Source organism: Nothoprocta perdicaria, unplaced genomic scaffold (assembly GCF_003342845.1).
Source record: "Nothoprocta perdicaria isolate Ctin4 unplaced genomic scaffold, notPer1 scaffold_13, whole genome shotgun sequence".
Taxonomy (NCBI): Eukaryota; Metazoa; Chordata; class Aves; order Tinamiformes; family Tinamidae; genus Nothoprocta; species Nothoprocta perdicaria.
The window spans coordinates 2,022,446-2,094,534 of NW_020454427.1; the positions used below are offsets into that span (position 1 = coordinate 2,022,446).

Sequence of the window (72,089 nt, forward strand, 5' to 3'; positions counted from 1 at the left end):
TCTTGATTGCATGGGCATGGTTGCTCCAGAACTAGGGCATGCTGTCCATAGCATGGCTGCTGTGCCCTGCATGCATTCACCTGAGCCTCCAAAATGTTCTCCCYGAGAGCCTGAAAGCCTTCGTGTCCCTGGCCTTGGGTTTGCTCTGCTGCTACAGACCCTATAGATGCAATAAACTCCATGCCTGGTGAGATGGAAGGACAGCAAAGAGACTAGAGCCCTGATGGTATTGTGAAGAAAAGTGGCAGTAGTGGGTATGTTCCCACCAAATATTTTGGCTCYTGGAAGCCACATTGTCCAGCAATGATGTGTTGACACAGATGATTCCTAGCAGGCTCTAMGTTGTGACTGGAAACAGTAGAGTAGCTTCAAAATTGAAGATGGTCTAAACAAACTGCATGCAATATTTCAAACTCCTGGAAAGGGAAAATGCTGTGATAAATGATGCTTTGTCATTGGCTATGGCTCATTCTGATGCAAGTTGGTGCACTATGTTAGTGAATTTCAGTAGGTKCTGAGAGGGGTCTTAAATATGAACTGTCCTTAATTATATCACGCTATCACCTATAAACTCACTTTCCTGCATATTGACACTCCTAGTGTGTCCTTCTGGTGCATGTTTCCATTCTTTCCCTTGTTTATTGACAAAAAGATGAAAGTGAAATGGTAATTCAACCAATTTGATGCAAACAGATAAGAGTTTAAACATGGATAGAAGAAAAGWGGAAGAAAGTTTCTTCCATCTTCTTGGATGGAAGAAAAGTAATGAGGTAGGGAGACACGGCATGTGTGATACACTGTGCCTCTTGACAGTAGGCATTGTGACCCTACCATTCATGATAAACTCGTTACACAGTCCTCATCTGGGAACCATGCATGAAGAGTTCATCAGTGTGAGGTTCCTGGTGTACAAATAAGAGTTGATTGAAAAATTTGCAAAGGAGACAATGTTGGAAAAAAAGAAGAATAAGCTACTACTTAAGCTATATTGGGGATGGAATGCTTGCTTTTGTTTACCAAAACCTGGAGTAAATTTTCATACATCCAGAAAATAGGACTAGGATTGTTGTTGTTCTTTGTTTGYTTGCTTGCTTGCTTATTTGTTTTAGGACTCATTTTAATTGGGTTTAATTGGGTATACAACCCAATTGAACTTTAGTTCAATTTGGACTGAGTCTACTACCCAAAGGGGAACAACATCTCCCTGGCCAGGAGATGCACCTTATAACTTCTTACCCAACACTSTGCTCACTATTACTATGAAGCTACAGCTCACATAATAGCAATTTTAAATAGATATCTGCCAGGCCTCAGATATTTCTATTTCACTGAACTGGAAAGAAATATCCAAGCATGGTCATGCTTGATGGAAGCATTGTCACCTTAGGAGACCAGTAAGAAGGTTTCTTGTCAAGATGCAGTTCTCTTTGTGCTATGAGGACACCACCATCAATGTCTCTGACTGGGTTATTTTCATGAAAGGACCAAGAAACTGGATAGGATTGGCTTCAGTGAGTAACATGGAAAATAGACGAGAGGACTGTTATTTTTTCAGCCTGCCACATCTGGAACTGGATGGGTAGAGTTATAAGGCACTGGGAGGACAGTATGCTCACCTGGAGAGCCCTGAGGTTATRAGCTGGGTTAAGCCTTTCTCTCCTCACTTTGTCCATGGGTGGGACTCTAACAGAAGGACGCGGAGCAAAATGAATTACCACAATAAGAAGACTGAAAGCTGTTTAGCACCTCCAGCCACTGTCTCAAGGAGTCAAAGGTCCACTGCGTGGCACTCATTAAAGAACTAGTTCATGATAAGGCTAAGAGTGATGCTTGGGGCCAATTGCAACAGAAAGTGCATTCTTCCATAAGTTCTTCCAGTGCATAAAAAATCTTGATATACTCTGTGTGACCTTACCCTGCCATCTCTCACAGACAAATTTGCAATAAAAGACACTTCGATGACAATTTGAAAAATTAAAGAATGATTGAAGATACAAAAATAGTCCTCTGGCAATATGTATGTCAAGCATGTGGCTCAGGACTCAGCATGGYAACTACTCCAGATGTGCAATGACATACAGTATATATGGCATACACCAATCTATACTGTTAGTTAAATATTTCTTGCTTGCCGTTGTGGCTTGGAAGTTCATGTGCTGGGCTATGGCCCAGCTTGGGCTCTTCTCAGTGAGAAGCACCTTGACTCTTGACACTTGATGATACCAAACTGGGTGGAGTAGCTGATAGCCCTGAGGGCTGTGCTGCCATCCTGAGGGACCTGGACAGACTGGAGGACTGGGCGGCGAGAAACCTCATGAGGTTCAACAGGGGCAAGTGCAGGGTCCTGCACTTGGGGAGGAATAACCCTGGACACCAGTACAGATTAGGGGTGGACCTGCTGGAGAGCAGCCCCGYAGAGAGGGACCTGGGYGTCATGGTGGACGACAAGTTGACCATGAGGCAGCAGTGTGCCCTGGTGGCCAAGAAGGCCAACGGGATCCTGGGGTGCATTAAGAAAAGCGTCTCCAGCAGGTCGAGGGAAGTGATCATCCCCCTCTACTCAGCCCTGGTGAGGCCACATCTGGAATACTGCGTCCAGTTCTTGGCTCCCCAGTACAAGAGGGATGTGGAGCTGCTGGAGAGAGTCCAGSGCAGGGCTACCAGGATGATCAGRGGCCTGGAACATCTGCCMTMTGAGCAAAGGCTGAGAGAGCTGGGCCTGTTCAGCCTGGAGAAGAGGAGGCTGAGGGGGGACCTGATCAGCGTGTATAAATACCTCAAGGGAGGCAGTGAGGAGGAGGGGGGCGGCCTCTTYTCAGTGGTGGACAGTGATAGGACTAGAGGAAATGGCTTCAAACTGAAGCATGGGAAGTTCCACAGGAACTTAAGGAAGCATTTCTTCACTGTGAGGGTGACAAAGCACTGGAACAGGYTGCCCAGAGAGGCTGTGGAGTCTCCTTCTTTGGAGATCTTTAAAACCCGCTTGGATGCAGCCCTGTGCCACGTGCTCTAGGTGACCCTGYGTGWGCAGGGGGGTTGGACTCGATGACCTCTGAGGTCCCTTCCAACCTTGGGCATTCTATGATTCTATGATTCTATGATTCTATGACTCCTTTCAAATATTACCTGGAAGGTGATGATCTCCTGACCAATACATTGCTCTCTGCCTGTGTCCTGAAGTGCATCACTTTTGCACAGGTTTCACTAAACAAGGGAAGACTTGTCAGGTTGCCTTCTACCATGGATATAGGCAAAAGCTTTAGGCTTAAAAGCACAGCTATTCAGACCTGAAGTTCTTAAGTAGAACTCTCACTGGCCTTAGTGCTTTAGGTATTTAAAATCTGGCCCTAAAGTCCAGAAGATGACTTTAATACAGGCCAGTTTATTTAAATTTTCTCATTCTATGGTTTATAATACTTTCAGATGATARCAATAAAGAAAAGCTTTAGTGCATATCACCAGAATAAAATTATTTAAATACACTTACTGTAAAACAGGTATTTTAGCCAAAGACTTTCTTTTTCCACAGTGCGTTACAAAACCACTTTTAAAATCCACAGGATTTTTTTGTAATCTAAAATAAGCCACCTGGAAACAGATTTGCAATGGAGTAGCACTGAACAGGAGCAAAAATCAAAGTGGAATGTCATTTATTCTAATGATTTCTAGACACAAAACAAAATCAACAGGTTGTGTGAATAGATTAATCCTCAGGCAGCATTAATCACACAACATGAATTAAACCTGTTATACGGCAATGCAGGGTATGTGAAGAGCTTTACTTACAGAAATCTGATGACCAGCCATGTCTATAGGTTAGACTTCCCCAACAGTCACTACTCTAAAGAGGAGCAGAAGCTCTGCATGGCTTCCATCTRGCTCTACGTGGTCTCATTTCAGACAAGCAAGATGCACGTGACTGTGAGTAGACCCAGCAAGAGCTGCCTGGCAGATGACACTAGGAAAAGACGAGTCAGGAAATGGACCAGCRAACTCATAATCTTCAATCTCTTCATAGATTCAAACTCTTTTCAAAAAAACCTTTCATGTGCATGTCCATGGCTCTGAATTATTTTTCATAGGGACCTACTGGGCAGAGCACATCGGTAGCAGTCTTTCTGAAATGGATCAGAGATTTTCCACTACTGTGTTTATTGATTAGAAAATGCTGGTTATAGTTAATATCTCTCCTGTCATATACTTGTTTATGTGAAATGCTAGTCTGAAAGAAGTCAGTGAAGCATTTCAGTAATGTTGAAATATTTCTTTTTCCAATCCTCAAATATACTTCTTCTATCTAGTACTTAGAAATGACTTTGTTTATAATCGTTTTAATTTTGTGAACATTTAAAAATATTAATCTTTTAAACTCAAACTAATAAAAAGACTTTGCCTTCCCCGAAACAAATACCTTACAATGTTTTCATTATCTGGTAAACATATTTTGGTTTAAACTCTGATTCAAAACGAAACCAGACTTCAATCAGCAAAAGCTCCCTGTGGCATGGAGGTTCTCAGTTTCAATCAGTACTAATCATTCTCAACTCTTGGACTGACGTTGCCTTAAATATCTTTTTATATCCACTGGGCTATGAGTTTGAAGGAAGAGAACACAAGAAAGGCACTAGACAGGAGGTAGATGGCAAGGTCCTGATTTGGCAGTGACAGTATTAGCTCCAGAGCTGGTAACTAACCAAGGTAATTAAATTAATCATGTTTAGAGATAAGACTTTAGGATAATCTGTTTTCTTCTTTTTTTTTTTCTTTTTTTTTATGTGTTGTCAGTAGTATCCAGACACAGGACCATGTTGTCCCTGTATTCAAGTTGCCTTTGGCAACTGCGGGACCTGTAACTTGGTTTCTAGGACATGTTTTAGTGGTTAGACCCTTGGTTTCAGCTCTGCTGGCCTAGGGAACACCTTCCTAGGCACCCGATAGAGTTTACAACAGCTTTGGCTTGTGCAACCAAGAAGCAGCTGTTTTCCTGCCACCTCTCGTTGTAACACTGAGCTTGATTAAATGGTGAACATTGACACTGTTTCTGCTTCCAATCCAGGATGATCTTTAGGCTTTGCTTTTGAAATGTCCATCTGGGAGAAAAGGAGGAAGAAAAAAATGGTAGAAAATATCTTCAGAGGCTTTTAATTGCTATTCATTCCTTAATTCCTTGGCCTTCTCTTCCCTCCCTACTCAAAGACAAAAATCATTTGTTTTGTTCTTTTTCTGTAAAAAATGAACTATGAGAAGAGCAGGTATTATCTTGTTCCAGCAGCTGTGTGGGATTTGCAGTGCGTTTTGAGTATACTGTTTTTACTTCCATCACTCATCTTAACTCATAGCAAGCTTAGTTGTCTGCAAACGTGATCCAAGGATACTGTACATGTCGAAAGCACATGTTTTTCATGTTTGATTTGATTCAAGCTAAGAACTTACTTTATTTTCATTGCTTGTGTGTGTTTTTTCATTGCTTATGCGTGTTATCGGAGACAAACTAAGTTAGCTCCTGAACTGGTGGATGACTGTTGATTGCTGGAGGCCGAGACCTCCTGCTTGTGGAAACATCCATTATTTGTCTGATTTTAATCTGATCAGCTCTTTTGTGGTTGCTATCAGTATTTCCAAGAGCAAAATCCAAATGTTTAATGTCTCCCCTCAATTTATACTGGGTTATTGCTGGGATTTGCTGATCAAAAACCCCTCCAGCTATGCAGATCAGTATCASGATTTTGCATCTGAAACCTCTGTTTACGTGCACCAGGGCTCTGCGTGGCACAATTACATGACTCAAGAAATCTTTCCTTGTTTAATCCCCCTTTTCATGTTATTTACCTAACGGGGTTGACCTGCAGTCATTCCAATTACGGCTGGAACGTCTCAGTGTCTAATAAGGCCTCAGCCCTGGGAAAAGAATTAGATATTTGGGACTTTGAGACAAAACATTCTCCTAGTTTGCATGAGGAATCAGTACTGCTGTGCTTTGTTTTATGAGTCCAATAAATTAAAACTTTCTTTCTACGTTCTGTGGAGAGACAAAAAGTTGTTGTTATTCTTGCAAAACCACATTAAACAGAAAGCAACAGCAACCAGAGTATTGCTGACATTGCTTAATGAAAACCAGAGCTTTCCAGTGGAAAACACACTGGGAAGGACAGCTTCAATTAGAGGAAAGGAGAGATTAAAGACCTTTCATTTATAGAAAGAGGGAAGGAATGTGAAAGAATGGGTTTGAAGAGGAGTCTAATTGAAGGATAAAATGGTAATGGTAAATGGCTTATGATAAGATCAGTAAGTAGAGACAGTGCAGCCAATATTGCTAGGAATATTTGTAGACATTCATAAAATCCCTAAAAGCCAGTTCTATCTGGAACAGACAGATGCAGAGGAAATATTCCAAGAATTGTGAACATGTAGAAATCCTGTTGGATGAAGACAAAGGATTTGAGAAGAATGTCAGTAGTTTGAGAAACAATTGAGTACTTTTCACATTAAAAAAAATATTCACTAAAGAGAGAGAAGAGTCAAGAAGATCAAGGCCTTTTCCTAACAGCAGGAATGAATGAAATCTGGTTGCATTCATACTCTGAAGATACACCCATAAAAGTGCATAAGTGGTCATTTCCATAGAGAAAATCTGCAGAATCTGTCAAACTTGAAACTGTTATATCCACGTGGTGTATTTCTTCCCCACACATTACATAAAGGAACTCTCACTTAGACAAGTATGCTTTTAATTAATTTAAATTGTTAATGCAACCAGGGACTAAGAACAGGGGTAGAGATGAGGAAAGCAGAACGAAGGAAATTATTTCAGCTTCAAAGAATGCTCAGCTGCATTAACAGCAACAGGAGAAACTCGATACCCAAAAGAGAAGGTTTGCTGCAAAGAAGCCCTCATTCTCCTTGGGTTTTTCATAACAGCTTAAAAAGTTGGATCTTTAGGTTAGATCCTCCCAGTGATGCCATGGGGCTAAAGGATTTTTTTGTTGTTGAGACCCCTTGCAGCCCAGTCTCTCCCCGCCCYGTTGGTGTCCTTGATGGGCAGCTTGCCACATTTCTTCCAGTACCAGCTCTTTTCAGCACCCACTGCTTGACCACTGTTGTTTCTTGCAGCTAGTATTGCCATCTCCTGCCCGCCACCCTCTCATTCATCCTGTGGTCTCCCTGACCATGTCTACCCTCTTGAGATGCCCTCTCTTTCCCATTTATTTTCTCTCTGTGCTTTTAACAACTGCCAGCCCATCTTCACACTTRTCCTTGTTGCTTGTTCCTTCCCTCTTTGCACACTTATTCCACCACCTTTGTTTCTATTCCAACTATGAAAAGTGCTGAGGCTAGTGCTGTGTGAAAACATATATTTATATATCTACATATGCATATAAAGGTGCATGTATGTAATCTATCTAGGTCATACCACCTTGCTGCCCTTTCTGAGGGCCGCTGTTTCTAAGCTGGATGCTTGGCCACACACAGACCCACACCGTGGTGGAACAAGGGGACCTTGCCCCTGGAAAGGAAGGTATTGCACGTCAGTCTTCAGAAACACAAGGAGAAGTATGCAAAGAAGCCAGGTTGGCGYCTGCCTGTGCTTTGTCTTGCCCTCTGCAGTGCCCAGGATCCATTTATTTCAGTAGTACTTAAAACCTCTTTAAAGTATTTATAAATCTTTATTGGGTGTTTCTAAGAGACACGCATAATATAATTGGTCTAAGAGTAAATCTGCTGTGAKGTGTTTATAAATGGAGGCTTTAGCTTCTCTGGAAAGTTTAGACTTTCTTTTTGAACAGTGTCAGTTTACACAGAGGTAGAAATCAAACCAGGAGAGCTGGGTTGTTGCAGAAGAAGCTTTATGTCRCCTGAAGCAACATCCTTAAGAAGGGTTTGGACACTGTGGTTTCTCTTTGGGTCAGGCTCTGCCCTGGTGAAGCTCTGGGGGATGTTTCCATTGCAGCAACAGAACTACACAAAATGAACCAAATTAATTAGCCCTGTTAAGCAACAAGGTACATTTGCTTGGGCTGAGCTGTACCCTGGYGTGATTTGTAGCTGAGCTGCTTAGCTTCCTTGGCACAGCTCTGTGGCACGTAGACATACCCTGGCTGACCCACATATATGCCTGGTTGCTGCTGCTGCTGTTCTCCACAGTGTAGCAAGCCAAAGCCCAAGATGCACATGAGGGAATAGTGATCCTGGCTGTGATGTGCAAGGCAGCCTGGAGCCATTCTCCATCCATGCCTATCCCTGGSTCACTCTGGAAAACTACCAGGACATGCTGTCCTTTACACACGTTCCAGAGAGGTGCCTTCTACCTCCTTTCTTCTCAAGGACAGTGGTAGGATCATGCATGAGTCTTCCCAAAAGCACCTTTTCTGCTTTCCTACTGGCTTACAAACTCAAAAAGTTTCCAGCAGTATTTGACCACAATCAGGAAACATCTCTGAGACCTTAAAATGTTGTGTGATGGGGAAAGTCATTTCCTAGGCAACTCTGGTGAGAACATTACAGCCTTCCATCACCTTCATCCTGCAAACCATAGAGCAGAGATCTTAGAGAAGTGTGGCTCTCTCAGGCAAAATCCTGTGTGGACAAATGCTGCCACTCACATAGCCCCCTTGCTCAGGCCTGGGTTTAAGATCACAAAATAGTTGCCTTGGTTGCAGACTGTTTTGACACTAACTTTCCAGCATATCTGGTCAAACATGCAAGGAATTTAGGAGGCCACTGCTCTGTGCCCATGCTCTTCTAGCAGCTTTCTCTTCTTCCTTGTCAGCCTTCATCCTGCACGTTCCTTGTGATGTATTTTACACTAAATTTGCCTTCTGGTCAAACAAATTATCACAGAGTTCATTTATGCTCCTGAGGACAGATGTTCCTCAGTCACATTTCCTCAGACATGCAAATGTACATACACAAAAAAGTGTATGTATCTGTGCTTCTACGCACTTAAAATGACTCCTCTAGCTACTCTGACCTACTTATTTGTGATATATGCTATATAATACCCCTTTAGAAACTGTAGCTTGAACAAACGACTCTGAAACTGTAATGAACCAGGTTCTGCCCATGTTGTATGAACAGATTCTTCAGCTTCTAGTTTGTTTAGACAAGGTACTGCTCAAAGTATCTTTTAGCATAGGCAAGGGTAGTGGAAATGGGCTGCCTCCTCAGAAAGATCAGCATGGCCCAGCTTCCCAAAGGTGTTTTGGAACCTAATAGCTGCTGATGTGACTTCTGAGATAGTCATTGCATCAGTCATTTCATATCTAGCTTAAAAAGTTGCCCTCAAGACTCATGAACTCTTCTAAAGCTCTTCCTAGGAGTAAAGGGGCTTGGGGAAGGTATTTGTCAAAATGAGGGAGAGACTGGAAAAGACAGAACTGCACAAAGGAGGGTGATTTGTTCCTGTGGAAAATACACAATTTGAACCAATTGCAATAACAGATTATTATTTCAGATTTTTGAGTATTTTGAGTGTTAAGTTAATGTTAAGCTTTCAAATAAAGAATACTAAGTTCTTAAAACCTCAGGGTATTGTGCATGATGCTAGAAAATGTATTCTGAATTTTTTAATGGAGGATAATTTGTACTGAAAGCAGAAAGCAATGACACATGCAACTGATGTGCAATAAAGATTTGCAGAAAGGGGGAGAATGGTTTGAGACAAGCACTTGGASTGGAGCTGATGGCATAAGGTGAAGATGCTGCTGACATGCCCAGGTCATCCACACCCTGGCAGGGGCAGAAGAGCGACAGCAATAGCATCCAAGACTAGTGGAGCTGGGCCTCCCACTGAGATACAGAGCCCTGCCTCTGAGGACGGAGCAGAAATGAAATTCTGTGGAGCACTATGGCAACCATCACCAGGGATACCACCCTGAATCGGAGAGGTGTTTATCCAGAAGGATTACAAGTCACCGAGTGGGATGATAAACTTGGGAATGGCATTTTAAAAGTAAAAACACTGTCACCTGGTAATAGCAGTGGTGTAGAAATGAGACACTTGGACATCTTAATGAAACAAAACTGGTTTTAAAGAGACACTGTGATGAATATCTCTGAGAATGGGTATAACCCAGAGACTTGTATCTGCAGAATATCTGTATACAAGAGAACTGGCGTTCTGCAAGAGAGAAGTCAGGCTAGCAAAGTCACAGGAACAGAACTAAACAGAAATCTTTAATGAAGCACAATTTTTTAAAAATGAAATGAATAGATGAATAGTCATAAAGATAATTTATGGTCCTACAAAAAGTTAACACATGCTGGCATCCACAGTTAATCACATTTGTGGATGAAGCAAATTCCACTGCATGTAGCTTGCAGGCATAAGCTTCTCACAGGTAGAGTTTGGCTAGCATCATATTTGACAAAAGTGGAAATAATAAATAACTCTTCTTTCTTTCTCTTTTTTTTAAAAGAAAAAGTGGAGTGGGAATTGCCACATTCTCTTCCCAGATGTATCACTGACTTGATCTATCACATTAGCCACTTCAAGCTTCTGTCTGTCAGAGGAAAACTAAAGTCTGCTCGCAAGGCTGATTTGAAGGTGAGCTTTTTACCACTTATGCAGAGATTTAAACTTGTGAAGRGTTGGTTTACAATGATGTGCTCCATAATGCGATTTGTTGGCATGCCAAACAGTCAATATTTTTTTACCGTGTTCCTTGAATGCTTTTATCTTCCACCCATTCTATGCATGAGTTATCTTGCTTGCATGAATTTCTCCAGTTTCMTGCAGTTCTGATGACTCCATCTGCTTGCATGTTCATAGCCTGCAGAGACAGAGAATGGGCAGAGTCCCTCATGCTGAGCAGCACCTGAATTCTTGAGCAGCCCTGTAAGAACAACGGCTCGCAGGAATATTCTGCAGGAATGAGTGTTCCTGAATCTGCCTGGCAGGCCAGGTTGAAATGGAAGGTTTGCTGGCAATTAGATGGCTTCAGACTCCTTCCCTTTTGCTCTCCTTCCCTATTTCCTCCAGATTTCTTAATCATAAATAAGTTAATAAATAAATATCGTTTGTTTGGCATTTGAGATAAACTAGCAATGGTTTTGTAGTAGTGGACCAACCCCCTCTTTTTTTTCTTTCTTTTTTTTCTTTTTTTATTAATAACAGAAACGTCAAAAAACACACAAGTTATCACAGGAAGATTCCTTCTCAGCCCCTGCATTACAGACATCCCCATAGTTTCTTACCTGATTTTTTGTTTCTGATATTGCCAGTAGAATGTTTGTCTCCAAATATGACATCAGACTGTTCCATAGTGCTTATATAYTATATATTTAAGCAAGGAGCACTTTGTTCTGTGTTGTTTAACATCACTCTTCACTATTTTTGGAAGAAACATTTTGCTGCCACTTGGAGACTGGCACAAATTCAATCATGATTTCAGTGGATGAATGCTTTAGCCAGATTAAATTAGCTAATATCTGTTGTAGAAGAGCATTTAGAATTAAAACGTTTCAAATGAATTCAATACCAAGAAACCCAGTCATTCATTACACCTGATGTTTTCAGTTGTACTGGCATTGCCTCCTTACGTTTTCCAAAATCCATCCAGGTTGGAGGGGCTTATTTTCTGTAGCTCAGGATTTATTATTGCTGAACACATTGATGTTTATGATTTAAGCTGTTCAGGCAGCTGCAGCCCCCTCACAGGAGAGGCAGCGCGCGCCCCAGTCGCACCCCGTGCTCTCCACTGTCCTTCCCAGGCTGCACAAATGGAAAGCTCACCKCCTTATGCAGCACTTCATCCTGAACGCTGCTCAAGTCACATGTTTTATTCCTTGGTTTATAAAGATTAACAAAGACGGAAAGCTCTCTTGTGATTTTTCAGAGTAACAAAGTCAGAATTCTTTTCTGTATGGGTGCGGCTTTCCATGTGTACATTTCCAAATGGAATACAACTCAGCTATACTGCCATATGTATCAGAAGAAGTGTCTATGTATAAATATATTTATAAAACTCTTGATGTGGGAGTTTTAAGCGTGCACTATTGAAGAAAATTTGTGTCTCTAACCTAAATGTTTTTTTGAAATCCCATCTCCTGCTCTATTGCAAGTAGAAGAAACACTTGTGTGCATTGACCATGCAGTGCAGGTGCTCTTTGCAGCTTCTAATCATGTACACATAGGTGTGTTGGATTCGCTATTTTACTACAGCTATACCTTTCTGCTGTGTTGCAAAGAGCAGTATGGAATACTTACTGATCTCTGAAACTAGCTGGTTGACCACGAGCCACCTTTCCTCTTCCAKCTGCCATTTCCACCAGGAACCTGGTGCAGGAAAAGCTCTCAGGATTATGAGAGTTTGAGGAAATCCTTCATGAACCGCCAAGRTCCAGCATGTCTACACCACGTTTTGAGTGCAGGAGCATGCCCCTAACTGCAGGCACCACGTGTGTGCTCGCAGCTAGCACGCACCAGGCCACCAGCTCCAGTCCCAGCTGGTTCTGCAGCACAGCGGGGTCCTCACTTCAGGCCCAYGTTCACTTCGGGGAACACCACAGAGCCCTCTGAACTGCAGCGTGCAAAAAGCAGGATTGCTTTCCCATCTGCTCCTGTGTATCAAACACTGCATAAATTTGGATGCTGATAATTAATGTCAGTTGGGGGCTATTTGGGTTTGGAGGTTGTTTGGAGCTCCGCTTTCATTCAGGCGTCCTCATCAGCACCTGGCTCTGTTYCGTGCACTGGCGGTTGGGATTGTTTGATGCATGGAGGGTTGCTTTTCCTGGCTTTTCATTAAATTTCTATTATGGAAGGGTGGCAGATTGGATCTGGGAGGAAGAATGGCAGTGCTAGCAAGAACTCATAGAATTAAGAAAATACAGTTCCAGTTGGAATGAGATTAGTGTCAGTAGATATCCGCTGCCAAGGAAATGCACTGTGTTAGGGCAACAAGGTCACAGTTTTCTCCTACTTCAGCTTTTCTGTTTTGATTAACAGTCCAAAGGAATTATAATAACAGTTTATATATGTATATATAAATATTTAGGCTATATGAATAAAAATAATTAAAATTATTCCAGTCCAGAGGAAACAGCAATAGGAAGAGGAGCTGCCACTGGAAAACAGGGAGCACACGTGGTGTTAAGAATAATCCCTGTTTAAAAGTGACAATCAAACGATGCTTGATGCTCTCATTATCATTGCAGATGATCAGGAGCATGCCCGAGGGCTCGTGTCTGAGGCAGTCATCCATCATCCCTTCCATCACTTTSCCAAGCAGACCTCGAGCCTGCGAGGGGAAATATTGCTGGTGTGTGAGAAAGGGTGTTGACTGACAAGCAGGTGAAAGTGGAGGAAGATGTTACTATTAAAAAAAGCCTTTTCACTTATAAGTTCCTGTGTTATGCACCTGTGTTATCTAATCTATTGTTAGCACCCATCAGGTAATTAAGCACAAGCTGGTCAGATTTCTCCACTCGTAATTGGATTTGATCCCTATGGCTTGCAACTCCCACTTTGCACATTAGTAGTCCTAATGGGGATTTATTTGAGTCCCACATGCTGCTTCTAAGGAGAAGAAACAAGTGTTGTTAGAGCTGTTATGTCAAACCCATTCAACTTGAAATTGATTTTTAGATGTAGCTCTGACCTTTCCCAAAATCCAGAAATGTTGAGAGGAATTTTTTTAAGAATAGGAAGGCAAGGAGTAAACTCAACATTGGGTAACTCTCCACAAGGAAAAACACTGAGAAGTGCAGAACATTTTCTTGTCCCATAGCTGATATGGATCAAAATGGCTCGAGAACTAACAGCAACTTTCCAGTGTAAGGGCGCTTCTCATTTGTTCTACAAAGCATCTCTATGTTAAATGCAGAAGAGAAGAGAAGAGAAGAGGTCATACAGGTTTGTTTTTCTTGATTTTTTCTTAAAAAAAAAAAAAAAAAAAAAAAAAGTCAGGTGAAATCCCTTTTTGGTAATATGTGGGTTTTTTGTATCCAAATTAGTTTTCAGCCAAATGGTGAATATTTTCTATGAAACTCTTCTCTGCTTTTGAAAGAAAAAAACCAGCAGTCCTGCCTTCGTCAGTGCCCAGGGGAAGTGCTCTGATAGTAACAGGCGTGGAAGAAGTAATGGCAGCTGTTGGAACCAGCAGCTCATCACAGTAATGGCTGAGGATAGCTCACTTTTGCCTATTCACCAATATTTGTTCCACACCCAAAAAAGGAGCTTTTGAAAATCTTATCCAAAGATTTATTGTTGTTTTGCTGTTCAAAGTTATTTAAATATGGCCAGGCTTACCCACAGATATTCTACATAAATATTTAATTCTATATTTCATTCTAATATTCCCCCTTAAAGTCTATATAACATGAAAATAGAAACCTGGGCTGTTTTGCCAGATTCAAGTTGGATTTCAAAAGAGAAAGTTGGGAGAGATTAGCCTGTGGCTTCAGGTCCAGCTAAGTGCTCTGGAATGTAGCTGGCTCTGTAGAGTACGCTCATTTTCCCTGATGCTTTAAAGCAAAACAACAACAGGCTCCTAGCAGGAGCTCAGTCTTGTACTCCGTTTTTGTCTTTTCTCGCTTAAACCTCCCTTGAAGCATGTCCAGTGCGGAGTGGACTCAATGTTCTTGGTAGGTCCTTCGTATCACTATTATTCCTCTCCTCATATCTACCTGAAATTTGCATATTTACCCTAACTAATATTTTAAATGTCATTGTTTTTACTCTTCAAAATTAATTAGTTTGAGGTGAAAAGACTGAAGTGATGAAACCCATGTTTCTGTATCCATTGTGCTATTTGACTGCCACCAGACTTCTTGCCCCTCCAGAAAATATTTCATCAGCTAAAATTAGATTGAGAAGGGCTGTGATTTGGCCCCAACAACTTCCTCAGTCAGGACACTGCTTACAGGCCTCACCAGTTTATAGTGATATCAAACCATTTTGTTAGCTTAGTGTGTGACCTGTTTCCTTCTTTCCCACCTAAAGCAGAAAAGCTTAAAGTTTCTTTACTGGCCATGGAAATTATGCCTTGCAAAACATGGGGTCACTCCATTTCTTCGTATCCTTTTAAGAAAAGGCTAGACTAAATAAAGAAGGCCTAGAATATTCAAGTTGCATACGATGTCTATTGACACTACAGAAAATAAACTGCAGGGACAGCAATGATATAAATACTTCCCAAAGTAACTGTGCAAAAAGTTTGACCAAAGCAAAATGCCATTTACTCTTTATTCAACCCTCAGTTTTCACATTTCCTGCTGTTGAGTCGTTCCTGTGTGCAAGATGTCATCCCTCATCTTCGGCCCAGGGRATGCCGCAGGAGCGTTTGGCTGGCTCACTGAAACGGAGCGGGAGAAGCCCTGGGGACCTGAGGAGCTTGTGACACTGCTCCAGGCCTCATACTCCTGACGAGCTCCAAGCTGCAGTGCAGGCCAAAAAAGAACATTTGAGACATTTCACCCTTTGTGAAAAGAACATTTCTTACTCTCTACCCACTCCATGACTATTAACTGTAACCTGGGTTAATATTCCTGTTCCTTCTTAGACTATCRTCATGATTAAGGTGAATTAGTTTTACAGATATGAAAAATAACTTTAAAATGAACAGTACAAAGCCCAAGAGAGAAATAATTTAAGGACAGGGTTATGAACAAAATTGTGTCAAATTCTTTTGTTATTATCTTTTCCTGTTAAATAGTCTTACTATTAAGAGAGCTAACCTCAGTGTCTGCAAGTCTCCAGCCTCTAAATGAGTGCTGTATTTACTAAAAGAAGACTCCCTGAAAAGGAAAAAAATATACCATTATAACCTAGCACATATAATGTGAAGGAGCCTGCAACTTCTGTTCCCCTGATCTATGCAGTACAATGTAGTGCAGTGAGATCTTGGCAGAGATGAGATTAGGAATCACAAAATCTTGGGTTGAGTTTGTAGATCCTTCCTTGGTGCCCTGAGCATCTTTGGTCTCGTCAGGAAGTGCACTTGAAAGCTGCACATAGTGTGGGAATACATCCATGATATTGGATATTGGGTGGTTGTGAAGTTCCTCAGAGAATGAGACACTGAGGACTCTCCCATTTAATAAAAGCTAGAATAATAGAAAACAACGTTCAAAATAAGAAGAGCAGTAAGAAAGACAGAGAAGTCATCATGACTTAATGCAGGGCAGGGAAAACTGCCAAAAAAAAAGGAGATGGGGTTGAATATTACTTGAAATTGTACCTAGGAAATGGTATCCATTTTTTAAATTAATAAATTATTGTATGTGTTCATTTTAACAAAGCTTCATGATGAAAAATGTTTTCCTTGAGGGATATGGCTCACTTTCATATTACAGTGATTTAGAATAAAATATATTTAATTAAATAATATTAAATTGAATATCAGTGTATACAATTTCATGTTATTTAATATTATTTACATATACAATTGTGTATACAATTTCATATTATTTAATACACTGATATTCCATATGACTGGAATAGTTCATTTTTAGCTCAGTGTCTGGGAGTGACTGAGCAAGAACGAGTGGAAGAGAGTCCATATATTAAAGAAACATCCTCAAGGTATGCCTGTGGTACAGGTGTAATGCCAGTGAGCGGGACTTACTGAACAGAGGGTGTTTGTTGCACTGCTGCTAGCACACACGATGCCGTCTGTGCATGCTCTGCATTCTGCAGTACTGCCTGCTTCATGATAAACTTATTGGCTGCACCCATCCTCCATAGCTGCGTTTGGGAACACTATAGGAGTACGAAAGTGCAATATAAATATAAATAAAGGTTTTAGGTTGCATGCACCCATTTGAGCTATGGCAAAAATATTGTTTAATATGAATATTGAATGGGTAACATGTCTGCTTGTGGTCTACACCATATATAAATATGATCCTTTTGGCAGATGAATGTTAATAACACAGCATGTGTGTTATTGAGAGAATAGGGAGGGGAAGATCACTGGAGGTGTTTGGAGCAGATACAGAGGGTCTCACAAGTGATGACTGAGAACAGGGGCTGTATGTGCAGAGGAACACACAAGTGGTGGCATCCACAGAGGAGATAGCACAGGAAARGGTCAGGCCAAAACAGGGACACTTTCTGCAGATGCAGGGTCTCCACGTGAATATCAGGCAAGACTGAGGAAAGGAGGTTACAGGCCAYGATCAGGTGCTGTCCCTGCTCTGCACTTTCTCATTAGCTAAAGCTTGTTATTGCTAATTCAATATTACTTAAAGTATTCAATATTACTTAAAATATTACTGTTACTTTGGTAACATTATAAGGTCTCCGGTCTGAAAATTTAGGTAGAGATATCCAGAACATAGAAAGAAATAAGCTAAATAAATTATACCAGCCATTCTTCATCTAATATTTTCTAGTAGGAATAATTCACAATTACAAAGGAGCAAACGGGAAGCGAATACACTTTTTGGAAAGCAAAGTTATAGCAAACTTCCCAAGTAAGCTTGGCTGCCCCAGGGCATTCCATGCAAGACAAGAGACAGCAAGGGAACAAGTTATCCTGGAGCGATATATTACCAGTGCTTTGAACTACCTCGTACATATTCTACATAGGTAGGGATTTTGATACAAATTACTTGATTTCTGCAATTTTKATCATGTTAAGATTTGGAAAGTTAATAAATAAGCTGGTAAAGCTTTTATAAGAATAAAAATGTTTTGTAAATTAAAATTATGATTAGTAACTCCATAAAGCGTATATTTATGTACTTCTGTGTTTCAAAGAGGCAAGATAAGCCCCTTTTCCCTATGCTTGCTGTATTCCACACGCTGTCCGTCTTTCAGCTGCATAAAAAYACACATATCTCTTTGTGTAAGTAAATAAAGATACAGCTAAACATACAACTTCCACAAAAAGTACTACAGAAATTAGAGAGCATTTTCCTCACTGTTCAGTTAAAAGCTRAATAAATTTGAAGGTGCTTCATGTTTTTATCTGAGAAGAACTTTGTGCTGTAAAAATTGAAGAGTTTTTCAGCCCAGCCCTTTAATAGTCTGGTGTGCTGTAAATCTTASAGCATGTTAGCTATACATTTAATATACAGTCTAAAAACTAGGCTTGATTTTGGTTCTCTAAAGGATTCTGAAGGAATACTGAGAATTCATTTATACAGGAGAAAAAAATCCAGCCTTTTAAAAAGTAAATTGTATTTGTTAATGAATAACTTCAAGAAGATGGGCAGGCTAAGTGGATCTTTCAATCCTCTGATTGAATGTTAGACCTCTTTAGCAAAACCTCCCTACTTCAGCAGTCACAGAATAAATCTCATGCTAAACATCTTGGGCTTCCAGTTCTTCCCTGAAGGATGGGAAATTAAATTCTGTGTGCCTTGCACTGCATTTACTTTTAGCTCAGCAACTTGGGAAGAGTCAGTTATGGGCTTTCAATGGATACAACTATGTCATGCAGTTGTATATTCCGCGAAGGCGACCCACAGCTGCACGCAGCATTTGCTCCCTTCAACCATCTCGGAGGCAGTTAGCCCAGGAGATGAAATATTCCCTCAAGTCACTTAAAATGCAATGATTCTGTCCAGTGACATAAAAAGCCAACATCAGCAGTGTTCCCACCTGCTAATACAGAGATTCCCCGCTTCCAGAAGCATGCTGTGTAATGACTAACCTCAATGCGCAGCCTGAGACTGGCTCAAAGCAAGCTGAATAGAAATAAGATCAGCTGGAGAGTTTATTTTAATGTAAAATATAAACACTTTAACAGSAGAAAAATCTGCTTTCTGATGTTACAACCTTCATAACCAACAGTTGAACAGATAGTGCARGGTTTAATTACATACAAATGATTAAAAAGAGCAGGTATTCAACTGCACATATAGTATGCTTTGCTAGACACACTGTTTTCTTGTAATCTGTCCCTGATTTTATGTCTAATGATTTTTCTTCTTCATTCAAAAACTAGTACAAAATATTGAAGCAGTTTTATTATGATCATATCTTTCTGACAAGGTAGAGAACATCCACATATGTACAAATGGACGTAGGTTTCCAGACCTACATGTTGGTTCTTAGACAACACTGCCGTGTTTCCTCCTCTTCTGCTCTCCTTCATCCTTCCCCCCATCCCTGCACTCGTTCTCATACAGCACCTGGTGGCTTCACTCTGAAATAGCGAGGGGGAAGTTAGAGAGCTTTGGCCAGGCTCTTTAATGACAGTCACTGAAGCTAGGAACTTGTCTGCAGGAAATGTTCTTGAGTCTGTAACACGGTTGCCCTAATTCTGCTSCTAGTGTTAGAATGAGATTTGAGAGGGGGGTAAGAAGCTACATGGTCCATGAGCGCAGTCTGTCTTGAGATGTTTGCAAATTGGCAAATCTGGAGCTGGTGTTTAAGCATGGCATCATTACGGAATTCATATGCATTAATGAGGGTTGGGTGGGGGATCCAAATGCTCCTTAATTCTCTTCTCCGGCAGGCAAAATGTKGTGGTGAAGTGCAAGGTGTCTTCCCAAAGGGTTCACCTCTCTGCTTTCGATGCCRCAACAGAAGAGTTAGGATCACATAGGGGATAGGGCAAAAACTGCCCAGGGTACAAGCTGAGGGTTAATAAGCTACGTGACAGCCCAGCTCCTCTCACAGACCTCCTGTGCTACCACAGAAAAATCACTTACCRTTTTGTATTATTACATATACTAAAGTTGTCACCTGCAAAAGCCTTGTTTGGAATAAGATCATTAAACTGTTAAATTGAGCACTGAGAATGGCACACGGGAGCTAATTTATTTTACACTGTGGGATGTCCAAGCCCTGATAACCCAACAAAGAGGAATTATTAAAGAATTATAGCAACCCTGAGAGCATGAATAAATTGAGTTATGTACAGTCTCATATTAAACCATTTAGGTAAAGCCAGCACAAAAACCTCCTAGGGGCAAAGAATCATGAGTGTGTAAAAAGGTGTGGGCTTAACCCAGATGGTCCCATCAGGAGGGCACATACCCCCTGAGAGGACTTTCTTGACCTTGTGTGTTAGTCTCAATGGTCCTTGTGAACAGGTTCAAGCAATTTCTTCGAAGTAATGCATATTAACTTGAAAGAAATTAAAAGGGTGTCAATCAAGGCATACCAAGGCCTCTTTAAATATTAAGTGCAATGTTAAATTGTGAAGAAACAGCACTACTGCTGAACAGTTGCAACAGGAAAAAAAAATACTGCATCGTGGTTATGTACCAACAAAGATTTCCCAAATTTGGTCCCCARTGGGTACTAAAGCCTGCAAGTGGAAATGGGAATTACGGTGTAACTAGAGAAGCTGGATCACAAGCAAAAAGTTGCAAAAGCAAAAGGCAAAGTACTAAGCTGGTAGGAATTTCACAAGCTTGACTGTGTTGCTTAAAGTACTCAGGTTGATTACATCTATAAGAAATAAAGTATATAAAATTAAAACAGAAGGCTAATAATTTTAGCTATACAAGTTATTATACAGGTACAGCGACTGAGAAACAAAAAAGAGAAATAAATTAAACACTGATAAAAAAAATGCTAAAGTATGTACAAAGAAAGAACCTCTTAAAATTTCTTATGCACGTCTAGTTATAAAAGATGCTGTTAAAACTTCTCAGCCAGAAACAGGAAAATAAAAAAGTGAGAGAGAACAGGAAAACAAGAAAACAAGAAAACAAGAAAACAAGAAAACAAGAAAACAAGAAAACAAGAAAACAAGAAAACAAGCAAACAAGAAAACAAGAAGTGTCTGTTGCTGGGGCAAGTTATCAGCTCAGGTCCCAAGCACCTGAGGTTGTAACACACAGGTGAAGGAAATGTCACGTCCGAGGATAAAAGAAGGGTATGGGAGCCCTTCATAACCCACCAGGTACCAGGAATTCCAGTTTCAGCTTAGTTAGTTCTTTAATATCTTTACTAAATCTAAGGCAAAGGAAAACCTGTGACTACTTGCCCCTGCACTCCCTCCCTGATCACCTTCACTGCAGCTGCTAAAGGAACATTAGGATGTTATCTGCTTATCTGTGTTAACTGTAAATTATTAAAGCAGAAGGGACAGGAGTAACCTGGGACGTATTCCAACAAGGTGTTCTGCTTTCACTGACAAAGCTTCTCCATCACTTCCCTCTTCTGCCTCCCTCTGCTCTGTCCCAAAAATAGACATTACATAAAATCCTGACAGTCTGTTCTGTGACACACAGAGGCTCGGGTCTGAGCTCATCCTCTAACATAACTGATTCATCAGCACTGCAGCACTTCATTGGGTTTAGCGGGAAAAACAACAGGACAGAAATATTTTCTTCTCCAAGTATGAGCATAGCAATAAAATTTGTAAGTGGACAATGCACCTAATGCAGCAGCATAGGAAACTTCATAGGAATGAGCTTCAGATATCTTTAGGCTTAAAGTACTTGGCATCTAACACACTAAAATCCATCGTATCAGGGAAGCAGAGGATATTGTTAGACATCTGTGCTAGTTTTATTTTCTAGCTGCTAACTGAAAAGCTTTGATTGTCCTAGATACTTTCTCAGTCTTTCATAAGGGACTGTAAATCTACACGTAGGCATAGGAGAAAAAGGATTACGTTTTGTTTAATCRACTGAAATACTTTACACCATGGGAGGATCCCGGGAGGTTCCCAGTCCTGCAAAACTGAAGGAGTCTCTGAATTTCATGTAGCTGAGGGGTGGTGCTGCTTGAAGGGGAGCTATTCACACAGCTGGGACAGGCAGCTTCTCCAGACCGGAATCTGTAGGCTAGAGATGACTTACAGAATTGTTAATACATATTTTTTAGATGAAAAGAAATGCTCCTTCATTTAGCTGATATTAGCACAAGGTGAGCATCAGCACCATGTACTTTACAAACTTCTTATACTTTACAGACTTTCCATGACTTTTTGGAAAGGAGAAGAGGTCACCAGTTTTGGATTGCTGGGATATCATTGCTGTAATCTTTGCGGGCTAACACCAGCTCCAGCTTAAGAACCTTTCCAATATTTTGCCATGTATTTTCCATCTCTTGTCATTTATAAAAGTTGGGTATTTTATTTACATTTTTATATACTTTACCAAAAAAAAAAAAAAAAAAGCTTACTCTAGTAGTTTTTCTGCCAAATAACACACTGCAATTATCTGTATATATTTTACAACCTRGAGCTGTCTTGCAGTCAGAGAATAACAAAGATTAATATCCTATGCTTTAGTACTTAAATACTACTTCATTTTATTAACATTTAAAAAAAATCAATTCTCAGATAAGTCAATCCAAATATGAAAAGTATTTTCTAAAATTTAATGGATTTTAGAATTATTTTAATGCAAAATTACTGTTCATACAAACACAAATCCTAAACATTCAAATGATACATTAATGATACATTTTTTTCATTGCTTGTTTTAAAATTGGAGAATAAGAATGTTTGGCAGTAAACTGGAAGAATGGACACCCTGATCAACACTGGCTAACGCTGATCTAGAAAGAGCCTTTGCTCCCAACTAGAAAGCTTCCCTGTCTTAAAAGGTGAGTGATTATTATATTTTTATATGGAAGTTCTGAATGGTCATAAATAAATCCGTTTAGAAGAGGACCTGATGTTAGCACTTACAGGTYCAGTTTTGCAGTGGAAATATTCATGGGTCTTGGTAAGACCTGAAGTCTTCTGAAGTCTCCTGTGTTAAAGAGAGAACACCTGCACTCCGATATGGATAAAAGAAGTGGAATTGCATAACAGTTCTGCTTGCCCTGAGCCTACGTAACAACCTTTATTCGTGTGATAGATCTCTGTAGACTACTGCAGTTATTCACCCAAGGCAATACTCTGAGATTACATTCTACATCTGTTTTCTTGCATCGATATAATAACATGGTAAATCTCAAATTGTTTTAATGAAAAGTCCAGTTTTGTTTTTGTCTTCTGTATAAAGTGCTACTTTTCCTTGGTTTACAAAATTGCCATCAAGAAATCCAACTGATTTTCCACTTACATTATTCTAGAAGCTAATATTCCATTTTCACCATAATTTAACAAAAGATATTTCACATTCACAATAGTTTACAATGAAAATAAGCTTTCCCCTCTCCTACAGGAAACCAAAATATATAAGAATTAGCTCTGCTTCAAAAAACATTTCTTGAAATGGATTTTCTGCCACAAAATGACAGAAAATGACAGATTTCTTCTAAAAGAAGTATCAAAAGCAACACAGACTAATAAATAGAGTGAATTAAAACATAATATATAGAAATAAATATTGTGAGATGAGAATATTTCCTTCTAAATACTAGAACTAACTCCAACTCCCCTTGCAGACARGAAGTTTTTGCTGCTGACTTCATTGGAATTTGGCTACTGACGTTCAAGAATTATATGATGGAGTGTAAGGGTCAAACCCAGCAACCCAGTTAGGCAGCGTTGCAACTGCCTCAGCCTACTGTTTATCCCTACTCATACCCTGTTCATACTTTCTTCTACATTCTTTCTTTACCAGATTCCAGTCTGTGTGTACAGCAATTTTATTAACTAGAATGTGACTCGTGCCAGCCACAATCACCTGGTAAGATCATGAGCAGTTGCACTAAGCCCTGTGATATTTTTAAAACCACAGATGTTTGATCCCCATTTGTTTTGGTGGTGACCCAAATGTTGTCCAACATGGCCAAAATGCTGGTGACGATAAATACACAAGAGTGTGTGCAAACTAAGGGCTGCTACGTGTTTAACTGGACTGTGTAATTTCAGCTGTAGTGGATATGTTTTACATGAGCAATATTGGTAAGTGTGAAAACTCAGTTATGCAAACAATGTGTTACATTATTTTAACAGAAAGGTAAGTTCAGCTTCTATAAATGTACATTTTCTGTGTCATATGGGTCATCTCGCTCTTAGTCCCTGTTCTCTGCAAGTTCTGATATCCCACCCCATCTGTACTATCTCATGATAAACAGAGTGACTGGACACAGCATATCATTTAGTTCTGTTGTAACTTAAACCCATTTATGTGAATTTTAGGCTTACATGAAGTTTTTCATAACCCAAAGCTTAAATGATTTGAGAAGAAAATCTTCTTGCATTGCAGAGCAACAAGATGTGCTGTGAGTGCAACAACATCCCCTGCGCAACCACAACTCCAATCATAATGAAACAGATTTTTTTTTTCTTTACACTTAAAATGTGTAACTACATGTCAGAATGTAAGGAATTTAAAGGAATGCTTTGTAAGTAAACACATCCCAAAGCCATTTAGAAGGCTTTAAACAATTTGCCCTAAATGCAATGAACACTTCCATTAAAAATATTTCTCTAGCTTGATTGAGTTTAATAGCTGACATCCAAATCTTATTATGTGTAAATGTTAGTCCATATAAATTCCACTAAAATCTGATGGCAATTAACTTCTTTGCCAGACTTAAAAAAAAAAAAAAAAAAAGAAAAAGAAAAAAAAAAGGAAAAAAACCCTCCACTCTCCAAAATAAAGGTTCATGTGTTAAAAATGATTATAGACAACCTCATATGGACCATTTAATAGGAGACAGAGTACAATGTTGTGCAGCCATACAAGATGTGGTCGCTGTAAAAGTCAGTCCATGGGCTTGATCACCTTCCTTGCGTGCAGCATCGTTGTGCGTCATCGTCACAGTTTGCCAAGTCACTCTCTTGACTGGTAGAATAAAATGTATCCAGACTCGGAATTTTTCGATATGTCAGAGGTCAGACCATAGAATTCCTCAATAGCTTGAGCATCTATTTTCTGCAAAATAAACAAAATCGTTTAATGTATTGCTAGATGAAAGGAATACCAAACATGGATTAAATGGCTTCCCAAATACAACAACAAAATCACGTATCTGTTTCAGGGTATCAATTAGCAAGTTCTGTTGGCAAATCAGGCACTGAAAGGGTGATGTAACAGCTTAGGGGAGAAACTCTGCTGGTCTCACTCATGGAATATTTGTCCAAGAAAACACTGGTAGATTTGGCTTTTCCCAGTCACAGGGACACTTTTGCAATAACAAGAAAGCATAAAAGGGACCTCAGCTTTGTGAAAGGTAACAAAAACCCATCACTTAATCCTGGTAGAGAAGACACTTAATCCTTTTATTTGTATTTTGAATTTCCTTAAATGACTTGTCTCATATGAGTCTGGCATCCTTCCTTCAGACCAACAAGTCATGTGTCATCCATAAGACTATTCCTTCAGTTGGGTACTACACAAACGGAGCAAGGAAGGTCACGCTTTTGATCCCTGGAGTGTGCAGTAACGGTGTAACTGCGATTTAGTGGAAGCGTTGACCACCAGCAAGGTGGACTCATCCTCTCCTGACACCATTCCCACTGATTATTTTGTCCCAATGATTATTTGTCCCAATGATTATTTTATTCCACTGGATTTCCTCCTGGGAAACCAAATGCCAGACTCCACTTTTGCTGAGGTGCCACATAAGGGGTTTGTTTAGGAATAAATTGCATTGTGCTTAGAAAGACTCTGTAATAGCTGCAGACCACATTCTGTTTCATCTTTTTAAACACTTTCTTTTAATTTTGCAGTTATTGAAAATTAAAGATTCTGCACTAACACGGTCCAATTTTGAAGCTTGATATTGCCAAGGGTTGCAAAATAGTCCCTGATTTTTTTTTAGCTTTTAATGAATTAAAATGATTTTATTAGATTTAGAAAACATTCCAAACTAAGTCCCTCAAATCTCATATTAAAACTATCTGATGTTGCACTGAAGTAAAACAACCCCTTCTGACATTGGGAGGATAAGAACTACAAGACTAAACATTTTCCTTCTAATAGCAGTTCCTAATAGACCTGACCCAAGTGCCACATTACAACCAAACTGTRGCTTCTCAGACCAGTATCTAGATCTGGATCATATCTTAACTCCAAACAGAGAAGAGAACATAAACATGAGGGYTCTAGCCCTGATCTTTAGCATACTGACCTCTACAATGTCATCATCAAACAAGAGCCAAAATCCATGACTTTTCACAATAGTAATATAATGCCCCCGATTCGGTCCACTAAAAAGCAAAAAACAAACAACAATAAAAATTAGAAGATACTGTCTGTTTTGATAAATCACATGTCCATGTGCAAACAGACTGAATTATAAATAGGCTTTCTGAAGATCACCCGCCCCTGGTGCTAGAGTGGACATGTTCTTCTTTCCCATTTTATTAACATCTTCATCAACAAAAAGCTAAATGTGTTGCTTTTGATTTGTGCTACAACAATTTACAAATCAACCTACAGAATATTTATCTCATGGCAAGCATTAATGACTGCAAGTATTTTTAAAACAACATAAATTAAATTCAAGAGGAAAAACAGATTGGTAGGGGTCACGAAGCTTTAGCTGCAAACACTCTTTGGGAGGAGGGCACAGCAAGCTCCTGGAGCCCCCAAGGTTTGTGTGGAGACTAGGAGTAGCCAGGCAAGGAAGCAGCCTACCTGCCACAGTGCACAACCACGGCTACCAGGTCGTACATCCGATCCAGGTTGACAGCGTCCCCAGACGTGTTGAAGAGCCGCAGCTCCAGGGGGAAGACCACCCGGTAAGACAGCTTGGTATACCTGTGCAATTGCTCCATGTACTTGAACCTCTTGAGGTGTAAGGCAAGAATCATTGGCAGCTTTTTTACTCTCATCCTGTAGAACGGTCAGAAGGTGCATGATCAAGACCTGGGCTGTTCAAAGGCCTCTTTCTTCTCTACCAGTTAGAGGCTTGCATTATAAAAGCACTTTTTAGACAGATAGAKAGACAGACAGACAGACAGATAACAAGAGCAGCCTATCACTCCCAGCCTCGAAASTGAGAGATGTTTAACAGCTTTGAATCTGTCTACAGATTCTCTGGTCTGCAGGAGTGTGGAAGTAGGGTGGAAGGCTTCTATGTATCTAAAAACTGGTTTTAAAGAGGAGTTTTATCTAAAGTCAGAAGGGACAAAGTGAATTCCCCTCTTTGCTTACCTTTTCTGGGCCTCTTGTTTACTGCAGCAAGTTTCACAGTAGTATTTCTGTTCACTACATAATGTCTCTGTGTTACTGAAGTCTCTGCAAATAAATATAATYATCAGTTCTTAAATGTTCTTTACATCCATGTTTATATGTGCTCTGTACCTTTGCATAAGAGGATCTGTTAAAAACATCTCCAGGAAACTTAACATCAAAGTGAAATAAAAACTGAGGGAAACTGCAGGGCAGATAGATAGAAACTGCTGCTTCGGCTAAGCAGCAAACAAGTTCACTAAGCTGTAAAAACGGTCAATGTTCAGTCTCCAGCAACTATATATCATAGAAATATTGAATAATTCAGATCAAAAGGACCCTGGAGACAAACACTTCAGCCTCCTTTTAGGCCTTGTATTCCAATATGATTTCAAATGCACTTTGAAAACCATAGGGAAAGGTCAGTAATGCTGACACAAACAGGTTCAAAGTAGTGACTACAGTGAAGAGTAAAAAAGTATTAATAACAAAAGCCTGCAGTACAAGTACTGCTTCAATTATCAGTAGCTGTGAACAGGCAGAGATCAAGTTAAAAAAAAAATCTCAGATTAAAAAAAAAAAAAACACTTTATAAAGTATTTTTAAGCACTCCTTTCCAAGGCAAGCCTTTATTTTGCTCTCCTAAGGTCAGGCTCACTGCTGCAAGGACTAGCATTTCTCCAGTGCCCTACGAGGGATTGACCTGAGACTGAGAAGGGGAAAAAAGGGCACTTCTAAATGCAAGGGTTGTTGCTGAGTACGGTTGTGGCATTCACAGCAGGGATAATGAGGAAAATCCCGGCTTTCAGACTCAGGAAGCACTTAGGAGTCCCTCAGATGCTTGCTTTCTTTCTTTGCAATTCTGCTTGGTGTGAGTTGCTACACATCCCTTCCAAAGCACTCCAAAATAACTGGTAAGTGCACTGTCAAAACTGGCAGTAATTTGGGAGCTTGAAAAAGTATTTCCTCCAATCAATATTGTTAACTTATAGCCACAATATATGGTCTTAAACACCTAGATATCAGTTTGTTGCAGTCAAAGCCAAGGCTCCAGGTATTTTAGATCTAAGTAATCATCTATGCAAATTTGAAAATTATTTTGGTGTCCAAAGCATTTTTTTTAATAGTTGAGAGTGTACTAAGAGCAGAACTGAGCCTCAAATAAAAGATTTCTCTCTGTAATTTCAAATGAGTCACAGAATCAGAAGCTCACATGGTGAAAAAAAATACACTTTGGAAATCCTTTGCCCTCCAGGGACTTGGCCTTCATTCTGCAAAATACAAACTTAACTTTTAATATGTGCGTAAGTCCTAATCAGCAAAGCACTTGAGCAGAAGCTTACAGGTAAGCACACTTAAAGCCCTTTGAAGCCAGTGCTTATTCTGCAGCACTTCTTCCAGGTGACAAGGTAATCAATTATTCTCCCCAAGAAGGGATTCTTTTTCTTCTCTCTCAAGCATACACGTTGAAAGAGAAAGCGAGTAAAACGAAGTGCATTAATGCGCATTTTGTCATTTGTGGAAAAAAAATCCATTGCACTGTCTTCTATGCTGCTCAAATAAATAATGCTATTCAATTTCTTTTTTTTTTTTTTTTTTTTTTTTTTTTTTTGGATATTCCAGACCAGGAAATTTAGCCAAGTCAGACGGAATGGCAGTATCCGCCAAAGAGATGCATTCATTTACCTTAGACAGTGTGTAATTGATGTGTTCTGCTCCACATCAACAGAAAGGTCAAGAAAATCTTCATCTTTACTACTAACCTGCAGCAAAAAATATACATGTAAAACAGAGACTTAGCAAAAAGCCATACATTTAAATACTGTTGATATCTGTGTGCGAAAGAATGGAACAATTTTCAGAGAAATACATTGCACAAGTGTTAATGCATTTCAATGCTTAAAAAAAAAAGATCTAGCTCAGTGTGACTATATTCCTTTTGTGAGGCTAGAAACCTCTATCAATCCACTTATCAAAACCCACCGAGCATGGCCTTGTGACTGAAGTTTGCTGTTTGCCATTAAATAAACATGACTTCTCCCCACCTTCCTTTTGGAACAGCCAATTTKCAGCTCCTCTGGGTCTTTTATGCTCTTATGCAAGATACAGCCAAGTGAAAAATATGTTTTTTAAATGCAAGGAGTGAATCTCTCTCTCTTTTTTAAATTGTCCTGAAACTCACGTCCTAGGATGAGGTTGAAACTGATACCTTAAGACTTCTGCCACTTTTAGGTTAAGTTCATACTGCACCACAACACAGGAAATGGAGCTTTTTAAAGAGACATAATGAGACAAACACTATCGTGGGGTGGATAAGTAGAATTGTCATCCCCTAGATGAGCTGTGGCTGATGCAGTGTGCATGTTTCCTTGCTATGCAGCACAGCTCTGTGTTGATTCAGGCCAGTTCCCTATTTTACTGTGTCACGGAAGGAGTGGTGGCAGGGGTGGCAGGAGCTTCATTACTCTGTGTATTTGATTATACAAGCACAGTTTATGCCCTACATAATTATCCTCACTAGTAAGGACACAATGAAGGTATGTTCCAAGGTAGGCAGCTGTTGAGAAATGTCAAATTCAACCACACATTATGTTTTCTCTTCAAAGAGCAGTCAGAAGGTAGACTTTGCATTTCTGGTTGATACAGCTGCATTTCCTCATTTAAGCTTGCTGCTGGACTATAATTTTGACCAGGCTAAACAAAAGATTTAAGATAAATAATGTCAAAGTGATGATATTTTACCAAAACATTTTGATTTTGCCAATGCTTTTATTAGAAGGAGAAGACTTCTGAAAAAGTGTGGGGATTTTTTTTCCATTTTTAGAACAACAGATCTTCATTTTTGCCTTGAAAATGATTTTTCACCTGGCAGGTTTAATTTTGCATAAGGTAAAATAATATAAGTATCTATTCAAGCAGATAATTGTAATATTTCAGCTGAATCTGGAAAGGAACTTCAAGGAAAATGAAGATCTGTTTTGGGTCATCTCAAATCATATACAATACTAACAGTTGTTTAGTATCTAATCACGTTATATATGTGTGTGAGTGTCTATATATATATACACACATAGATATATATGTGTGTATATATATATATAAATACACAAAAAAACAAACAAACCAAAAAACCCACCTCTCTCTCTCTCTCTCTCTCCCCCTGTATATATATATATATATATATATATATATATATATATATATATATATATATATATATATATATATTATATGTATACATAGAGGTGGGTTTTTTGGTTTGTTTGTTTTTTTGTGTGTGGAAATTAAAGATTGAATTAGGACATGTTATCAATTGAGTTCCAAATTCCAGGCTTTCCTCTTATCTATAAAGATAATTCAATCCTTAGGATCCAGGAAAGCCACTGTATGTTTTTTCAGTTCACAGAAATTGCAGTGGAACTACTGCACCTGAATTAGGTCATAGTCATAACAATCAAATCTATTTGTAAAACTATTAAACGAACACTCCACATTCTGACCTGCATTTCCTTAGAGCAACTAGAAAACACATGGGACAGCAATATTCAAATTAAGAGTGTCCATCCGTGGGGTTGGATCTATTGGCCTGATTTAAATCCATGTCCCATGTTGGATCTGACCCACGTTACCCTTGCTTAGATTGCTAAAGCATATGGAAGTTCTGCACTACATTAAGCTCGTCTTTGCATTGTGTCAGGGACTCTATAATAAATACAGTGAATGCAGCCCCCTGAATCCAGGATGCATTTTGATATTATCAGAGACGTACAGAGGTATAAAATACATCCAAATAAAATGAACAACAACTCTTCCAAATAAATCATCTCAGAGACATGAGTCTACCCAAGGAGCACAGAAACTACAAAACTGGTAGCAATCATGGGCAGTATAAACATACAGCTAGAATCCAAGAGGGAGAGCAACAAAGCTTCAGAGATCATCGTGTCTCTGCTGCTGGAACCAAGGAGCAGAGCAAGAACTATGGGYTTAGCACGTCTCAAGATAGAGATTAAATACAAACTCTTTGGCAAAGTGCAGTGCTTCATCAGAGTATCACATGGAGGTTAGGAACTGGTGTTTATTTCAGCAAGCAAAGGATAAAGCATTTACTTAAAGGGGAAAATGACTGAGCTGCTGCTAGAATAATACAGACCATGCAAAAGGTGAGTGGAAACTGAATTCCAGCTGCATTCTTTCTAAGTGGGAAAAAGAACTGCTGGGATCTGAATGATTCTTCATACCATATATATATATTTATATATATTTGTATTTATGTACTATATATTTAAACTTCAGCAAAGTAACACCTTTTAATGCATTTTACTGCTTCCCAAAGGTTTCAAGAGAAAATAAATGCAATAAAAACTGTACAAACTAGAAAAATATACTAAACATAGTATTTCTCCATTCAAAGTAGGAGCCTAACTTTTCTCTGTGACACTTTTTTCTTTTCTTTCTTTTTTTTTCCCCCTAATAGTAAGGTGCAAACTGAGATTGAGAGGACACTTGCAGTCAGATTTTCTAATTAAAACTACTTTTTACTCATAAYTCAGACCTAAGAGACTTCAAACTGATAGCATCCTTTTTAAAATATTAGGAAGATTAAAAAAGAGGTTTGTTATTAACAAACCTGCAGTATGCCTGTCACATTCTTAGGAACGATTAACACAAATTCATCTTAAAATTTTTTCTTAGTAGTTTATGACTATCCCTGTGTCTCATGGAATAATGATTCGATTTTTTTTTTAACTGAAGTTACAATAATAAGGAATGGTATTAACTAAAAAGGTTTTTAACTGTAGAGATATATATTAGGACGGCAAGACTTGGCATAGGTCAGCCAAGTAATGCTTAGAAAAATGTATTTTTAGAAAAGGATATACTCACTTCAAGAAGTAAAGTCTACAGGAATATCCACAATTCTCAGATGTCTGAAAAGATTCACATATTTATATATACAAAATGTGTCTACCTATTAATGGGCAAAACCCAAAGACCCCAACTATCACAATGCTTACGGTTTCACAGTTCAAACATCTAGTTTCGTTAGTCAGTGTTCCCTGAAAAATCTCATGCACCCAGGTGAGTTCTTGTTTATTGTTCTCTTCAGCTTCATTCATGTTGCCGTTTTTCAGTTTTCCATTTTGCTTTTCCTGTTTCTTCTCCTCCTGCAAGATGTCTGCGATGGTGTTCAGCAGGTAATTTAAAAACTCGTGGGCATCCTGCTGCATGTAGTTGTCAAAGAGATCTGTGAAGAAGAGAAGCAAGATTTCTAAAGCTAAGGATATCCTCTCCTTCATGAAAGGACAGTAAATTCATTATTTCTTTTCAAATGTATGTAACTAGGCCTTGCTCAGGAAAGTATTTGAAATCATATCAAAGAAAGCAGTTTTGCAGCCATGGTGACTTTAGTGAATCTGAAGTCAATCTAATTCCACCAAACTTTAGTCCTTTGGAAGGTGAGGCTTTTCTTTGGAGCTAGTTGTACAGGTTCCCAGCACAGCCAATGAAAAAAGCAAGAGGGCAGCTCCTGCCAGGCAACTATCCCTGCCTAAGATAGGTGTGAGAAATCTAATGACTCCAGAGGGAACCTAAATTAATTACTTAGACTAGATGCCTAACTTCAGGCAAGCTGACTCCCACTCACACATTCCAAGTAGCTCAGACACTTCAGAACATAACTGAGTTTGGACAGAAAGACACCCAGCCAGGGAAGCAAAATGCATTGGACACCAACATGTAATAACAGCACCATCTGAAAACGCTCATTTTTCACAAGAGCACAGGAGAAATTTTCCTTTTATGGAAAATTTCCTCATATAGGAGGAAATCCTTATAGGCTTTCCTCATATAGGAAACGCTTGCAGAAGGTGGTGAAAAATATCTTTATGGTGACGGTGAAAGAAAATGGACTTTTTCTCCACRGAAGACTTAATTTGCTCACCATGTTGAGAGGCGGGGGGAAAAAAAAGAAGAAAAAAAAAGAAAAAAAGAATTTGCATTCCCAACAAATGTATATTTTTATCCCTCTGCTCCTGAAAAAGCCCATATGGATTTCCTCGAAAATATTATTTCACAGACTCTCTAGCTTTGCAGTGTCTAGCCTGGACATATGAACARGTTAACCCACAGTGAGTCTGGTCTTAATTTAAGAAAGCTGAAAACATAAGATGCAGTCCCTGAAAGCGATTCCCAACAGTGTAGGGGCATTTATCACTAGATGACTCGGAGCTAACTTTGCCACATTTCAGTTGCCTCCTTTGGAAAGAACAGTCTGCCCCTTTATATGTTGTCACCAGGAAGCAATTCCTTCCAGGTGTTCGACTCATACTCTGCCTCTCCATTCAAAGCTCCCTTGTTTCTAAGCCTGCCACCCACACTGACATGAACCCAGGCCAAAACGCAACGGTGGCAGCCTTCCTGATTCCAAGATGTTCCTCACATCCCTTAAAAACGAATGCCACAAAATCAGGCATACGTTGTTGCTAACTTAATCTTCAAAAAGGGCCTGATGCTTCAAGAAGTTAGACTGTGCCATTAGTAAGAGACTACTAAACTGTGCATTACTCCACCCAGAATGTCCTGACCCATCCGTGAATTTCCGAAAGGATTCTGATTTTGCACTTACCATTCTCTTTTCGTAACCTTGATATGAACTTCTTTGGTGGAATAACCCCAACTTTCTTCTTCTGAGTAGCGATACTGTGGAAAAGGTCTGCCAGGCAAGTCAAGAGATTTTCCTTCTTTTTCTGTTGGGCCTTGTATGATAGCACATTTTCCCGAAACGGCCGGCAAAAATACAATGCCTGCAGCACGGAGTTACAGTAGCAGGTGTTCCCAAACTGCCAAGCAAAAGTAAAAACAGTCTTAACCACTGTGCATCATAATAGAACTAGATGCTTCATTCAACTTCTGGCTTCTGTATGCCTTTTATCATCCAGCTGTTTTATCATGCAGCTGATGTAGGAAGACATTTCCACACTCCCTTTTTTTTAGTTCTTTACCTTTTACCTTTACTTTTTATTTTCTACATTGAGTAGGATGKAAATTATGCCATTACTAAGAAATGCATTTATTGGAGTGAGTCTTGCTGAATCTTTTTTCCACATATATTCCATATATGTTGTGCTCCACTTTATTGCTTGGTAGCAGAATGACTGAGGTTTGCCATAGGAAGAAGCAGTATTGCAGTTTGATTTATATGAGGTTAAACAAGAGATTAAAGAGTCCTTTCACTTCTCCTCTCTTCAGTCATGTAAAAATGATACTCCTCAAGGGGCCAAGATGCAGATTGTCATATCTGAATGTGTACCTCCATCACTTCCTACTAAAAATTAAGAAAAAGACTATTCCTCATATTTTATGGATAAACCAGACTTTTAACCTTACTGAAATGTAAGTTCTAGCCACTAAAAACATTCATAGAGTGGCAAGCTGTTTTCACTGCAGAGTATGAAGCTATCCTCAAACATCTCACACAGTTTTGCAATTTACTTTGTCTAAAATTGGAACATAAGAAGCACTTTTTCAAATCAAAACCTTAGAGGGAGATTGGAGGAAAAAGAAAAAAGGCAGGGGGGGAAGAGGGAGCAAGAAAGGAAGCAAAATTAACACCAAAACTGCAGTTCTCTACCTGTTTTGCCTGTAGAAAATGGTACTTACATTGACCAATCCAAAATAGTGCTCATTGATTGGAAACTGCTCTGGACCAATGTCTTTTTCCAGAGCAGAGGCATTGGTGCCCTAAAAAAAAAAAAAAAAAAAAAAAAAAAAAAGGAAAAATCTCATTAGTCTCCATTTTAATTTAGGATTCTAAAATAAAACCATGGACAGCATTGAGATAGAAATGCACATTTTCCTTTCAGCTACAATTAGCTAAGCTAACCCTGCCTTACTAATGTGCAAGCACGACATTCATACGAGCCAATAAAAGTATTTGCAGTTGTAAGAAGTGGAGCAGCCGGCCTGTTCTTGGAGAGAATAGGTCACAAGAACAGTGGWTCTCCCCCACCAGACATCTCCCCTTTATTCTGACTTTGGACATGAGCAGCCGGAGCCCATTACTCTCTTAACACTCTCATAAAGACACGTGTTGATCTTAGGCAAATCCCTTAAACTGGTCTCGGATCAGCCAGTTTCTTGATTCAAGGCATGTTTTCTAAGCATTACTGAAACTCCCTCTGCAGCCCTTCAAATTCACCAGCAACTTTTAACAGAATATGAACAGAATATGGACTAGCAACAGCATCACAAGTGTTAAAAGGAAGGAAAAACACACTTTCCATTTTGCTCTGTCGAGCAWCAAAGAATATGCCAGTCCAAGCACTGTCACATCTCTCCCTCACTGTGTTGCCACTGTGTGGCATGTTCAGCTGACCTTCATTCTAGTAGCAAAGTGCCTTTCATGGCTCTCTGTAAGCGCGGTCTCTATTTGCRCATGTATTTACTATGGATATACCACGCCTTAATAATTTCCACCACACATGCTCTGGTTTCCTCAAGAGCAGCTGACAMATCTATTTTCATGCAACATGTAAAATAGCACTGTAAACATGCCAGCACATAAAATATCACTATCTTTTTGTTCTTTATCAGCTGCATCCSCTATCATTTATTTTGTAGTTTTGTGTAAGGGTGAGGTCACATTGCACTTAGACAGGTTCCTTCCCACTCTTATGCACAAAAAAGAAAAAAAAGTCTGCACAAGATTATTTTCCCTAATACTCGGAGAATTCCCTTGATCTGGAAATTCGGTTGATATAATATTGGCTCAGGGAGGTCATCAATCAAAATTTTCAATCTTGCTGCTAATCAAATCCAATAGTTCTGATGTTGCTTCCCATTCTCTCCCCAAAGCTCAATTTGCACTTCATTACTGCACCTACCATCAGCATTGCTTGCTATACTAGATTATTATTTCATGTCAGCTCATCAAAAGAAGCCAATTTGCTCATTTTAGTCAACAGAATCAGTGGTGTGAAAATCAGCACAGGTGTTCATGGAGAATTTGCAAGCCTTGGAACCAAAACAGCTCCCTTCAAATCAGCCGCTTTCAAAAAAGCTCCAAATATAAAATATTTCACATCTCCTTCTCATCTCCTTTACCCGCTTCTCCCTCACAGATGCACAGCTCATTGCTCAGCCCAAGTATATGTAACTTCCCAAGTGATCCGCTTAAGACCCAAGAAACTCCACGTTCCAGGTGACCAGAAGCAAAATTTATGGGATGYGCTTGCATCGCTACCAGCTTCCACTGACCCCCAGCAAGAAACYCATAAAAAGGAACAATTCAGATGAAGGAATTACTGGCTGTATTTCACCAGAGATGGCAATGTCATATGTCATCTTCATATTAATGCTCACTGTATAGCATTCAGATCAAAGCAAAGATTTCCTTGCAGCATATATTTAGGGTTCAAATCAAGTTCTCTAAAATAAGAATGAAGTGGGTCTTTCTTCAATTTGGTAATTTCTTTTTCCATAGTAACAATTCTTCCTTGGGAATTGATAGAAAAATTATGTCTCTAAAAATTAACATGCTACTTTTTTATGACCTGTAAGTTAGAGTAAGATGTTAGACTGGAAGGTGGCAAGTGCTAATTAATTACTTCTGTTTTGACCATTTGACTTTTTTGCAGGACTAGAGGTTCTTACTTGACAGGATGCCACACAGTTTTGACAAATCTTTCCTGGCATTTAAATTTCCCTCTACATATTATGAGAAAGAACAAAAATCAGGATTGACCTGATAAAACTACCATCAAAATCCAAACGAATCCACAATATGCACTATCTAGCTAGTTGTCATATAAACTGCAAGACTGAAATTGTTTTTCCATGTGGAATCTAAAAACAGCCTATGTACTTTGCAATTAATTTCCAAAGGGCATACTATTGAAACAGCATGTAGTTAGTAAGAGCTCATCACAGAGGTCTACCTTGCAACCCAAAATCAGGCMCTGGCTGTTGCAACTGCACAGCAAAGCAGTAGGTCAGTTCTCCAGTGGAACAGGGAAGCTAAAATTCCGTCTTGGAACAAGTTGACATAATCCCTATTGACTTCATTGCTTGGACCTTCTTATATAAAGTATATCAGACTGGCTTATTTAAAGTGTACAAAAAGATACTGTTGAATTTATTGGGGAAAAAAAAAGTAGAACAGGAAGAAGCACAGCAACGTAATATTTCAAGGTAGGATATATTTCTTACCTGGAGGGAAAAAAGCAAACTATTTAGAAAACCAAACCATGCCACACTGCATTAACTTACACATATTTTACATGTTTTGTATAAGAAGGCTCTTCATGAAGCCGTGAGGGCAGGAGCAACATGTTGGGAAATTTTACAAAGTACACTGGAACATACACACTCAAATCAGGTTTAAACTGGATGTTAGATAGGCAGTAAAATGATTCAGAATTCACTTCAGCTGGCCACATAAAACAGGAGAAAATATTAGCCTGTTATAGTTAATATACAACTACAATCAACCACAACTATTTAACATGGTTTTAAACAGGTTTGTCCTTGTCCAAACACCCAGCGAGGGATTTTGATCTCTTCTGTGAGTGAAAATCTGCCTAAACGTTTTAATATAATCCATTTTTTATGTTTTTAAAATGGCTGTRTGCTTCAGCTAGACAAAATACCCTTGCACTGTTAAATCTATTGTGCTTTCATTAAACACAAGCGTTGCAGGGCAGCCACAGACCTCAAAGCGAGAAGAGCCCAGGGATGTAATTCAATAACCTGGAATGTGGGACTGCTAAATTCACACCTGTGCACAGAGATAACAAAGCAGCCTAACTGGTTCTTGAAAGAACCCCTTAATGAGGGAAACGCACCAAGTCACCTCGGCGGTCAGACCTCCTGGGAACGAGAACATGGAAACGCTTCCTCTAATGTATTCTGGGGTGTTAGTGATCTTTGATTTCTTTGAAGTTCTGCCATTAAATTCAACAAGCAGGATTTAACCTTTATTTTTTTTTAATATACTCTCATAAAATAGCAGAGATGAACTGTTGAAGACTTAGTCAAGTTTGGGTCAGTTTGGGCTAAATCAGACTTCTACCATATCATCATTGCAATAGGTGTTCCAAAAATCCACGTGACCTGGACATTTCCCTCTGGTTATTTTTCCCTGTTTTAGCCTCATGGATAGGCCAAACAGAATTCATTTCACTTGAAATTTTGGATAATGTAATGAAGAACTTAACTTGTGTTTTGCACCACAGGAATGAGATTACGTAAAAAAATCCTGTTCCTTTGCACGTCAGCATGTATACAAAAGAATGGTGTGTGAAAAAAGTCAACAGATTAGATCATTAAATCAGAAAAGAATATAAATTTTACGGGAAAAGAAGACCTGTCTTACTCAACTGTAAATATGGAACAAGCACAGAGTATCATGAAAACCTCTTGTAGCTATCATATTTTCTCCTATTCCAGTCATAAATTCTCTYAAATTACAGCATTATATAGTTATTAGAAAATGTACGTGTGTTTTGAGAAGAATAACTCTCCTCCAAGGTATTGCACCTTTTCAATGCCACAGTTTTTGGGTTACAAAAAAGTCCATTAGTTGACATACTCAGAAAAAAAATGTTTGTATCTGCCATATGTGGGGACACTTTCTACATATGCTCCCAATGGTGCAGTGGCTAAAACAGGTTTATACTGAGATACAAAAAATATTTTTGTTAGGTTTGGTCTGACYTCACCAATGATCTCGTAGAGAAGATGGTCACAGCATGAAAAAAGGACATTAAATAAAGTACTGAAATGAAAGCTATGCAAACATTTTTTTCTTTCTCACAAAACTAAGCTATCTTAGCAAAATAAACTCAAATACAATAACTGTAGAGAAGATGAGGAATGAAAGCGAGAGAATATGAAACTTGTTAGGAAAAGATGAACAGACCTGACTTTGTAGCATGAGAGAGCTATAAAAATGGCACTAATTTTCTAGAAATTTGCAAGCGCTTGGTTTAAAATCTATTAATCCAGTAAAGAAAACAAAAGGTTTCTGAAGTAATCTGTAAAAAAAAAAAAAAATCAAAAAGGTATTCCTCCAGTAAACAGAAAAAAAGTATGAATGACCATCAAACAAAAAAAAAATAGAAAATAATAAATAGAAGATATATCATCGCAATAAAAGCTAAAATCGTAAGAGAAAACACATGCAAAATTGAACTGTGAAAACAGAGATTTAAAAAATACATAAAGAGCAAGGGATGAGTGAAAGGAGATGACAGATCCACAAAAAAARGGGGGGACTTCAGACCATACAGCTGCAAACTGGATATTTTTGCCTTAGTATTCAAGGAAAGTGAGAACAATGTGCTAGAAATAGAGTTATTTCCTGGAGGGAGAAAATGAAAACTTAGAAGAAACTAAGGGTGATGTTGGGGCTGGTAGAGAAGAAACTAGAGTAAAAATAGAAATGGCTTCAGGGGCAGGCAGCCTGAATTTCAGAATTTCAGAAGACACAGCATATGGGAGTGAAGGGAAAAGGAAGATAGGGAAGGAGGTGTCAGGCCTCCTGGCCAACAAATGGCAGTGATGGATAACTGCAAGAAGAGGAAGCAACTTTAAGTAACATTCAAACTCAGYTCTCGGAAGCAACGTGAAGAAAAAGAGAGGAAGGAAACAGCAAGGGATACCACATTGTRCTGTAGAGTTGCAAGTTTTCAATGCCATGGATACATTCCTTATCTTTGGTGTGGGACATCCCAYCTCTACCTCTCAAAAGCAACCTCAACTTTCATTGGGCTTGAACAACTTTCACAGCTGCCCAAGGGCAAGTTGGGATTAAGCATCTAAATTCTCCACAAAACAGTTACACCCTTTGCCATGTTAAATAAATAAATAAATAGGGGAGACAAAAGCCAATCTCAGATTAAGAAAGATATTCACTGTACTTTGGAGAGACAGAAAAAAATCTCCACAATGCAATTAAAGACATGTTCCTGTTTTGCACACTCCCCTGAAAAAGTTGGACCCCTCTCTCCACTGATGATAGAAGGATTTTATAAGGACTAGCATTTCTAAGATCAACAGAATATCATTTCTTCAACAGCATATTTTTTTTTACTGAGCCATCCCAAGTACATATGTGGTGCCTCAGAGCATCCTAAGGGCAGGTCCTTATAGACCCCATCATAGCTGCACCTGCTGGAGAACTCTTTAAGAACCTGAAGGACAAAAGAGAGAGCATCTTCATTAAATCTAAAGTAATGGGAATTATGAGGGCTGCTGCAGAACAGACTTGGAATTCAAAATGGTCTTTCACGTATCACAGGAAAGCTCTAAAAACTGTTGAACTTCAGTTGGGATAAGTGCACGATTCTGCACATAAAAAGAAGAATCAGCTGTACATGTACAGAAKAGGAAACAGCCAAGAGAGCAACTCTCAAAAAATAAATAAAAGGAGAGGGCTGAAGACTGGAGACCATAGTGGGTTATGGCTTGAATGAGCATCAATAATATAGTGCTCCATGTCTGACYGAGAGCAGTTTACAGAGTGCTCAAGTAACTTCCCTGTTTAATTTCTGATTGGTAAGACTTCAGGCCAGGCTTGTCCAGGTTTGGGTGCTAGGCTTCAAGGAAGAGAGAGAGAACTGCAAAAAGCCCAAAAGAAGGCATGAGAAATAACCTCTAGAGAAAAATGAGTTTTTTTCCTCCGTAGAATGAGTTGAATAGAGTTGTTTTGCATAAGGCAGAAAAGACTGAGGAGAGGCATGGGAACATTTTCAAGTACATAACTTTTGTTAAAGGAAGGAAGGAACTAGTCTGTTCTCCATGTGAAGGGCGAACTGCATGAGMAATAGAAAGCTCAAATTAGAGCAATGGAGTTTCGGGAAGGGCAGTAGGAAAGTTTCCAGTTATAAGGACTTTAAAATACTGCATTTCAATGCTAGGTAAACTGTCGGGAGAGATGCCTTTATTCTTCTTATTATTTTTAATTATAATGACTCTATAGTTTATCAAAGGAACTTAAATGGACAGTCAGGGAACTTGGTCTTGAGATCACCATGATCAGTATTGCCCTAGAAGATTATAGATGCAATCATTATTAGGTAATTAATTGTGAAATAAATTAATTAAAACATATGGCAGCCAATCATGGCTGGCTTGAAACTGTCAGCAACGTGGCCTTCTCTGCAAAGACTGAGCACACCAGGAACATGTTTTTAATTGAATCCTGATGGTGGTGGAGATGTAAGGCCATTTCTTCTCAAAGAGTATCAAAGAACTGCAGTGTAAGGTGTACGTAAGATACATAAATTTCACCAGACAGGCATCTATCAACCAGCGAGCCAGCCAAGGACAGTTCCTGGAGGCTAAATGAAGATAAGCAGAAGGAATTTTGCTGACTGCTTCTCCCACTAGCCATGACCTTCACTCTGGAGACTCTTCAGGCTCATAAGGACCTCACCTCCCACAAACAGGCTCTAGAGTCTGCTCTCAATACCACCCCTTCCATGAAAGAGATTCATACAGCCTTGTGGGGTTGTAATTAAGAGGTTGCTTTGTGAAGGTGCTTAGCACAACACTCATCAGCTCTTAATTCATCAGCTTGAAGCCAAAGACTATAGGCATATAAAGGAAATACAAAGTTCTTTGCATGAGATTGTGTATTGTCCTGTTGTGATTGTCACCTTCTAACCAACTAGGGACCACTTCAGCCATAAACAAAGTCTTAGTGCAAACCCTAATCATTAGCCCAGGTCATAAATCAGAAATTATATATCTGAATTATTTCCAGCTTGTATTTCTTCCTCTACCCAAGGACATATAAAGGGTTTTTTTTGTGTGAATTTTCATTTATCTTTGTTTGAATAGTGACTTTATGATAGCCCAGTACCTGTTTGTCAGTCGTTCTTGCAAATTCCTTATTATTTCACATGACAATAATTAGACTTCACATTCTCTGCATTTTTACAGCATTGCATTAGCGTGTCTGCCGCACATAAATCGTGCAGTCTTGAGACTATGTTTCTAAAACCACGTTGCCTAAGCTGCCTGCAACTAATCTTTTCAGATATAAAAATTCATGGTCCTTTACAATTGTAAGTATATCTTCAGATAGCTGGCTTACTGTCTTGGCAGGTAAAATCTGGCCATAATCTGTCCTTCTGAGAGGAAGTTTTAGAAGTTTTGAGGACATATGCACTGTGGGGTGCCCATATAAATGAATCTAGTTAAAATTTGTAGTAATAAATTCTGTAACCCAAAAAGACTTTTATTGTACAAAGCAGAATTTTACTAATTTTAGAGCAATAGAATGTTCATATTTTCTAGCAGTGAACATTTGCTAAATCCAGGAGTTTGACTCCTCATCCTACCAATCTCCCATATTCAAAAAAAAAAAAAAAAAAAAATCCTGTAATGAGTCTCTAAAATCATAACTAAGAAAATATTTTTATTTATTTATTGACTGTAAAGTCTCTAGGGTTTAAAAGTTTTTTCTATCATATCTACAGGCTTTTTTTCTCTTTCTTTTTGAACGGAAAGCTGTAATTCCCTGCTACTCTCCTAACTTCTGGTTTGAGAGCCTGAAGAACATAATCCATCTCTGTGAAAGTCATAAGGACCATGAGAATAAGAGGTAACAAGGAAGCCCAATAAATAAAGTGTAAAATTCATCTGAGGAACTTCTATACTGCACCTTTTTATTCAAGGKACATCAATAAAACAACTAAGAGGGGCAACTGGGAGGTTTTTGAGATTACAATCTGCTGTTTATTAAATTGGCAGAACAGTCTGAGGTACAGATCAGATTGTTTGAAATACTATTACAGAATTATGACAGAGAAAATGTATGTAAGTTTTCAGCAGAACATTAAATGGAGTTTAAGAATATGGTCCACCAAGTATGACAGCCATCCCTATAAAAATATATATCAATACATTCTGAAACACTTAGTGTCATACACTGCACTAATAGTAATATTCTCTAGGTCCCATTTGCAGCATGAGCTTAATTCTGAGCTCAAGGGTGAATCAAGAGCTCATCTATAGAGAAACATATTGCAGAGGATTTCAGTAAGGATCAGTCTTAAAATGGCAACATGTCTCTCCACCTTTGAACCAGTTTCCTGCACTTGAGTCATACAGGTTATCTCAAAGGAATCACACCAGAGAAGATTTCAGTGCAAGTACAGGGGCTAAAAACACATCCCTAGTTTTGCCTAGAGTCTGCAGGAGTTACATGACACCGACTTTTGGTATTCCCTAAAACAGTGTTTCTTGGATGCCTCCAATGCTTCCTAAGACGGCGAAGTGTCTGAAAGGCAGATTAAGAGCAGCACCTCTGGGACCTGTGGCACTTGTCATCCCTCTTCAGTGAGGGTGGTCTCTGTGCCCATATGAGAGTCCCATTGACTCTCTCAGGAACCCTCTGCCTTCCCAAAGCAGAAAGCAGAATAAATTGAGCCATATTTACCCAGCGAAATTCATCTAAATTTTCTACTCCAAGACATGAAAATACTTGGACAAAACAACACCAAATCCTTCTTCTAGAATGAATTGCCTCTGAAAATATATGAAAACCTGTGTAATTAAATATGAAAATCTATGTTGTGTTCAGCAAAGGGAAAACACAACAGCACAAAACAAACAAGCAAAACATGCCCAAGCAGGTATCATCCATTCTGGGGGGAAAGTGGTTAGGAAAAAGCAACAACCTCTTCAAATGAAAAGAGAACACAAAAGAAAAGAAAAAAAAAAAAGAAAAAAAAAAGGTTTATTTTTTCCTCATTACTGTGTTTAACTATATTAAAATACTTTAAAAATATTATCATGGTGCATTATGTGCCAAATATGTTACCTAAGAATTAAGGGGTTCATTCATTGTAAGTAGCTCCGTTCTTCAAGCACTGAGTTATAGTATAGAACAAGATCTGGCAATTAGTATCTTTGGCAGATTTCTAYAGATGCCTAACATCAAACTAACACTGCAAACACACATTTTTTAATGTAAATAACCTTCCAGAGTCCCATTCTTATGCAGGGTCATCATAGGTCCTTCTACAGCCCATCAAGTTCAAGTCTGCTGGAGCCACCACCTCAACTAGATGGACTCACTCAGAGCAGGGAGGCATGATGCAGTGCCACCAATAACTACAGTAGTTTGTATTTTTCTTAAAGCCCTCTGAACTCCTACAATCCATGGAAAAATCTCAGCTTTGCTCTTCCTAAAAGCACTTCCTGCCTCTTTTTATGCAGAAAAGACTAAATTTGACTAACAAAACACAACATTTCTGAAAGCTAGCTATGCAGGGCTCACCGAATACATAACTTTAAATCCTTGTTCCTGCTAAACCAATTTYGTCTGCTGTCATCAGTATTGATATCATAAGCCAGAATTGTGTAGGTTTTTCTGTCAGAGACTCTTAATTCTTCCCTTTAGTGTCACCATGCCACTCAGTTTCTCGGGTGCTACTTTTGCAAGAGATGCTTACAGTGGCTGAGCAGCAGCCCTGGGTTGGTTCAAGCCTTGGGAGAAGCATGCTATGTGTAAGTGCGTCTTTCTGAAGAATGCAGAGACAGATCTCAGAGGTTGTAGTATCTTATGGCCACGTAAATGTCTTAAAAGCATTCAGCCTCCAGCTCCCTTTCATGTGGTGCTCTGGTGAAGGGTTTTCAGGACATCACACCTACCATATATTAGCAAGAAAAACTGAGCCTGCCTAAAAAGGAGGGTTGGTTTGAGTCCAGGTTTTCTCCTCAGTGCTTCATTGCTTCCTAAACCTTTCTTTCCAGTATCCTTGGCCCACTGACTCAAAGGACCAAAACCTATTGAGAACAATGAAAAGTTTAGAGAAATACTTACTGTGGGGGAGGAAAATAACTCAAGTTATTCTACCCCAAGGAATCTGGACTTGTTTTGCTTGTGTAAGCCCAAACCAGCCCTTCCTCTTTGCGTGTTTCAAGGCAAGGAGTGTGGTACGTGTCAGAACTATGTGCACGATGCTCTCAGCATCTGGCAGGYAAGGAAAGAGCAAGCCCACGGAAGCTGGGACCTGGAGATGAGGGAAGGAGGAGGCTGAAGAGGGCCAGGGCACCACATGGAGGGAAGCTGGCAACTGCACGGAGCTGCTCTTGAAGCACCTGGAAATAGGGGGAGAAGCACAGACTAACACAACAAAATGCATGGGAATAAGCTGCTGTCCTGTTCGTAGGGGTGCTTAGCACTCAGCTCATGCATAGGACAAGTTCGTTACTGTCTTGACCAATTAATAACCCCTTTGACAGGCTCACTTTGAGCTCTGCCTTCTCTTGCCAAAAAGTTTTAAAAATCCAAAATGTCGGATGCTCCAGCTTGGTAGAGCAAAGATTAAAACTAGACCCAAGCCCACAAGTGGGAAGTGTCCTTTCATTTTCTCCTGGGGATGAAAGCAGCAAAGTTTCAACACAAACAGAATATTAACATTTCCTCATTCCTTCCTAATTGCCCAGTCTGTGATTCGAGCAAGCCAAGTGCTCCAAGAGCACTTCCCAAAGCACAGTCCTCCAAGCGCCATGCAGTGCAAGACAACCCCCGACGTTAAGTCTAAAGCAGAGATTTCCTAGAACAGGTACCGAGCACTTGGCTCCAAAAGCACCCAAACAAGCCACAGCTCCGGACCACTGTCCTCATTGTCCGGGCAACCCAGGTCGCTCCGGGCCACAGGGCGCTGCCCCGGTCGCTAAGGGAGGGCCACGGAGTGAACGCGGATGGGGCTCAGAGCCCGGCTTTGCGGTTCTCCCTCGCCACGTTATTAGGGCAGGGGGAGGAAGGGCAGACTCCGGCTCAACCCGTGCGAGCCGGGCCCGGCCGCGCATCCCGGCGCTGCTCCGGGAAAACTCCTGGGGACCCGGCGGAGCCGCCTCCCCGGCAGGGCCGGCGCGGCTTCCCGGGGCCGGGATGCGGCGGCCCCCGGGCGCGGGGAGCCGCCGGCCGGGCCCGCCGCGGCACTCACCATATTACAGATGGAGGCGATGTTTCTGACAGTCATTAGTCTAAAGGTTGCAGCGATCCCGCACCGCCATCTTTACAAGGTGAAAACGGCCGCGCTCATGGTGGGAAGCGCGCAGGAAGGCGGCGGCTCCCGCTCCGGGATAAAGGCGGGAGGAGGGAAGAGCGCGGGCAGCCGGGGCAGGAAGGAGCCGCCCGCCTCCCGCGGCCGCCTCAGCAGCGCGGCCGCCGGGCCCGGCTCCCGCCGGAGCCGCCTCTGCGCCAGCCGCCCGCGCTAATCTCCCCCTTCCTCCCCCCATCCTCCTCCTCCTCCTCGGCGGCGGCGGCGGGCGGGCGGCCCCGCACAGGTGCCGAGGCGCGGGCGCTCCCGGGCCCGGCCGCCGCCCGCGGGGCACGGGGCAGCCGCGCCGCGAACCTGCTCGCCCACCCGCCGGGAAGCGCTCGCCCCCGCGCTGGCAAGCTCAGGGGGTAACAGAGCCCTGAACGCAACGCTGAGCACAGGAAACGCTTTGTGTCCTTCTGCTGCRCTCCCGGTCTTATGTTATGCACAAATTCGACTCCCTCTGGTTAACTTGCTTAACCCCCAAGGGCTGAGCTATGAGTGACATCATGTCTTCCCAACACAGTGAAGGGAAACAGGAGTTAAAGCAGAGATGACATTTCAGCATTGGCCACCCCCAGACTCAGTTCTGAAGCACCCAGGGCCTGACTCGGCCTCCAGTGCATTTCCAAGTAGCCTGTGGAGAATGACAACACTGCCCCATGGCTCTCTCTTAAACAAACGCCTTTTTATCCAGGCAACCTAATTCTGCATTGTTTGCTGCACCTCATTTATTCCAATTTATTGCAATGGATCCTACTTGCTCCCTGTGAAAAAACTACAAAGCAAATGAATGGTTTTGACTGGTCATTAAAAATCAAAAGCAGCAAAATGTGGTAACTAATAAAGCAATTTACCTCACATATATTGTAATGTGAAGGTATTGTTCCCATAGTACAGTACCCAAAGAAAACATACCAAGAAGGAGAACAAAAAGAAATGTAAGGAAAGGTAAGCATCGTTTTCATACTTTTGCTTTCTTGYTGATCCTAATTACCTGGCTACAGCAGAAGACTTCAAGGGGCTTGTGTTTACTAAGCATTTCTGTTAACAAAATTGTTACTAGCTAAGCAAATTACTGATTGTGCAAGGAAATGGCCATTGTTGAAAATAGCCATATTTGGAAATCTAAGGTGCATAGAGATATACACATACATATACATGCACATATATAGATATGCATRCATACATCAGGAGATTTCAATGTCATTTTCCTAAAGCTTATACAGAGCATTCCATTTAAGGGTGTACATATTTGATGTCTTATTTTTGTGGATTAATGATAAATACAGAAAATAATGCACAGTTTTTTATGCACAGTGTAACAATAAGTATAGCACTGACCTTTTTGTTCTTCAGTTATGGACCGAACCAGGAAAGGGGAAAGGAACTTTCAAGCTTGAAATGTGTGTGTTTTCTTTCCTTTTTTTTTTTTTTTTCTTTTCTTTTTTGATGTCATTATTTTCAGACCTAGAAMTTTTATTTCTGCAGCTTTTTGAAGATAAAGTGCTAAGAAAAGTAATAAATACTAGTTCCTACCACTATAGGAACTGTATAAATAAAGAACAGTGAACAATTGTTTCCAGTCTAAAGCATTACCCTATCTCTTCATAACAAACAACTAACCCTGTGTTTCTTTTCAGTGTTAGACAAAGAGAAGGGAAACAAAGAGCTATTTATAACCTAAGAGTGCTTATATAATTTCTGTTGAAAGGTCAAAAAAATGTCTCCTGCATTTACTTTTAGATCAGTCCTTGTCATCTGGTTATATACTTCCAACACTTTTATTTCACTACATAAAATAAGCACCTATAGTAAATAWCCTCCTTGGCAAACAGCGCTTTGGACTTCAATAACATTTTCCATCTGAAGTTCTCAGAGTACTCTGCAACATTCACTCCACCTTATCAAATTACTGGGTGGCAGGTTAATATTAGCCTATTTTACAAAGCAAGAAAAGAGGCAGCAGAAATTTAGTGACTTGCCCAAAGCTAAAATGGAAAGTTAGGAGCAAAGCTGGGATTCGAGTACATACTTACTCTGTAATACAAGGAGGGTACTGCATTTCCTCCAGAGGAATCTTAGAGAATTCCACTGAGGATTCATGACATTTTATTCTAATAAACTAGGGCCCAGAAATGGGTGACCATCAGTCAATTATGCTAAACAAGAGTTTGGAACAGCATCAAATTTAGGATATATTTTCAGGTTTAAAAGAACCTGAAAAGAAAAATGTAGGAGGCACTTAAAATGAAAGTACTGTAAGAACTTAAAAAACCCCTCAAATATCTGAATTACTTTATTAGTACTAAAAGTGTGTTTATAATTTTGGAAACTTCATATTGTGATTATCACATTATTTATGATCAATTAAGGTGATCAGTATGTCTGTCAGGACAAAAAATATACATATGATAAAAGCAGAAAAAGTCTAAAAAGTCATATATCAGAATACTGAGGTTATAATTGCTAATTTTTATTTCAGTTGAGATGAAATTTTAGCAATACGAAGTATTGCTTCCTGAAGTGTAGAAGTTTTATTCTTGAAATAGAAAGATATCTGATACTCTATTTTTCCACAAACTAACAATTACATTATATTTTATATATAAATATATATATTTATAAATATGAGACCAAATCTATTTGACCTTTTTCTGTCTACATAAGGCCATCCATTTTTAGCATAGTCCATCGTTAGTTTCAGCAGAGAAATAGTTCTGAGATCAGCTCTCTGGACTCTATTCTTAGTTCTCTCAAAGTAATACCAACTCGGGTAAGCAGGGCCTATTTAAAAGTTAAAACAATTGTGCTTTCCTATGGGAATAAGCCACGAAACAGGGAAGACAGTAATAAATCCTATGCTAATCCCTCTCTGATTTTACCAACGGATATTTTCCATGAAGCTTGGCATCTACTGCAAAGCTGCAGATTGGGAGCTTTAATGTAATGTAAAATCCCAAACTGTAGCTGAGCAGAGAGGCCATAATTCCTGGTTCATAGTAAACGCATGGAACCTCCTGTATTTACATCYAGTGAGGAAAGCAGCTGCAGACCATGAAAAATTGACGGTGATTTACAAAAATAAATACATAAATAAAAATAACTGGGGAGTTTACATGGGCCAAAAACCTGTGAAAACACTAGTCTTCTTTTAGAGAGTATTAACTTTACCCATCAGCATCTAYCCATCTTTTTCAAATGATCCAAGTCATTTTTCTTGATTTAAAATATGTGTATACTTTTTCTTCACTTTACAGTCTTAGCAAGTGAGAGCTAGCAAGTTAGCTATCTCCTCCTGAATACCAAGCACAGAGGATGAAACTCTGCAGTGATTTTCCCTCTTTATCTAGACTAGCTCACTTGCTATAGACACTATATTAGTTGGCAGAGAAGGAACACACTTTTTTTCCCTCCTCATTTCCTTCTCCTCAGAAATTGCTACTTTTAGGCAAAATACAGTCATAGCATCTGGNTTTTTTTTTTTTTTTTTTTTTTTTTTTTTTGCAGTTAAGTGTCATATTTGAAAACCAAAAGGCAGAATACACTTATATTGTTGTCTAATACTCCAAACGGTAGCTGAACAGATGAAAGAGATTCTTAGTTTGGGTTTTTTTTTCTTTTTTTTTTTCCTCTTCTGGTTGTAACCATTAAACAGGTCTATGAACGGGCTGTTTTGGCCTTTACAGCCAGTTTGATGCTCAGTAATAACCTAAATTATCTCATAGCATCTTACTCTTGCCTTTTTTTCTTCCTACTTGATTATGTTTCATAAAATTGTATTCCTGATATCAATTAGGAGCTTTGAACAGGGATAGTAACAGAATTGCATATTAAGCTACAGCTTTACAGGTTTATTTAATATTGATCTTCACTGATACTGCTCAGTTCAAATGATTCCCTCATCTCTATAAGGTAGAAGCTTGCAGTATGCCCTCTTTACCATCTGGTACCTTGTTTAGCATGGAAGTTTACTAGTGAATTTTACTGGCTTTTCTGTTACCTATGAAAAACATACTTACAAAAAATTTTGGGAAAAAAATACTATGTAAAATCTAATCAGCAGGTATCACCTTGGGGGAAAAACAAACACAAAATAAAACAAAAACCCTTAGTCATAGAAGTCAAGAATTTACCAAACAAGAAAAGCCTCTGTGAGCAAAAATACCTGAAAACTTAAGTTGCTTGCAGAAGTGTATTGTTATTTCTGCCTCTGGAAAGAAAAAAAYAATTCTGTGTTATCCTCCTCTTCTCCAGAGTTTTTTGTTTGTTTTGTATTTATTATTTTTGCTCTATTCTACAGGCTCTAACTAACATATTCTGAGAACAAAAYACAATGGATATTTTGAAAGTAGACAGGCTGCAAGTGGCACTTGGTCTATTTTCAGCGTGAATTTCAAGCAGTCTTTTCATTTTATGTAAATTGTGGCATAGATTAATGAAATTATATTTTTATTAAATTAGCAGTTTTATTTAAAACCCAGCTTTGTTACATTTGATGCATAAGGAGGAAAGGCCACTGCAGTGTGAGGTTCCAGCTAAGCTACACTTACAGTACACTTACCAACACAAGTACTTTCCCTCAAGCTCCCAAAGTACCCAGTGTGGCAGGCAGCGTCAGAGCCCACCGAGAGGTCTGATCAGACAGAAGTTATCAGTGCTCTTTCCCTTCATAAAAAAAGATCCAAATGGTAGATCTGCCTAGTCTTATACACAAAAACTTAGCGGTTATTACATCTGCTCAGGGAGAAGGAGATTGCTTCCTGCTCATRGTCTCAAATACATATCTCACCCTCGCTAGGACAGGGTTTTATTCTCCAGGTAAAGTCTGGAAAGGGACAAGCAAGGTTGAGAACTTCTGTGTTATTCCTGTTGAAGCTATGACTCTATGAACCAAAACACAAGCAAACAAACAACAACAAAAAACATAAAACAATAAAAAACTACCCCCTCAAAAAAAAGCCCAGAAGTGTTCCATATAGATCCATATATTGAAGAGTGTCAATGTGAAAACAAAAAAGCCTGATTTTATCTAACCTTAAAAAGAACATTTATCTGCTTACTGTTTTGCTAGGCACAGTGATGCCAGTTTACCTAATGGAAAAGAAACTGACCTTAACATTTATCAGCACTGCTTGAAACTTCAAGGTAGCGGGAAAGTAGAAAATACTTGAAAAGAGACTTGAAGGTACTTGAAAAGGTACAGGCAAAAGTCACTTCAACCTTCTGCAGCCTTCGCTGCAGAGAATCCCACRTGAAGCAAGGCAAAGCGAGGCAGCTCTGCAAACTCCCGGAGKGACTCAGGGGCAGCCAGCAGACAGCCTTTGAATCCTGCGGGACTCACAATATGCACATTACCGCAGGGACTGTACCTGCAACAGCGTTGCCACTGTTGGCATCAATTACCAGCAACACATCCTCCTCCRTGCACAGCGGGGACCGCAGATGAATTCACAACCCCATGGGAAGCGAGACGCTGTGCTCTGCTCTGTGCATGTGACGTTACAGTGTGTGTGCTGCTAGCAGATTCCCAGCACATGCCAACGCGTTTGTGCTCACCCTAACACCTCTTAGCAGTATCTGCAGTCAGGCAGCACCCCCCAGCAGGGCTGGGAGCACAGCCCTCACACCTAGAGGTGCGAGCACAGGCTCAGGCCCTGCACCAAAGGCTGCTCCAGGTACTTCCACCGTGCTCAGCCACACTCCAGGCCAAGCTGCATGTGCCAACAGGCCGGCTGGGCCTGGGCTTACCACGCTATCCTTAAAGACACGCCCTAAGCCTCCCAAAGCAGGCTTTGGATGGCGTTTGCACAGAGATCACCAGCGCTTCGCTCCTTAAAGCCACTACAGAGGTGCTACACCTCAGCATGGATACCTTTGCTCCTTTWCAGCCTGAGCCCTCACTGCTGGGCCATAACAGACATAACAGCCCATCGTACCGCGCTCTGACCACGCCTACACCCTCGGCTAAAGCAGGAAGCGGTCCCTAAGGCAGCCTCAGCTCCCAGACGCCCTCCGCGAGGGTGTCCGGCCGACCCGGCCCGACCTCCCGCCCCGCAGCCTCCCCACCGCCCGTCTGCCCCGGGCGCCACTGCCCAGCGCCCTCCTAACGGCCGCGAGGGGGGCGGGGGGAGCGCGCGCCCGCGTCACGTGCGCCAGCCCCACCAATGGGCGGCGGGGCTGCCGCGCGGGCTCCGCCCCTCCAACGGCCGCGCGCGCGGGGGCTGCCGGGAGCGGCGCGCGGGTACTTAAGGCGCGGCGCGGGGCCGCGCGGCCTCTTTGCGGCGGCGCTGCGGTAAGCGGCGGGGCGGGGCGGGCGGGCGCGGGGGCGCCGCGGGCACCGGCCGTCCCCTCACACTTGCCCTCTCGGAGGCTGCCCGTGCCCCGAGCAGTCAACACAGGGGGATAGAGCGCCCTTGCCTCGCAAAAACCCAGCGCGGAGCCCCCCTCTCCGCCCTGCAGCCTGTCGCGAGGCACACGCGGCGCCAGGCGGGCGGGCGGCAGGGCGGCCGTGCCCCTGGGAGCCTCCTCTGTGGGCAGCGTGCCCAGCGACGGRGCCTGCCCTGCTCGCCTGCTCAGTCCCGCGCTATGGATACCCTGGTGCACTTGGAAACCATGCTTCCCTTCCCCCATGGGCCGCATCAATAAAGATACAGGATCTCGCTCGCAAGTTCTCCTCTAATAACCTTGGGTGTTCAGAGCGTTGAACACTGCGGGTACTCGAGTCCAAATAGACTCAACTCTGGGATTTTTTGTTTCCTCTTGCTTGAGGTGGCTGAGCAATTCGTTACTGTGTATAGATTATTAGGCAGAAGCTCGCTATTACATTGTAAAGTTCCTGTCAAGTCTAGATACTTAAAGGTTCTTTCACAGTTGCATAGAGACTAAAATGATACAAGTTTCGTATTTGTGGCACACTTGAAAACAATGTTGTCCATGTGAAATGGCTGGTTTGAAAAGGGCYTTTTCCATTTCCTAGCTTTTGCTCCAGATCTTGGGTTTAATAATGACTTTCTCATTTGTGGTTTCAGAAGCTTTGCGCAGTCATGGTTGGAAATACCTGGAATTCAGTATGTCTTATAATGCCCTTGTCTTTTTTTATGCTGTTTAGGTTTCCCAGTGACTTAATATTTAAAATGTTGAACATGTGAAGAATCAGACTAAGATGAAGAATCACGCCTAAACTATAAGCAATGTTCAATTTCCTCAGAATGAAAATGCCTTATGCCAGAGGGTAAGTGGGCTCCAGTGGAACAACAGTTATAGACCATTTTGAACTTTGATAATGGCAACTTACTATTTTTTTGGTAAATCACCACACTATTTTCAAAAAAAAAMCACTAATACAGTACATTTTAGTTAAATAGTGTTAATCTGCTCCCCTTTTTTGCTTTGCCCTCTTAAGTCTGATAGTGTCTTAAGTGGCCAGTACAGAGGGGTAAAAAAATTCTCTCTTAAACCCAGAGGTGAGGTTGCAACTCTACTTTGGATCCTGTTGGGAGAAACACTTTCATAAAGCTACTGAACTTTGAAGTTTTTGTGTCAAGTCTACTGCCTTCAGAGCAGTTTTCATGTATATTTTGCATTGCCATCAGGTTAGCATTTAATCTTAACTTTATGCTAATCTTATTTTTTCTAGAGCTAAAGTGTGTTGGTGCTTGTCAACTGTGTAAATACACTTCATGAATCTTGTGAAAAGTTTGTGATCTGGGATAAACAACTTGAGGGAAGAGCTGCTTGTAATTTGATCTGTCTGCAGGTATGTGGTGTGAAGAAAATGTTAGGGTTTAGTAGATGCCCTCTATATCTAAAGAAGTTTAAATTAGGCTTTACTTGCTATAAAGCTATATGGWTTTAGCAAATGTAAATTGGAAAATGTCTGAGGAATACTTAATTTTAAATATGAGGCAGAACAGTCAGTGAATCAATTGATTCAAATCTGTCTAGTTCTGAAACAGAATCCTTACTAAAGGGTAGGGAAAGGAAAGTTCTGGCTTGTACTAATTTGTACCGCGGAATGGATCTAATGACTTAATGTATGATGCTCATATAGGTTGATCTTTGGTCAGAAACCTTTTTTTGTGTGAGATACATAAATATATTATTTTGAAATTAGTATTTTTATTTACAGGAAACCAGCATATGCAAGGAACTGGGACTTGGTGTAAAACATCATGATGTGGTGAGTGGTTGATAACTGATACCATCTTGGGTAACTTCCCATGTGCTCTGCAATATCCTACCTTGAAAAAGGGTTTGAGACAAGTAATGSCTAAAACTACACAGCTTCACTGTTCATGTTTAGGTAAGTATCTAGCCATTTGGTTGAACTGAGATTTCATAATAAAACTTTTCTAGTCTGTATTAACTAAAATAAAACATGAATTGCTATCCGGCACCMTGTGTATGTGTGGTTTTTTCCTTAGTTTTCTTACCTGGGCATTTTCTTGTTGGAAGTCTTTCATGAACACTTACGTGTGAACTCTTTTATTGCCATGTATTAATATTCTTTTGACATGTATGAAATTCATAAGCCTTTTAAATTTATTGGGGTCTCCRTACACTGCTGTAATGACATAATCTTCATCTTGTTTTACTTTGAATGGTGGATTAAACATTAAACATACAGCATTCCTTGCTYTTTTCAAGAGTACCATTGCCTTTCCTCTGTAGATAGTTGCAGTATTCCATGCAAAGTACCATTACTGAAAGATCCTTGAAGAATAARGTTACTGATAAGTGAAAAGCCTGCGTGCTCTTTCCAATTGCTTATGTCTAAATATTCCAAAAGTAACGATCAAGATCTCAATAGGCCAGGGAGTCTGACTCGCATAAAAAGCTTGAACTAGTAATTCACATGTGTTCTATTGCTAGCTAATGTTTCTACAGAGATGGTCAGGTGCACCCCACTGTGTACACTGTGAGATAATAAACATGCATGGGTTCCAGGGCCAAATATTCTGAAGAGTTCTTGATCAGATTAAAGCTCCACCTTGCTTAGAAGCCTGTTCCTGGTCATTGATTTTCCTCAAAACCCTGCCAAGCAGTGAGTATTGACTGGTGAGCTGTTATGGTSAGACCTGGTTTGGGACAGAGAAAGACAGAGCCACTGCTGCAACTGTTAATAGCTGCCAGTGGTCTTCTCAACATTATTTTCTCTGAGCCTCCTGTAAACATTTTGTTCTCGGCTGGGAAGAACATTTATGGTCTATTCGCTTCATATTAAACCTGCAGACTAACAATGTTGCTCTCTTTTCAAGAATCAGTGAATCACCTTTCCACAAGTCTTGTCAGACATTTTTTTTAGACTTCTGTCCTTTCTGGTCTCAAGGTTCAAGTTTTAGCCTATTTGGTTTGTATGCATGTGAACATGACTTTGCAAGTGATCTGTGTAACCCTATAATGATATTTCAACTCTTGCTTTGCTTCTGAGCACGGGTGTTCAACATGGATAGATTTCTAAATGTTCATTTCTGTTCTTAAATTATAAGTTCGTTCATAGTTGGTAGCTTGGTCTGGTGTTTTTTGTGAGCTGCACTTCTACTCCCCGGAACTTCTGAAGAAAATAGAAACTACCTTAGAATTAATTTTGCATTTATTGTCCCTTAGTGATGCAGTAAATGGCATGAACTTCCATCTGCTCTCTTGTCCCCTCAGGTCTCATCACAACTGAGACCTTGTGCAGTCTCTGCCATGAGTACTAGTTTTGGCTGTTGTGCTTTTTGTCAACCCAATTAATGCTGAAGTACAGATCTTTGAGATGTTTTTAATTACAAATGCTCTGGAGAGTATTAGAAGCCTTTTCTACTCCAGGGTAGCTATACTAAGTATAGAAATACCTATCTGAATACTTATTGAAAATAAAATTAATGACTCATGTTACTTCTGAATCACTGTAAGCTGCTGATTTCTTCACAGACTTGAACTCTGGAGGCATCACTAGTCTGTTTCATGCTCTGTAGCTTGTGGGAAAGCAATTTTACTTTACAATTGGACTCTTGGTGAGTGCTGTTGGGTCCTGGTGACTTGGTGCTTACTCACAAATGTGTTCTGAAATGTCATGGGCAGTTTCACCTTCATTCATCCAAGGCTTTTCAAAACATTGCTTGGGAACCTCCAATCTACCAGGCATGCAAATAATTCATTTGATTTTTCTTTTACGGTAGCCTAAAAACCTTAAATGTTGATTTCTTATTCAATCATTTTTCTTTGTGGGCTTTTATTAATACGTCATCCTAATGAAGAAAGCTTGGAGGCAATGCTCAAGCACTCATGACTACTTCATATAGCTTTTTTTTTTCTTTTTTCTTTTTTTTTTTTGTAAGATAATATTTATTTGCCTTGATCTTGTTTTTCAGCCTTCCCATAAGATTAAAATCTTATCCAAGATTCTTGAGGTAGTACAAAGATAAAATGGCTACCAGGTGTGGATGTGAGCTGAATACACTTAAACCCGAGAAACGCCGAGTTTATATCTCATGTGTTAGGATTTGGCTCTATGCAGGAAGACATTTCTTACAGAACTGTAACTTCTGAAATAAGAAAAAGAAAACCTTTTGAGGGGGTCATAGATAACAGACCTATTTAAATATATATATTAACTTTCATGTAATTTATTTCCCATTTAACTAACATCATATTCTTCAGCATGTCATCAATGGTCTTAYATATATAAAAGTGAGGCTGTATGACTTTCACTGTCATTCATGACAGTAAAAAGGGCCTTTTCTGTTCAGGAGACTTTGATGTAAAGATCAGAGATTTCCTTTTATGCCTTGTTATTTATGTGCTACAGCTTTGCCTCCCGTATTGAATAGTAGTGAAAACATTCATAGTGTCAGACAAACGTATCTGAAGAGCCTGGGAATAATGACCTTTAGATTTTAGATCTATCTTTAGATTCTATGGCACATATGTGTTCATTGCAAGAYACAGAGTTAATTTAAATCACATATTCTAGTAAGTATTGACTATTTTAACCTGAATATAGCTTATTAAAARTATGAGTAATCAGAAATAGGTAGAGTCCCAGGAGGAGCAGGGAAGTATATGTGCAACATCGCAGGATGACAAGATGCTGGGAATTTTTGCTTTTAGTACTGCCTGTGTTTGGGTCACACAGATACCTAGTTTGGATAGTGTGGAAGCAGGAGAGGTYCTTTGTGCTTCCTTCTCAGAGCACTTGCACACCAAAGCAGATACAAAAAACAGTGCGTTTAAGCCATTCCCATGAGAAAAGGTGCTTGGTGAAAATAAAGTTGTATAAAGGAAGCTGAGTGGTTTTAACTAGTGCTTCTGCCACTTGGTCTTATTATGTAGAATCATCGAATCCTTAAGGGTGGAAGGAACTTACAGAGACCACCTAGTCCAACCCCCCTGCACACGCAGGGTCACCTAGAGCACGKGGCACAGGGCTGCATCCAGGCGGGTTTGAAGATCTCCAGAGGAGGAGACTCCACAACCTCTCTGGGCAGCCTGTGCCAGGGCTCTGTCACCCTCACTGTTAAGAGATTTTTCCTCAAGTTCCTGTGGAACTTTTGGTGCCTCAGCTTGTGGCYGTTTCCTCTAGTCCTATCACTGTCCACCACTGAAAAGAAGCCGCCCCCCTCCTCCTCACTGCCTCCCTTGAGGTATTTATACACGCTGATCAGGTCCCCCCTCAGCCTCCTCTTCTCCAGGCTGAACAGGCCCAGCTCTCTCAGCCTTTGCTCATAGGGCAGATGTTCCAGGCCCCTGATCATCCTGGTAGCCCTGCGCTGGACTCTCTCCAGCAGCTCCACATCACTCTTGTCCTGGGGAGCCCAGAACTGGACACAGTCTCCAGATAATGCAGGAAGACAAAACTCTTAGCTCCTCTTTGCTTAAACTATGACCTTAAAAGCAGCAAATTAGGCAGTTAGGAATGTAAAAGAAGATAAATAATGGTTCTATGGAAAAAAAAAATCTATGTAAGCTACTTGGAAAGATTGCTAGTCCTGGTATCCCAGTGATTTGAATAGTGAYTAGGTTAAACACTTGTTTGTTTCCYACTCCGGCCCTCTAAAACCGTGAACATAAAATACATGCCACAATTTATTTGCAAAGTAACCAAATGGGAATAAAGCCAAGAGAAGTATGTGGAAGGATGCAGTGTTTCCAGAAAGAAACTTGCTTGCACGTCTGGCCTCAAGATCCTGATCTGTGGCCAAGATGAACCATTCCAGTATAGTGCAGCTCTTTCGGGTGCTGCTGTGCTGTAACAGATTTTCTTTTCTTCCCCAAGATACCCATGGGTTTCCTCAAAGCTGGCATTTCCTCAAAAYGGGCATTCCTGCCCATTTCAATTTACAGTCCAGATGTGACCTGTCTGTATATCTCATACAATGTCTCTAGGGAGGCAGTAAAACCTCTGCTGCACTACACTGGGATTTTCCTCAAGATCTTCTCCAGCTATTGAGGAAAGATGGAAACTGGAGGGAAAAAAAAAAAGTTGCAAAATTTTTTACAACATGCAAGTTGCAAAATCAGAGCGGTTAATACATTAATACATTTAGAGGAGAAAAGGAAGTAAAAAATGGTAAATATTGCTCTTGTCAAAATTCTGTAATGAATTTAGGAGCCTCTGGTTATGCATTACATAAAGTGTCCAGTCTGTATTTTTTGTATACTGCCATTTTCAACTATTTGGAAGTTGCTGGCAAAAATAAAATGTCCTGAGAATTCACTACAAAACATTCAKAATGTGAGTAACTTTATTTATGTAGTTAGAGGGACTGAAAGTGTTCCTTTTAACTTGAATTATGACTGCTAATTGATTGCCAATTCAGCGGAGTGTTCTCCCCTTACTGATATATACTGGATATAAAGTAAAAGGATGAAGAGAAATAGTACATACACACCCTCTGAAATTCTCCATATATATCAATTTTTCACAAAACACACTGTAACTATGAGTTACAGTAGTGCTGTTCAGAAACTGTAAAGAAAYACAACACTTTTGTGTAGCAGGTAGTAGCTTCCATTTCCATGGATAGAGCTTGATTTATGTGGAAGAAAACAGGGATTGGATACTGCCATTGTCAGGTTTCTTTAGAAAGTTGTTGGAGTTTAGTATTTTTAATTAGATGGAGATAGCAGCATGTGTAAGCTGCAGGGTGATGAAGGAGCTGCTCCGGGCTTCCCGTGGTGCAGGTCAAGGTGTCTGGGCAACTTCCAAAACCTGGGATGCAAAATGAGTTGCTGTCGGTCAGCAGCTAGGACCTCAGAACTGGTGATATGGGTGACCAGAGTGCTAGCCCAAACATAGGACCGGGTCCTTGGCATTCCTCACACCTCTCTGGCATTTCTGATCCATAGCTTAGCAAGACTTGGAATATTCGGTACTAGTTATTAGATATTACTGTCAATAGAGGGACAGCTCAGGAGTCTGAAACGTCCTTTGTTCACAGCCATAACCTACCGAATAAATGTTTATAAAAACAAACCATATAATTCAATGTGCTTATATAATAACTCAGTTGTGTTTGTTGCTCTAAAAGCTCACTTGTTCCTTTTAATCTTGCATATTTTCCCCCATAAAATTGTTTGTGGGCAACTTCTCCAGACCACAGATTGCTCATTTATGTAATTGCTGTTAATTCAGCTAACAAAAGTAAGGTTAATTTCACCTCGCCTTGCTACAAAAACRGTGCTCAAATTCATCAGGAACATCTTGGAGCTTTCAAGTGCAATTAGGTTTATTGGCTGCGAGTGCTCTGCCCTCATCTGATCAGTCAAGAGCCATGGAGATGACAGGTCGCATCTCTTCATGCCAGCTGCAGCTCTGCTGGATGCAGTGAGGACTTCACCATATTTTAGAGTAGTTTTCCCCGAACTAAAAAGGGGTCTTGCAAAGTTTTCTTCTCAACAGACCGTCATTCAGCRGTGAGAGATTTTCTTTAATAACTACTGCAAACAGCAAATCCGTAAACACGATGGTATTTGAGTTTTTCTTTCTAGCTAAGAAGTGTTCCCCCAGTGTGTGCCATGGGCAGATGAAGGCCACCACACTCGTATGGACTTGGGCCTTGGCTTCCTGCTCTGGTGGAAGGTTCCTGGAAGGTTCCTGGTTCCAGGCTGGTGGGCACAGGTCTGCACAAGGGACGGGAGGCCACCGAGATGAATCAGAGCAAAGGCGGAGTGGTGTAGGCCTGGTGAGAGATGTGGGTCATGGCTTCTGTGGGGCGCYGGGTCCTCAGGGAAGTGCAGGGGAGTGGGGAGGATGGCTGGGAAATGGACGGGACGTCGTTGCTGCAGCCGAGCAGCCCATGGCATCGCGTGTGGCACGAGGAGGACCTGGTTCCTTCGCTCACTCGCTGCTCCCTGGAGCAGCAGGAGAGCCCGAGGGGATGTGATGCCCCCTTCCATTTGTATGGAATCGGTCTTAGTTGCACAGAGAAACAATTAAGAATTAACAGAGAAACAGGGCCCACAGAGAACCCTATACAATTGAAGCTGGGCTTCAAGATCCCAGTCTTGATGGTTTCATCTGATTTTGAGGGGTTTCATGCCATGGAGCCTGATCATATCTTAAGGGGCCCGATTTGACTAGTGTTGGCATCCCGCAGCAGTGCAGGATTAGTGCAACATTAATGATTTTATAATGACAATAATTTTAATCTTCTGCACTTTAGGAGCTGTTTTAGATAGCTGGAATTGTGTTCGAAGCATTAGAAGCAAATGCATCTCCTTACTACCTTGCGGCCATAAATAAATGGATTTTACTATATTGAGCAAATCAGTAATTTCCACTGTTATCCATTGCCTCATTCTACCCCGTGTACGGCAGCCAAGCACCTTGGCTTCCCGAGGAGAAATGTGCCGTTTTGTTCCACGATGTTCTTGTGCCTAATTATACAGAGCACCTTAAGTGCTTGAATCTCTGCATGTGATAACAGAGCTGCTTTTTGCCAGGAGATATTTCATAGCAGGTTCGCTCTGATTCAGAGCAACATGACACAAATTTTGCTTTAACCCCCAAATGAAAAAATTCTAGTGAAGCTTCACAAGTAGGTTTTTGAAACCTGATAAATTATAGCAAAAAGGAGTTTTGCCTCATAAATGAAAGTAGCAGTGTACCAAATACATGGTATCTTCTGTAATGTAGTGGCCTTGTTTTATACAAGTTGCAACACTTAAAAACATAGTTTGCCTTGAAAAGAGCAAAAKGTAGAATGGATATGAGCAAGAAATGGCAAAATGCTGGAGCGTACTACTGAAAAGCAAAACCACTGCATTGAATCATCAACTGAGGGRAAAAAAGTATGCTAAATTATTAAAATAACTTAACTCAAATGTAAAAGTTGCAAAAACCGATTGCCTGCACCAGTGGGACTGCAAATGATTCTGTGCTCCACTTTGGAGGCCTTTGTGCCAGAATGCTGCAAGCAAATGTGAAGGAGAAAACACARCACTAAACAGCACTGTGGAGTCCGAGTTAGTCAAAAATCATTGAGCTTTGTGTCCCTCGAAGCAAATATTTAATTAAGGCATGCAACTGCTTTCAAGGGCTTGGGAAGGATGCAATCATAGAAAGGATAAATAGTCCTTTCCTCCTCACAGCTGGGCTGCGTTGGGACCTYGTGGAAAGCTGCCTGCTCCACAGCAGGCACAGGCTGGCTCTGCTGGGCTGTGCTGGGCTCCACAGCAAGCATCCCAATGCTTCTRTCTTCCAGGCAGCAACTCTTTAAGATCAAAATAATCTGGACATCTAGCTTGCATAAAATCCTATGTGGCAGGCAAGTTTTTTGGTTTTTGTTTTTACCTTAATTTTGTAATTCAAAAGAAACCTAAGAGCTGAGACATTTGCTGACTAGTAGCTACAGATAAACATATCCATCTCATTTTGGAATTGCTGAGGATTTATGTGGGAGCCTGGTGCTTCTTTTATTATGGAGACAGGCTACCCGTGCACTGCTTTGCACTAATTTAAGCCTTCAGAATGCTGGAGAAAGCAGGTACAGTTTGTTCTTAGAATATTTTTAAAGGCGTTTTGACATCATTAAGCCTTAATCTTTCACCACTTGAATTGGGGGCTCTACAGACCCACTCTCACACCTCTTCTTTCCTGTGCGCATGACATTTAGCACGTAAGTGGCAGGAACACTGCCCCGCGTCCCTCCTTGTTCCGACCCGAGAGCAGGGAGCTTAGCAGTATCATACTGTAACACTTCACGATGATTTTCAGCTGGTATTGAAATACCGAAAAGTGAAAATAATTGAATGTAACGTGCCAAAAAATCATCATACCTCCAAGGCCTTTTGTCGCTAGAAAACAGGTCACAGTTACTCTGAAGSCTGCGTGTGACTTTCCTGGTAATGACCTGACTGGCTTGGTGATGTTCACAGTAGGATTCTCTTTCAGAGTCAATACTGAGGTGCACTGCTGGTGAGAAAAAGTCCTGCCTGAGCAGCCAGGTGAGTGAAGCCGGGACCAGGTCTGCACCTGATGATCTGCTCTGTGGTTCAGCAGCTCTGCTGGCTGCGTACGGATCCAAGGTACCGGCTCATCCCTCCCTTCCACCAGTGCGCCAGTTTTGATGTGCCTAAACTGCTTGTACCTCTTCTGCATTGCTAATTTGAGGCATCAGGGCTCGTGGGTGGTGTCGGGTCATCAGTCCTGGAGGAGAGGAGCACTCTGCTCCTCCTGTTCCCACCCAAGCACAGTGTGAGCTTCCAGGACCATGGGCATGAACTGTCCCCATCCTCCGTCTAACACGAGGGTCACACAAGGACACTGACTTTATTGTTCAGACATCATTACACTTAACAGGCCACCTGCCCCGGAATCCTATAGTGCCACTTTATGCAGGAGCCGCTCACATTTCTGCCCCAGTGGTGCACAGCTATGAACATCCTCCAGCCACAGAGCAAAGACTGATTAGCAATGTTCTCCTTGCCTGAACAAACCTAGATGCTGTTAGTGGCTGGAGAAGGTCGTGCTGCCTTCCTGGTACTCGCATGCCTTTTATGAACCTGGCACCCTAGCTCTATAGGGGCTCTATAGTCACACGTGCCATGCCACCAGCTGAGCTGTCCTGTCCATGTCCCAAAACACAGCGGGGCCGGAGCCCCCACCAGCACCCACAGCCACTGCCCGGCCTTGGCACGGCGGCACCAGCACGTTCTGCTGCCCCAAAGCATCATCTCATGTCSTTGCCAGGCCCTCGTCCAGCCGCTGACCCTGATCCCTCCCCTCCACCTGATGAATTAAGGGGGTTTTACTGCCTGGGGTACAAAGCGCTTTGGAAACAGGCAGTGTGCAAAGGGTTGATACATCCCTATTTTTAAAATATTTACCTATGTCACTTTTTATAAGCTGTTTTTGAATTATTGCATTGTTTGCCCGTGGAGCTGTGTATTTTTCACACAGGCTTGCTCAGCAGTGCAAGGCTTCTACCGAAGGCTCTTGGCAAGGCGAAGAGAAAATCTGGCTTGCAAAATCACTCTCGTTCACATTAAAAAAACCCTTTTTCGATATTTTCTGTGGACTTTGGATCAGAAATAGACTGCATTGTATGTATTGCTTAGTAACTGCAGTGTATGTAGGGCAGGACACCTCAGCGGCAGACAGCGGCTCCCAGCTCTGCTGTCAGGGCTCTGTGTTTGGCAACGCACCTGCAAGTGCTTCGTTACAACCCTCGTCTAACCTGCACCTGAAGGAGCGTGCAATAGATCATCCAAAAATCACCAGCACAGTCCCTCCTCTGTGCCCACCAGTCAGCTGTAAGCCATATGTAAACTGGAAGAAAAGGCCCACTTCTTATTTGCAACAAGCAGGGCATAGTTTGGGGAATTAGGTTCATATTTGGAAAAAAAACCCCAAGTTTCTAGGGTTTTGAAACTGTTGGATTAGGTTCAGATCCCTCAAAGATGAAGAACGTTCACACATCTGAATCCAAGCAATCCTATAATTATCGGRAAGAATTTTTTTTCTCCATCACCTGCGATTCTTCTCATAGATAATATCAAAGCAATAGTTTCCTCTTTTTTAAATTCAGAAAATAATTATAGCCACTCTCCCGAATGTCATATACTTTTTCTAGTGCTTTCTCTTGAGCCTGTGTTATTTGTAATTACTCACCATATATTAACAACTCAGCTATCTGCTGAGATCCAAGCCACATTCTGCTAAATTCTGCACATGCTTGTGGTCAGACAGTCTGCATGTTGGTTAGCCATTATTTAAATAAAACCTCCTAAGACAGGGAGGCTTTAGGCTTTATTTGTTTAGTTATTTATTTATTTTTCCATTTTCTCCTGAATACGGGTCACTGCGGAGTCACCCTGAGCAGCAGCCTGGCTCGTACGGTGCAGGGGGCTGAATCATTATTTTGGCTATTTTACCCTCTTTCTGACATCTTGGGGCTTCATCAAGTGTTMCAGGTAAATCCCAGTCACTTGAAGGGAAAGTCATTGAGATGACTGGCTGATGGGATCAGATTTTGGCTTCAGCTTATTTATCTCAGATATACCATATATCTGTGTACCACTATACCCCTCTATCTGAGGGGTATCAAGAAATTGTATCAGAAAACAGTTTAGAAGAATCGGAATGGGTCCAGTAAACTGTACTTATCTGGCTTTTTAACCTGGTTTTTGCATCTGAGTGCAGCGTCGTGGCTCCATAGGATGGAGCCACATAGGAATGAAATTTAAAGCTCCTTTCTTTTGTGCTCTGCAGCACTAGAATATTCAGAACAAACCATAACACTTTTCTTTTTTAAAAAAATCAGAGCCTATAATTTTTTTTTTTTTTCCTTTCAATATTTTAAAACCAGATAAACCCTTGCTGACAGGCTTTCCTACAACTTTCTCCGTCTGGTCTCCAAAGAAAGGGACAAACAGCAGAGCCCTGGGGAAGTGTGAGTGCAAATAGACCGTATCTCCCTGCGACTTCAAGAGGTTTCCTGGCTAAAGATGTTTTCCTGACTCAAGTCCAGGCCTGTGATAACGCAACCCCTTYTGCAGCCACTTGTACCGTGATATCTGAGTCGGTTTTGAGTCTTGAAGGTATTTATCTCTTCTGAGATAAAGAAAGGCTAGACAAATTCACCCCGTTACACAGTTAATGTGTACCAGAGGGGGAATTAAATTATCAGAAGCCTAGAAATCACAGATTATAATTCCTTAGAAAACATTCTTAACCTTGTTAATGTTTTAATAATGGGGTATATGCATTTTTGACTTTTTTTTTTCTTTTGCATTCCCGAGTGTTCTGTGTCTTTCCTTTAGAATGTATAGACTCAAAGTCGCAGCCAGAGTGGCCTCCCGGGGCATTTTTATCTTGCCTGCTGTTGGCATTGAAATATCATTTGATCCCCTTTCTAACAATTCCATAATTACCTTTTCATGCAAGGGGATGGGAGTCCTTGGGATCCCGCTCCGGATGCACTTGCCGCAGTGACAACGAGACGTTACAGGAGAGCTTTGCAGAAAGGGGAGCAAGAGACAGGATATACAGGATATGCCTCCTGCATCCTAAATATATATATTTATATATATATATACACACACACACATATTATCATTTTATATATATTATATATATATTTGCTTAGGTTTTAAATAGAAGACAGATTTTGACCACATTAGACCCTTCTAGAAAATCAAGTTCCTGCGCACATCCCTATATATTATATATATTGTTACCCAAAGCCTCAGTGATGCACCAGTCAATATAGTATACATATCTATATCTACCTTCCCTGTAGTAAAATAAACTTTTAAAGCAAATGCTCCATTAACCCCTGACTATCAATCTTAATGTAATAATGGGGCTGTTTAAAGCTGGATAGGCCTTTCCCCTCTATTCTATTAAAATATTTACATTGTAATAACTCAGAAGGGKTTTTTTTTTCCTAAATGGAAGGCCTGTAAGTGGGTGAAAGTATTTTAGGGCAGGGTGAGACTGAAGGGACGTGGCATGTTATTGAATTAAGGGCCTTAGAAGGTGAGGGCTGCGCAGCCATAAATTCCAGGAATGCGGATGTGCCTCGCTGAGTGTGTACATGAAGCTGACACAGTCTGACAGCTTCCATCTGGGAACAATAACGTATGGAGAAGCGAGRCTGCGTGATGCGGGCTGGAATGCACCTATCAGACTCCGAGGGCTATAACCATTTACTGCTCATTATCAGCCACCGTGGTCATGATTAGCTGCAGGGGCTGGAATGAAACCTGGAAATTATGAGAACAAAGTTCCCCTTGTTAAAACAGAGTAATTAGTTTAATGCTAAGAAGAAGAAAATGGGCAGGAGACTTCCTTTTTGTGTTTTTTTYCCCCGTTTTATTAAGTGTTTACCATCCAGGAACACTGCTCAGGAAACACTGAAAGACTGCGCAGTGAAAATGGATAGACTGTTATTGCTTTCTGCATCATTTAAAATATAAGAAAACAGCTATTTTGAATGCTTGCTCTTACTATTTCATGSCTTTCCAGACCTGTACAATTTTTTACAGCAGAGAGTGAGGAAGAAGTAATTTGATGATAACTGTGCTTATGCTATACGTGTTGATCAAAGTCGATTTCTTGTGGTCTATACTTTTCTGTCCCCAGTCAGAACATAGCATTTTGTCCAAAATACACCTTTCAAATCATAACCCCTTTTACTTATAATCTGTATTCACAGATGACAAGGGAGGCTTTGCGAGTTTCGCAGTTCCACATGCTACAAAGAAGTCTGTATTTTCCAGCACTTCTGCACTGTTTCTAGGTGGGCCCCATGCTGCAAAGTGCAGCTTCAGCACAGAGAAATATTGTTACTTCTCATTTAAGGTTGCTCAATCGCAGCGCCAGCTTATTGCTCAGTGTAAACTGGCATGGATCAGTCCTACTTATGCAGTGTTTATACAAATTGAGAATCTAGCCCAGAAAATCAAGTAAATTATTAGATAAGAAGCATATAACATGCCATCTACATATTTCATATCTCAATGTCCACAAAGATATAGAGTCCTAATCTCTTCCTGCAAGCATATTCATTCCTTCTAAAAATGACATCAGTCGCAGTCTGCACCCATTCACTAGGCAAGAACTAACTCCAGGAGAAGTTTTAGCTCCAACAAGGTATCCAGACTTCTCGGAAAGACATTCAGCTCTGAAAAATATCCAGTGAAAACAGTATGTAAAAAGAGAGAAACAGCAGGAAGCCTATGGAACAGAAAAGATATCATCCAGCCCCTCTTCATTGAGAGAGAAAGGTTAAGGTTGGTTTAAAAAGATTGTGTGAGCAAATAAGGAGCAGCTTCTGTGATAGATAGTTTAAATTTAGTTGTTCCTGCCTTGAGCGAGGGTTTGTGTGGGGGTTATGTGACTTCTTTCGATCCTTTCTACTCATATTATTCTGCAATGGGAAACGAGGAGGAATTTCTGAGATGGAAAGGTTGCATGTTATTTCATTATCTGCACTAGAAAAATGCCCACCAGCAAAGTTATCAATGGAAGGCCACTAATATTGATGTGTTGTATCAATGTAATGTGAGACTTAGACATGACTTGTAGGTTTGTCTGTCACAACCATAGACGTACATCTTTTCTCTTGGTTAAATTTACCCACCTATGCTTTTGAGTTTGCACATTTTCTAGTTAGCATGGGGTGTTTATACGGCACTGAGATGACTGCAGGCCTTTGCAATGGCAAACAGCTAAGGTAAGCCTCTCATATTCCTAAACTTCACTAGAAATTAGCACGTGCAGCTAGTTCCACCACTCAATGCATACATATGGTCTTCCTAGGTTTTACATCTTCAAAGCCTGCTGAGATACCTCTCACTCCGAACTAGTGTTGTCTGCCTCCCTCCTCCGCATGCCAGACCCATTTGTACAGTGCCTGGCACAGTAAGAGACAGGTCTGTGCACAGAGTTGACGGGCACTGTCATAGCCCAGATAATAACATTGATGATGTTTGTGTAAAAATAATTTAAACAACCGACAGGAGAATAATTGAACCTTCTGGTCATTGCTTGCTAGGCCAGATTTGAGATAGGAAGCCTCTAAAGACAAAGTTTTGATGAACTTCCTTCCCCAGRTGGCTTGGGATTCAGAAATCAGCCACGGAGACCCAAACTGCCAAAAAATCCTTCCCCTAGCCAGGAATCTAGATTGGTCTTGGTGTTCAGCATAGATCCTGCTCTGCAGATCTTTCTTAATCGGTCCTCCTAAGGAACAGGATTAAAAATGAATGTGATAATATCCAAAATGAGTATTCTGCTGACTATCTGCAACGTCATTAAAAATTGCATAGAATCAGCCTTGTTTCTGGCCTGTTCCAATTTCAGCTGGGGACGGCATGGGAATGGGCTGCATTACTCACCCATCATTATTATTTGCATTTGCACACAGATTTTGCACTGTGTGGGAGATGGAAAATGTGCCTCACCCCCAAAAGGACAGACTGGCAGCCTGGAGCACTAACTGGCAGCCTGGGTATAAGCCACCCAAGGGCTTGATGTGCAAGTTACAGATACACACAGGCGAGAAAAGCCCTCTCTACCCGCTACAGTTTTGCTGCTGTTATCTGTGACAGCGAGATGAAAGCTTACTGAGGCTCASCCCTCTATTCTGTGTCTCTTATTTTGCTGTGTAATCATTTCTAAGGGCATAAAGACTCTCTGTAGCCGCCTGTAAAAGAGAACTATTTTCTCAGCCTGTCTGTCTGATGCAGGTAATCTACTGCATTCCTGCAAAGCAGTAAAGAAAATAGCAATGGAGCTGAAATTGCCTGTAATTTTCCTCCTAGCATTTTGTAACTGGAGTATTACTCTGTTATWTTACCTCTTTCTTTTATGTGGGGCCATTTTCTAAGGCTTTGAGATCGCATTGCTCTAAAAGGTCTTTCTTTATATGCTTTATAACTTCAGTATTACATCAAAGCTGGCAGAACAGCTACCAAACAATTTAATACCAAATTGCACATCCTTCTTATCTTTTACCAGCCTCAGGGGCTCATGTGCTGCATGTCTGTCTGCTTCCCAAAAGACAACAAGCCAGGAGGGTCCTTGAACTGGGCAGCCTGACCTCATTGCTTGCATTTGCTACTTACCTTAAAATCCATTAACTCTCTACCAGAAATTAGTCTTTTAAGCTTCTCCAGTGCCCAGTTCTGCTTTGCACTCTAGCTGTCTTGTAGTGATCARCCAGCCTAGAAACACAGCAGGAATTATTGCTGGGAAGGGGCCTGTTCTGGAAAGACGGTGATCTCAAAGGCATCTGTGGCTACTTGGTGTCCCACAAGCTCAACCACTTTTTCAACATCTTCCTCAGTCAAGCTGTCAATTTTTATCATATGGTTTTGAGATATCATTGGGTTGTTGGGATATTTAACCTACCTTACCGCTTTTGAATAAGACAGATTTTCAGAATGGGCAGCACTAGTTCAATTCAGCAACTACTAAGTGAAAACCTTTTCATTGATTTTTTGTTAWGCCTTGCCTTTCTTTGTATTCCCACGACACTAAGCAGCACATGCTAGAGGATGAAAGGTTATTTCCAAAGGATCAGCTACCTTATTGTTGCCTGCCCTTGTAAAGCCAGAGAGAAAGCAAAATGTTTACTTTTAGTCTTATTAGAAAGCAATATTTCTTACTGCTGAATACAGCTTTTTAAAATATTTTTATCTCATTTCAAGATCTGATATAAATCTTAACCTCTGTGCTGGGTTCTGATGTGCTGAGTGCGCGCTATTGTTTGGAAAGATGTGCAAGCACCCTTTTATTCTGCATAACCTTCACTCTGCTCAGCTGAATATTTAAGGAAGCATTTCTCACATTTCAGATTCAAGATAGAACTTAATGCTGAAGCGTCTTGGTCCCTACGGAGTTAATGTCCAGAGACATCCCTGGGTACCCAGAAAATGGATTTGAGAGTGCAATCTGATTTCTTTGTTTCAGTGAGAAACCTGATAATGAAGAACAAAGCACGGGCCCACAGCAACGGGCTGCAGCAGCATTGAATATCCGTAGCTGTTGAGCCAGGCGGCGTGAAGGATGCATGGAGCGTGCAGCCCYGGCCTGGAGCCTCTCCATGGCCCCGCTCTTATCAATCAGGGATAACTGAGCCTGTCCTTCTCACTGAGGTTGGATCTCTGCTGGCCTCCATCTCCTGCTGCTCTCAAGAGCGGAGCCAGTGGGGGAAAGAAAGYGAGTGGTACAAAACACATTCCCTTGCCCATGACCTTAACAAATCCATACCCCCATGTCCGGTTGTTGTTGGGTTGCTGGCTGCTCTCTGGGGAAATTGGGCTCCCCAGGTGAGAAACGGGCAGGGGAGCTCGCCTGCAGCTGGCAGCGCTGCAGAAGAGGACTGGTTGGTAACGCAGTGCGTTTTTTGAACTGTGTCTTTTCTCCCCCAGCTTGTAGGTTTTGCAGCACAAGTTGGTGTTGATGCAGTGCCTGGCACGGGAGGGCTCCCGGGCTCACTGGGAGGTCTGAACCGCTGCCACGGTGCATCTCACTCGCTGCAATAATAAAAGTTGGCTCGGGCTTCCTTCTAGTCGGTGCTATGGGTTGAATACACCAACAGGCTAACAGCCCTGGATCTTCCCAGTTGCAGGCACTGGTGAGCCATTGGCTTGCCTCTGCTCTGATGGGGTAYGGCAGTCTAGCCACACTTACTGGCCTGGTTTATCCAAGAAATCTTTTATTTCTCAAGCAATAATTAAACTCCTCTCAAAGTTCAGTATTAGCAAGTGCTGATACTTACCAGCTAAATTTAGACTGAAGACCTCTGCATTTCATAAAATCACCAGTACAGATTATTCCTTTTTTTTTTTTTTTTTTTTTTTTTTTTTTTTTTTTTTTTTTTTTTTTTAATATTTAGTAGGACAAAGTAGTATTAGATAAAAACACAGAAGCTATTCTGGGAGCAGACCAAAGCCTCCTTCCTTCGGCTGCATGTTCTCATCAGGGGACTGTGTAGGAAGGTGCCTCCTTGCTTGTTCTCACCGTCTCTCCTCCTCTCAAGTTTGTTTCCCTTGCTCCATGACTCAGCTTGGACAGAGGAGGCGAGACTGCGCTGCCCTGGAGGAGACTCCTGGAAAGWGCACTGGGTCACCTCAGGCTGAGGAGAGCACTGAGCCCCAGGCTGTCGTGGGTGGCTTCTCCAACACTCTGTCCTCCAAAGAGGAGCCGGTTTGCTGGACCCCTGTATCCGAAGAGGAGATCCTGCCAACCTGCCAGGCTGAGATCCCTGTCAGGAACTTGCCTTCCACAAAGCTTCCTATAACTGTTMCCCCAGGGCAGCTCCATCTGGCCTAGCCTGCATGGGAAAGCACCCGTGACTTCTACAAAAGCCACCATTTTTAATGACAACACGTCACACCTTATAGTGCTTTTCATCCACCCACATTAAAGCCCTCGATGGTGAYGGGAAACATTATTGCCCTCACTCTGGAGGTGGGGAAAATGAAGCACGAGGCAACTCAGGTTGCTTGTGATATAATTGAGAAGGGGAAGTTGTGCAGCATTACAGCATTACAGCACACCATGATGTGAATGCTGCAGAATTTATGAGCTATCAGAGAGGGGGAAATACATTTTTATAGCTAAGTGAAGGACAGAACATGCTTTTAGTAAAGCACACCCTGTAGCCACAGCTTAAACACATCTCAGTGTCTATCCACAGATTTGGAGGATGGGAAAGGAGAGGAGAGGGAAGGAAGCTTCTTGAACAGCAAGGAAAGACGTTTCTTCATTTCTCTTGCAATTAGAAAATCAGCTTACGCACCATTTTGTTTTCCTAACCAAAAATGAACAGCATCGTTTTTGTCCTGTTCCTCCATAGACCTTATTTTCTGTTCTCTAAATGTTGCCTTTTTTTCCTAATTTATCTCTAAAAATAATTTAAGAACAAACTATCCCAAAGAAATAATCTATCCCTAAAGATATTTTAAGCACTTTTTAAAAAGCGTGTTGGAACTAAAAGTGCTAAACACAAACCAAGGCTCTGATAAGTTGCCTTATTTAAAACAATAAGAAAAGATTAAAAAAATATTTTACTTATTGTTTTATTTCTTTGTCAGCTAAAGGATAGCCTGTTCCAAGGTTAGGAAAATTTACAAGCTAAAATGTCACAGATAAGC

The 72,089-nt window shown here is 40.7% G+C and overlaps 1 protein-coding gene, 1 long non-coding RNA gene and 1 other non-coding gene across 3 annotated transcripts; 2 read left to right on the forward strand and 1 right to left on the reverse strand.

The window, feature by feature from the left end:
- Window positions 1–24,381: 24,381 nt before the first annotated feature.
- On the reverse strand, window positions 24,382–46,093 carry USP46 (ubiquitin specific peptidase 46). Its single transcript, XM_026033528.1, has 9 exons — window positions 45,897–46,093; window positions 34,594–34,674; window positions 33,560–33,773; window positions 31,950–32,179; window positions 28,618–28,694; window positions 26,914–26,997; window positions 26,395–26,592; window positions 25,886–25,964; window positions 24,382–24,687 (listed from the first exon to the last, which is right to left on the reverse strand). The coding sequence occupies exons 1-9, from the start codon at window positions 45,930–45,932 to the stop codon at window positions 24,586–24,588; spliced, it is 1,101 nt and encodes a 366-aa protein (XP_025889313.1). The 5' UTR covers window positions 45,933–46,093; the 3' UTR covers window positions 24,382–24,585.
- Window positions 46,094–52,568: 6,475 nt separating this feature from the next.
- LOC112942586 lies at window positions 52,569–54,386 on the forward strand. Its single transcript, XR_003248409.1, has 3 exons — window positions 52,569–53,226; window positions 53,632–53,751; window positions 54,124–54,386. It is a non-coding gene; the product is annotated as an uncharacterized LOC112942586 (long non-coding RNA).
- On the forward strand, window positions 53,385–53,502 carry LOC112942670. The gene has a single exon (XR_003248426.1). It is a non-coding gene; the product is annotated as a small nucleolar RNA SNORA26 (small nucleolar RNA).
- Window positions 54,387–72,089: the final 17,703 nt, after the last annotated feature.

Excerpts from the sequence above, each read along its gene's own strand:
- USP46 (XM_026033528.1), bottom strand. The coding sequence starts at position 45,932 with ATGACTGTCAGAAACATCGCCTCCATCTGTAATATG. Across the intron at positions 28,695-31,949 it reads GATGTTTGAACTGTGAAACC|GTTAGTAGTAAAGATGAAGA; the intron begins GTAAGCATTGTG and ends TTTTTGCTGCAG. Across the intron at positions 26,998-28,617 it reads TCAATTACACACTGTCTAAG|AGACTTCAGTAACACAGAGA; the intron begins GTAAATGAATGC and ends ATTTATTTGCAG.